Here is a 69,734-nt window from a genome sequence, read left to right on the forward strand (position 1 = left end):
CGACGAGGAACCACGTGGGTCTTTAATCAGAGGAGTGAAAGCGGTGTTTTAGGAAGATTAATCTGGCAGCGGAGACGGGATGGAAAACAGTCGAGCTCAGGACAGAGAATTATGACTGCTGCCCAGCTCCGAGAGGCGGGTCATTAAAGGAAAGTGGCCTGGTTCTTGGCTCCCCAGTGCCCAGGGTTCCCGGCAGCTGGGAAGAGCTGGCCATTATGGAGGGGAGGCACCCAGGCCGGCCGGCAGAGGGCACTGTTCTGTCGGTGATAGTGGCCCCTGTGCGGGAGCCCAGGCCTCTGGACAGGGAACAGGCAGCAAAGCCCCGTGTGTTAGACTCAGGAGGGGGCCGGCCGGCAGCCCCTCAACCCCCTGGCAAGTTCCACGCAGAGCATCTCAACTGCAGCAAATTGTAAGCAATCCCAGGACGATAGGGGCTGCTCTCAGGGGAAGGTGGGACCACCCACCCCCACAGTGCCAGCCCCCACAGGAGGCCCGCCAGGCCCCCGCCTGGCTCCCAGGCTACTCTGGAACCAGCAGCCAAGTGCAAAATGGAACCAGGCCTGCCCTGGCCAAGAGCGGAAGGAGCTGCTGCTTGTACATTTTCTCCTTTTATTTGAAGCTGTCACAACAGGTGAAGTGCCGAGGCAAGTCCGTCTTCTCTCGTCTTCCAAGGAGCCGGGCCACTGCTCACGCCCGCAGCACCCAGCCCTCACGCCAGCGCGTGGAAAACCTCCAGCTTCTCCCGGTACAGCTGGTGGAACTGCCGGGCCAGGCACTGGAAGGGGGCTTCGTAGTTTTCCATCTCCTTCTGTGGAGACAGGCGAGGAGGGCCGTGCTCTGTGTGGCATCAGAGCCAGCAGCCACTCTTACTGCATGTCAGTGCCACACACACCTGCCTCATTTCGCCTCCACTCCACTCGGGGAGGCTTTACCGGAAGGAAACTGACACAGAGATAAGTAACTCGCCCGAAGCCACACACTTGTCAGTGGCGGAGCTGGTTTGAACCTAGGCTGCGTCTACAGAGCCCAGCCGCTCAGCCACTCACTCCACGAGACAGGGGGTTAAAAGACACTTCTTCGGCTTTGACCAAAAGGCCCCAGAGGCCACACAAAATAACAGACAGCAAGGACCCCACACCCTCAAGGGAAGGCAGACATGATGGGCCCTCCCACCTCCAGGTCAGGGCTGTGCTGTGGCATTTCCCTCCCGGAGGGCAGGTTCCAAGAGAAAGCCTGAGGCGAGGCGGGGGCTTAGGCCAGGGAAGAATGAAGGTGTGACAGGCTGGCTATTGTGGTGGCCAAGCCAGGGAGGGCTCAGTGGGATGGCAGCCCTGCTCCTCTGTGCACCTGAGGCCACAGCCACCCTTCCCTGGACCGAGCAGGAGCACCAGCCTGGAGCTGTCTTAACAGGACTCTGCAGGGACCACTTCCAGGAGGGTGGGTCCCAACAGGAACCGCTAGAACCAGGGGCCACCAGACCCGAGCTGCAGGGGGTGAGGAGGAGCCCAGCCTGAAGAGGTCTCACCTGCCAGGAGGGGGCTGCAGGTGAGGGCTCCACAGGTGGGGGCAGGGAAGGCCCATCTCTTGAGCATCTGCTGAGAAACCTGGCAAGTCCTGAGGGGCCACGGGAGGTGGCGGTAGAGACCCCACGCCCCTCATTCCTCGCTCTCCCCTTTCCCTGCAGCTGCAGGCTGTGAGCTGAGCTGGGGAGAGCCAGCGCAGAAACCCAGCAGGCGAGGGGGCGGGGGAGGTGCTGATGTTAGATCAAATCAGGAATCCTGACAGTCACCGAGGACTGGGCACCTTAGTAACTGAAATAGTATTTTTGTGATTAACGGTGCCCAAAGGACTTTCTCTCACCCTCTGTGTGCACACACGTATTTAAATTTTTTAAGTAAAATTTATTCAAACTAAAAACAAACAACTAGTTCACCCATTTCTCCCGCCTCTACCTCTGGCAACCACCAATCTGTTCTTGATATCTATAAGCTTGTTGGTTTTTTTTGTTGTTTGTTTGTTACCATTTCACATATTAGACCATACTGTATTTGTCTTTCTCTGACTTATTTCACTTAGTGTAATGCTCTCACGCTTCATCCATGTAGTTGCAAATGGCAGAACTGCCTTCTTTTTTATGGCTGGATAATATTCCATTGCATATACACCGAGTGGCCAGATTATTATGTACTTCATTGTACCCATCAGTACTTCATTGATACTTTCAAAAATACTGAATATTGAAAACTTCCTAAGCAACTACTCTCAAGGTTTTATTATTATTATTTGCATGACTAATTCACATCATTGTACTGATGGGGTGGTCATAATAATCTGGCCACACAGTGTCTATGTACCACAGTTTCTTTATCCATTCATCCATCGATGGATACTTATCCACATCTTGGCTATTGTGAATAATGCTGCAATGAACACGGGGATGAAGATACCTTTTCGAGTTAGTGTTTTCCTTTTCTTTGAATAAATATCCAGAAGTGGGATTCCTGGAGCATATGGCAGTTCTATTTTTAATTTTTGAGGAAACTCCATATTGGTCGCCATAGTGGCTATACCTGTGTGCATCTTTTAAAATTTTTTTAAAGAAATAAGCAGGCAGAAGAAAGAACTCACAACTTTCAAGGCAGCTGCTCAGCTAAGAACACATGAGAACCAGTTTTCAAACAATCCCTGGCAGCTGACAACAGTGCAGCCTCCATACGAGGCAAGGAACTATCCCCAATGAGCGGCATAATTTCCAAACCAAAGAATGTTACAGAGTCACCAAGCTCAGGGTTTCACAGACGGCAGCCGGGGCCGGGCGCAGAGCCCCGCCGGAAACTCAGGCTCCCCAGTCCGAGAAGAGCAGCCTGTCTGCCCTGCCAGCTGGGTGACCGCGATGCACCGAGGAACCAGTTCTGGTGGAGAAAGTTACCTGGACTTTCTGGCAAAGGGAATCCCAGGTGGAGGAAATAAGCTGCCCAGAGGAGAGACAGAGGCGGCAGAAGTGCAGGGAGAGGGGTCAGGAGGTGGCGGTTAGTAGCCGAGGAGCATGCGCACTAAGCTCCTGACTGCTGAGGACAGAGGCCGCACCCTCCAGTGGACAAGAGAATTAACCGTTACACCCGCTGGGCACCTTTGGTTGTGCAGAGCATGAACTCCTAGGCCACGCTCATGTCAAATAGAAAGGCTGGACCCCTATGTTACACCATTCACAAACATTAACTCAAAGTGGATTCAAAACCTGAACTTAAGACCTGAAACCATAAAACTCCCAGAAGAAAACATTGGGAAAAAGCTCCCTGACATCGATCTTGGCAATGGTTTTATGGGAACGACACCAAAAGCAGAAGTTAAAGCAAAAGTCAACAAGTAGGACTATATTAAAGTAAAAAGCTTCTGCAAGGCAAGAGAAACCCACGGAATGGGAGAAAATATTTGCAAACCACACATCTGAGAAGGGGTTAATATCCAAAATACATAACTCGGACAACCCAATAGCAAAAACACAAATAATCTGATAAAACATGGGCAAAAGACCTGAGCAGACATTTTTGCAAAGAAAATATTCAAATGGCCGGCCTATGAAAAGGTGCTCCACATCACCAATCATCAGAGAGTGCAAATCGAAAGCACAGTGACTTAGCACCGCCGCCTGTTAGAAGGGCTCATCAGAAGGACAAGAAATAACAGTATTGCGGAGGATGTGCAGAAAAGGGGGCCCTTGTGCGCTGCTGGTGGGATTGCAAATCGGGGCAGTCACTGTGGAAATGAGCATTACGCTAAGTGAAAGATGCCACAGAAAGACAAATACCCTATGATCTCACATGTGTGTGGAATCTAAAAAAACAGACCTCACAGAAACAGAGCGCCGACTGGTGGTTGCAAGTGGCCGGGGGCGTGGGGGTGGGCGTTATGGGTGCGGGTGGTCAAAGGGTATCCACTTGCAGTTTTAAATTGAGTACGCTTTGCCCCGGCCGGTGTGGCTCGGTGGATTGAGCTTGTCCCAAGCACCAGGAGATCATGGGTTCTGTTCCCGGTCAGGGCACAGGCCCAGGTTGTGGGCTCAGTGCCCAGTAGGGGGCGTGCAGGAGGCAGCCAATTGATGTTTCTCTCATATCTATGTTTCTGTCTCTCTCCCTTCCCCTTCCTCTCTCTCTAAAAAATCAATAAAAACATTAAAAAAAGGAAGTTGAGTAAGTTCTGGGGAAGGGATTACAAATAACAAAAGAAAGGCAAGCAAACACGTAGGCCCCGCCGTCAGGTGCGCCAGACGATGGCGCTGCATTAAGGAGAGAGGAGACGGGCTTGGCGTCAAGACTTGCCTGTGCCTCAGAGTTCAGTTATATTTCCTGTTTATTTACAGCTTTTTTAACCGAGCTGCCTCAGGGGGAGACTAGTTAACTCGCACAGCTAACACCGAGTGCTTAACTGCAGCCTCTGCAAGCACAATTTATACCCACCGTGTCCACAGTGCGGCAGCAAACACCCGGGCAGAGTGTAAACCCACCGCCCCGTGGCCTCTGGTGTTCACTTTTTAGTTCCATCAAGAGTTCCGGGGAGTATGTGATATTGGGGTGAGGAGGCAGTTTCACAAATGGGAATGTTGGAAGGGGAACACTAAAATGTTGTTGGCTGCCGGCAGTACGGCTCACTGCTTTGCTCAAAGGCGCACTGCGTAAAACCCTGTCTACACAGGAAAAGCTCGCTACTTTGAGCTTCGTTAATTTAGCATTTGTGATGACTGGGCCGGAGGCTAGAGTGGCATTTATGTTTGTACCACCTAAGAATGAAAGGATTTAGCAGGTAATAGAGTATAAATAAGACGCCTAGGGAAATATTTACATGCTAGAAAAGCTCCCGTGCGCGGAGTGTTTGCTGAGCACCAGACTTGGTCTAAGTCAATGGTTCTCAACCTTGGCTGCACATTAGAATCACCTGGGAATCTTTTTAAAATCCTGATTTCTGGGCCTCATCCTCCGGGAATTCTGTTTCTTTGTTACTCATGTTGTGGCCCCACTCCATAACAAAGAAACAGAATTTCCGCAGGATGAGGCCCAGACATCAGGATTTTAAAAAGATTCCCAGGTGATTCTAATGTGCAGCCAAGATTGAGAACCACTGGTCGAAGTGTTCTATAGTCGCCATCTGACTCCATTCTCAGGCCTACTACTCAACGTGGGGCATGGCTTATGATCCCCACCTGACAGGGGAGGAGCCCAAGGCACTGACAGGTTAAGCGACATGCTGAGGACCCACGGCTAGTCCTGCACTCCCGTGGGAGCTCAGAGCACCTGCCTTCACTCGCTAAGCGCTCCTTAAGGAAGCACGCCTTGGCGGGGCGGAGGTGGGGTGTTAAAGTTCCCATCCACGTGCCACTGAACAGCATCGTCTGCCAAGTTTCGTAGACGCAACAACAGAAGTGCCCGTGGCTTAAGTACATGTTAAGTAAAAACAACCTCCAGGCTATTTATTCATTAGCCCACTGACTTTTGGAGCCAAAGAACCTGGTCCAGGGGCCACATGGCCGGGGTGAGGTCCATGTTACCATCACTCTGTGCCAGGCCTACCGGTCAGCCCAGCAGCCCCGGCGAGGGGCGCTGCTGGCTCTGAAATGGACGTCTCTGGAGAAAAGTGCCAGCCACACAAGCACGTCCGATTGATACAACCTGGTCACACGCCAGCACCCAGTCACAGGGAGGCTGGGACCTCAAAACTCCCAACACAGGAAGCGGGTTCACTAGGACCAAACAGCTAAATCCTGAAGTGTGTGTACGGAGGGTGCGGTGACAAATCACTCAGACTGTCTCCCTTCTGAGGGCTCCAGCTGACCCTGCTGGGGGACAGTCTGTGGCTTGGAGTCACCTGGGGGCTGCAGTAGGTGGGACAGGGAGCACTTATGGGAGCCAGACGCTAGGATCCCAATGCTGACTCTGCCCTCTACTAGTCACATGACCTTGGACGAGTCACTTCGCCTCCTCAACACGGAAGCAGGGGCTGAACGGGAACGATGAAGTAACGTTCCAGCGGCACGCAACTCACAAAACTGCGTGCAAACGGCAAGCATCGCTGTAACTGAACACAGCCGGCTTGTACTCTTCACTAATTGAGATACAGCTTTCCCGGGGCCGGCTGGCTGAGCTGCTTTATTGAAATGCACGAGTGACTCTTGCTGCACTGAGCAATGACCTTGGGCTGAGAATGTCAACACCAGTTCCTAATTCCCCTGTGCACGTGGTGGGGTAACAACTCCGATGCACGTGAGGTCATGCGAACGCCCGCTTCCAGCAGAAGCCCACTCCCCGCCGGCTACCGAGCACGTGGACACTTACCACGGATGTTTCAAAACATTCCAGGCCTTGGCCCAGCGCCCACTCCTGGGCCTGCGCCGCTTCCACTACTCGTCTGCTGACCAGGTCTGTCTTGTTGCCCACTAACACACCTGCTCAAAAGAAACAACCACAGCATCGCATTGCACTGGCAGCCCGGGGCAGCTGGAGGGAAAAGAGCAAGCGGACGGAGGCGCAAAAGATCGCCCGAGAGGTGCCTGGTGCGAGGTGGTGAGCAAGACAGGGGCCCTAAGATGTTGACCCTAAGGCCACAGCAGGACGGGCTCTGCTTTTCACACACAGCTCCTGCTCGGCCCTTTTCCTAGACTCCTGTGTATCTGTCTGCCTTGTCCCCTTAAGGCTGCAAGTGCCCTGAAGGCGAGGGCCGAGTTTATGCATTTTTGATAAACTCCTAGCTCATGGAGCAAACTTTAAAAATGGTCATTAATACTAATCTAAGGCCTGGGCTCGGAGTCAGGGATTCGGCGGTAATTTAGTTCTGTCCCCAGCTGCATCCGCTGCAGCTAATTTCTGAGCCTGTCTCTGGAGATGGTTTTTCCTGGTCTGTAATGAGGAGGATTTGTTGATCTCACATGAGGATGAAAAATAAATTGATTTAAAGCATTCAGAAGTGACAGCCGGGCCTGCATGTTTACTTGTGCCCCGCACACAGGAGGCAGTGAGTTCTTCGTGGGCTGCCTTTCCAGAAGTGACACCTCCCCTTCCCATCACAGCCCCTCCCCTTTGCTGCCGGAGTCTCCCCAACCCTGCATGGTGGGTGGGTGTCACCATGCCTGTTTTACAGACTCAGAGGTGTGTGCACCCTCAGACTCAAAGCCCAGGGCACCCCTCTGTCCACCCTCAGCCAGGTCTGCAGTGACCTGTGCTCGAGGGACAGAGGTGCTGCCGGCAAACCCGATGCCGCAGCTCCTACCTGGGAGGGAGGTGCCTGGCACCTGTGACCGCGCCTTCTCCAGCCACTTGCTGCAGTTGAGGAAGGATTGCTCATTGGTCACGTCGTAGACGAGGCACAGGACGTTGGGACTCTCCCACTGCAAGAGGGACAGGACGAGACATGTCAGGAGCAGTGAAAATGACTTCTAGGGTGGCAGAAAATCTGGCCAATTTTCTGGGGAGGGACATGTGGATGAAGGGAAATGACAAACTGTAAAGGGGACGTGAGTCAGACAACTGAGCCACAGAAGAGAACAGTTTGCCCAAAGGAATGAATGGAGGGCTGGGCTCGTGGGCGGCTGGGAAAGGGGCGGTGGGGAAGATGCAGCGACGAAGTCCAGGCGTGAGTTGATGTCAGTGCCAGGCTCTCTGGGCGTCATTGTGAAACACCCAACCCTGCTGGGGTGGTCTCAGCGTCCCTGCTGTGCAGCTGCAGTGAGGGTGACCGCCTTGCCCAGGTCAGATATGCTTCCAGCGCTAGAGCAGGACTGCAGCTTTCCTCTCCCGGGAGGCGCTTTCGCCTGCCACTGGCCTCAGGGACTCGTTCCCGCGCATCCTGACGGATGGCCCACTGTTGTGCAAGCTGGTGCGCCGGCTGCTCTGCAGGCCACAGCGCATCCCTTCTTCCACCAGCCAGTCACCAGCGCTGGTTCATGTGCGCCTCCTTCCTCAGGGCTGCCTTTTCAAAACGCTTCTCCTGCAGAGCACCAGCCCTCATCCAGCCAGACACCGCAGGGTCCTGAACTGGGGCTACGCTCACTCACCTTCTGGGGCTGCTCAGACCCGGGCACCCTGCTGCTGGGCACAGGGCGGTAGGACTGCCCTGCTCAGGCTGTGATGCATGTGACTGTGGCCACACCCTGGTCCCTGGGGACCCCCACCTTGCGCAGGGAAAGCCTGGTTTGTTTCTGGGGTGTTGGAACCGCCCAGGGTGTGAGGGAGAATCCTTTTCCCTCCAGTTTTCCTTGGAAGGTCAGCCCAGAGTCGCCCTGGAGGGCTTACCTCCCTACCCACAAGGCCTCCAGGACGGGGAGCACTAAACTGATGATTCCCTCACACCTTCACTCCACAGACTAACTCAGGAACTCGATTAAGCCCCCTCCCCCATGAGCATGCAGGGGACACCTTCTCCCTCCAGGCCTCAGCCAGGGGCCCAGGGCAGTCCCGGGATCGAGCTGGAGCAGGGAGCTGGAGTTGGGGTGTGCGTTGCCCCTGGCCCTAACCTCCAGGCACGTCCTCCCTCTGCCGGGGAAGCGCAGCACCCAGCGCCAGGCTGTGCACACAGTAGGTAGGCATGTGGTGAGCATGAACTGATGCGTGAAGCCAGTCCTGTATGAACTTACCATCATTAGATCTGTTTCGCTTAGACAAAACCCCAAAGGGGCAGGAAACAGTTTCTATTAAAATGTAGCCGTTCTTGGGAAGGCAGCGAGGGCTCTGGGGAGTGTAACCCTTCTAATTAGCTCGCTGGCCCAGATCGGCGGAGCCACTGCCTGGGACGAAACAGCAGGCTGGACCTGGGAGGACGACTGGATGCGCACGGGGAGCCCTGGGCAGCGGGGCACGTCCCAGGCTGAGCCCATGGAGCCAGGGTGTGGGCCCGGAAGGTGAGCCTCAGGCTGGGGCCTCTGGGGCACCCCTTCCCAACCCCCCCAGGGGAAGGAATGTGTGCTCCTGTTCTGGGAGGCTGAGGAGGAGGGCTGAGGGGACACCATCAGGAGGCAGCTGCTCCAAAGGAAGGCCCCGGAGTGGGCGGCTCGAGGACTGAGCCACACAGCTCGGGTGCATCTGGGACCCGGCCTCTCAGAGCTGGGGGGAGGCACGTGCACGAGCCACCCCTCCTTGCCAGGAAGCCACAGGTCCCGAGGCTGGGAGCAGTGCCCCTTACAGAATTTCCCACGATAGCTTCTCTCAGCAGCCAGAGAGCATGACGTTTCTGGGAGAGGGTTGTAAGGGGGGACCTGGGGCGGGAGGTGGTGTTAGGAAACGAAACCGCAGGATACTTGCCAATTTATCCAGCATTTCCGAAAACAGCTCCTTGCCGGCGGAGTCAAAAATGAAGAGCTCCTAGAATCAGGAAGGCGCGTCCCAAGGGTGTCTACACATGGGCGGGGGTGGGGGTAGGGAGGGGGCACTGGCTGCAAGCCAGCGGCACTGCCCTCAGCTCAGCGCTGACCTGGCTTTGGGGTGAGGGGCACGCACAGGTGCACACACACTCGTAGAGGCTGCACCCCCCGCCCTGGGGCACGAGGACGGCGACGGGAAGAGGAACAGCCTCCACAACCCGCGAGGCGGCCGGTTTCCCACACACCAGCGCTTTCTGCGCGGCTCACCTTTGCTAACCCCAAGTGCAGAACCACCAGGAACAAGCTGACTCCCCACCTGGCAGAACAGAATGCTAAACAGGCTGACAAGTGCTCTGCCTTCCAAAAGGTCATTGTGCACTTTGTTAACCAAATTGATTTTCAAATCTTAAAACCATTCTTTCTAAAGGAGGTCACTGCGCAGGCCTGGGAAGGCGCGGAAAGTAGGACAGTCTGTCATCCCTCCGATGGCTCAGGTGTGGTTCTGACGAGGACACAGGCTGACCCCGTCCACACCTCCGCCAGCCGATGGGAGACCCCTCCCCAACGCTGTTGCCGGAAAGTCCCTCTAAACTCTCCCCTTCAGCTCCCTCGGGCACTGGATACGCCCGGCTGGCTTCCGACCCCTGCGCACGCTGTCCGAGTATCAGAGCTGTAATCGGAGCTGTACGCGCTGACCTGTGCACTTCCCACTGTGTTAGGGGCAGTTAAAATGGTTTTGGCTCATGGACCTCTTTAAGAATCCGGTGATTCTTAAACCTTCTCCCCAGGGAAGCACAAACATAGGATCTTGCAATTCACTTTTAGGTGTGGATTCCCTTAGAGGGAGGCAGGCCGAGAATCTTGATAGGTAAGTTGTGAGCCAAGGCCCGTATTTGTCTTACTTCCTCTCCCTAGAATGCTTCCCTGCCCCGAAGTGCTGTCCCCAAACGCTCAACGCGTCCAGGCCAAGTCCTTGCACCGTCTCTCACAGGGAGGATGACGGTGACCCAGGGACCCTGGGCACTGAGCTCCCCCGGGGGGAGGACACCACTCACCACACTGTCCCCTGTGTCAGGAACTGGCAGCGTCTTCACCACCAAGTCTACCCCGGTTGTCTGCCGAGGAAAACCAAGAACACGTGTGTCAGGGGCCCCAAGGGGCGTGTTTCAGGAGGTCACGACAAGCACCGACACCAGGAGACATCCCCAGCGTGGGTGTTTGTGTCCCGCACGCCCTGGTGGTGCAGTCACAGAGGACCAACGAGGCTTGTCCCGCTCCCTGCCCCGGAGGAGCTGTGCGTGGTGAGGTGACCCCTGGCTCAGGGTATCTCCCAGTGCCCGCAGGCCTCGGCCGGCCAACAGCCCCCGCGCCTCACCAGCGTGTAGTTCTTCTGGAAGTGGGCTCCGTCGCTGCGGAATATCTGCGCCAGGGCGGTCTTGCCCACTGCGGGGTCCCCTGTGCGGACAGAGCACAAGAAAAGCCTCACTGCCATCCTGACCGGACCGAGGGCTTCCCACTCCAGAGCGCTGGTCCACAACCCCCAACTGCACTGAGTTTTCGGAGAAAATGTACTCGATTCTCCTGGGAACTCGCTCTGAGGTCGCTGGCGGGGCCATGGGTCCATGAGACCCATCTCCCAAGCCCACGATGGCCAGTCACGTTTCTTCAAGGCTAACCCCTCATCTGAAAGAACTGACCCAGAACTGACACTCTTCCCGGGAACATACCCTGTGGGAAAACCTGTCACTTTCAAACTGGAATTTACTTTGAAGTCTTGAAGGTAAACAGGTGTGGCCAGGCCCAGGCTGATAGGCTCAGATTACTAAACCGATCTGAGTTTAGAGCGTCCAGAGGCAGGACCCTGTATCATTTTTGTGTGGGGGGGTGGGGGTGGGGGTGGAGTTGAGAGTTCCTGCATTTATGAAAAACGAAACGATGCCACCTTCAAGTCCATTTCCAGGTGATACTGCCCCTCCACCTGGGTGTGCCCATCTGTGACCGCTGGGGTCCGTCTTCCCAGGGCCAAGTCTGTCTGCAGCAGCAGCTGTCTCCTCCAGCTCGCCTCACCCAGTGGGTTCATCTCCCCGGCCTGCCTTTGTGGGTCGATAACCCCATAAACTGGTTCCTCAAAACTAAAGGTTTATGTCACAGTCTCAGGCTGAGACCTGGACTTCTCGTAAGAATGTTGGGGGCAAGTTCACCTGGAGTTCCTCCTGTGCCCCCAAGGGTGCTGGCAGCAGGCCATGCCCATCCTTGATTGCCCTGTGCCCTCCCCACCTTCCCACCGATGGCTCTGCCCGGCCTCCTCTGATGCCACGCTGTTTCCATCTGCAATGCCGTCTCCACCGTGAGCCTCACACTGAGTCTCCACCCCCGCCCAGCCCGACAGGACTCGCGTCCCTGACTTGCATCCTTGGGTGCCATCTCTTCACCTTCACTTCCTATTTTACAGCGGCTTCAATGCTTTTCTTGACTTGATTTCCCCACAGCCTTCTGCTCTGTTAACTTTCCTTTTTAACAAACTTTAAATCATCGTTTATTTTTCAATTCCAGTTGGCATACAGCATCGTATTAGTTTCAGTGACGAGACATATAACTTACCAAGTGATCACCTGAGAAGCCTCGTACCCATCTGGCACCATACAGCTCTCTGCTCACCTCTCAGCTTGGACTTTTCTCATCTATAATTTTCTCTGTGAGACAATGACTTGACTATTCATGGCATTTCATTTCATGTTAATTCCTCCGGGTTTGGGTGAGCTATCGGGGTCTTGCTTTCCTATTGGCCACCACCTCTTACAAGGAAACCAACACCTGTGAGCCTCCCTCCTGAGCCCATTCATACAATCTCAGTCAATGCCGCCCTCCCCCCTCATCATTACCCTCATCTGACAGATGTAGAGACCGAGACCCAGAGAAGCTGAGTAACCGCCCTAGGATTCCAGCACCGTGTTCTCTGGGCCAGACCCCCTGTCCTCCTTGAGCTCAGGGAGCCTTCTGACCATACTGACACGGCCCCCGGGCCCTCATCACAGCAGCCTTCCAGGACACTACACTGGGCGACCACAGGCTGGAGTCACCGGCACCCCTCCCCCTCCCGCCCCGCCCCGCGAGCAGAGAGCACATCAATCTCCCTGCATCCACCCTCCCCACTCCATTTGGGCTTCTGAATCCAGTTGGAAATTGGCTCATCCGCTTGTGAAATTCCCCACAGATTTGTCTGGTTAATTTCACATTTCTTTCTTCCGACTGCCAGTCAGTCACCCACACTCATGGGAAACCTCCTGTGTCGGCTGAGGAGGGATCTGAGCACAGCGAGGAGAAAGAACGATAAACACGTTTGCAGAGCAACAAGATGACAAGTGCAAATTCAAACAGCACAAGCTGAGAAGCCGAGTGTCTGGGGCGCAGCGAGGAAAGAAAGAGCGAGTGGTTTCATTCGTGGGCAGACTTCCCAGGGGCGAGGCTGAGCCGGGGCGGATGGCAGGGAGGGGCACTCTTGACGGAGGGGGTGACATCTGCAAAGGCACAATGCAGGGGTGACCTCCGAATCGCCAAGCCCAGTGGTCTCTTCTCAGTCCTCAAGCTCCTCGCCCTCTGGCCTGGTGGCCCTGGTGACCCTGCACCAGCCTGGTTCTCCCGCCCCGCAGACGTGGGCACCCCGTGGGTCTGTCCTTGGCCCTCTGCCCTCTGCCCCTGTCTACTCTGTATCCTTTACCCGCTACCTTGACTGCGCCTCGTGAGGAATGACGGGCCTTCACTCAATCCCGGCTCATCTACTGTGAGGGCCAGGTTGTGTGCCCGGGCCCTGCGTTGTCTCACCCACCCCCATCTCGCTGGCTCTGTTCATGGTGTCACCATTCACTGTCACTGCCCCCAGACTCCACCCAGTCACCTCTGACTCTCCTGCTTCCTCCCACGCTCAACCCCCCTCCTCTTCACCCCAGCCACACGACCTGGGTTGTCCCTGCTGGCTGCCCCGGTTACCCCACACCTGGGCTGGTCGCAGCCCTCACCCACCTATCCGGACCCTGCCCTGTGATGCTGGGGCCGGGGCAATGCAAACTCGGCTCTGCCAAGGAGAGTTCTAGAAGAAGACGGGAAGGTGGCGGGGAGCAGGACTTGCTCCTTGCATTTGCTCGTCGTTTCTCTTAGCAGCAGCCTGGCCATGGCCTTCACCCCAGCAGCACATTAGCTGCTGCCTCCAGGTTTATTACACCCGCTCAGAGGCACCAGGGGCCCCTTCTCAGAGGTCGCCTCTCAGCTCCCCAGGGTCCTCCGAGCTTCGAGGTCCTGAGGACCCCCTCTTCCCTGTTCCCCAGCCCTGGGGCGAGGCTCCTGCAGTGACTCTGCTGCCCTGCTGTCCCCTTTCATCATCCAGGTCCTCCATGATGGATTAATGTCCCCATGACACCCTCACACCGGGACACCTAGAGCAGGCCTGTGCCTGCCTGGACCCTGACCCCAGTAGCACCGTGGTGCCAGGATGGTGTGAAATAGACTGGGTCATGTCCCGGATGGTGGGCAGTGGGTCCCAGTGATCGGTGCCATGGGTGGCCTCCCACGCTGGTGCCCAAGTCCCTGCGGCACCACCGAGTGGGCAGCCTCCTCAGAGGTCTGCTCCTGCTCCGTGGGGTTCTGCTTCAGGCTTCTGGCAACCCCGCCTCTCTCTCCTGGTTCTGTGTCATCTCAGTTTTCCTCTTGTTTTTTTCAGGTCTTCAACACCTGCTGAACCAATTCTCTGTTGAAATGCCTAATGTAGTTTCTGTTTTCTTGACTGGTCTTGCCTGAAAACACTTCCCAACGGGCCCTCTCTCCTTTCTGTCTTCTCCCTGCTCCAACCCACCCCGAGCTCAGCATCAGCAGATGGACCTTCATCACATAACCTTCCACCCTGCTGCTCTCACACGAAGCCCGCCAAGGACTCCTCCCCCTCCCCCTCCTCTCCCATCAGCTCCTGCCCCCTTCCCACAAGCCCTCCAACTATCCCTTTCACAAAGCCTTGGCTCTGGGCTCCTATTCTCTCTGTGTGTAAATGCAGTAACTAATATATATATATATATATATATATATATATATATATATATATATGTATATGTTTCTTTTTAAATGCAGTAACATTGTTAATAACATTATGTAAGTTTCAGGTGTACCTTATAATTCGGTATCTGTATATTAGTACTTGTTCTCCTGATCTCTGAAAATCCCTCGAATACAACCTTCCAGGTCTCCCTAATCCAAGTCCAAATCCTGCCCATTCTCTGCCAGGCCAAGCTCAGTGTCCTCCCTGCACAGCCTCCGAAGGTCATCTCTCCCGCCTTTGTCTGTGTCTGTGTGGCTAATGTGCTCACTGCAGCTAGCATGAGACCCGATGTCAGAACAGCCGGCCAGTGAGGCCCTATTATCATCCCTACTCCCTCTGGCTCCATCATTACCAGCTGTGTGTCTGTGGGTCAGGAATCTCTCCGGGCCTCAGTTGTACCATCTGCAAAATGGGGATAATAGAACCTATTTCACAGAATTGTTATGAGGATTTAATGAGTTCATATGTACAGTGCCTGATGTATGTTGAATAACAGTGAAGTGATTTTTTAAGTAAATAACATGGAGATAAATGTCCAGTGCTGTCTGCCCTCCTGAGCTGAGCCAGCACAATAGCAGCTGTGCCTTGAGGTATTTCTCTGGTGTCTGGCGCACAGAGGGCATTCCGTTCTGTGTGCTGCACGGCAAGTCATCATGTACATATCAGCGCTTCCTGGAGTGCGGGGGCTGGCCTGACTCACCCTTGTATTCCCACCACACCTTGCATGGTGACTGACATGTAGTAGGTGCTCAGTAAAAATCTGTTGAATGAACAAGCACTTGAATTGTGAGAGAAAAAGGCAGATTAATTGGAACAGCAGGCCTGTGGGGGGAAAGAGAAAGGGAAACCAAGAGGGGCGTGTGCCAGGTGGGGTGGTGTGGCGCTGATCCGCTGTACTGAGGTCTCTCTCTGGTCCGGGAAACTTCCAAGGGGAGATACCCTGAAGGCTCTGAAAGGGGGCTGCAGATTGAGAGCTGGGTTGGAGTTGAGGAATCACTCAGGCATGGGTGAAATCAGGTGCAACAGTACCTGAGGGAGGGGGTGTAAAGAAAGGTTAAAGCCTCTAGAATCTAGACTTGAAGAAAGTATAGCTCGGGGCTAAGAACAAGCCCTGGAAATCAATCAGTCACCTGGGACTAGCTCCCAGCTCGGCCACATCCAGCTGTGTGGCCCACGGCAAGTGTCTTAACCTCTCTGGGCCTCGGCTGCCCCGTCTGTAAAGGACGATGAGGACAATACTGACCCCATAGAGTTGGGTGAGGACTGGGATGACTGCGGTGAGATCCAGCACAATGCTGGCACATGGAAAGTGCTCAGTAAGTTAGCTCCCTGGTGGAAGTTGAATGAAAAAGGAAAAAAAAACAGTCGGAGAGAGAAGCCCATTAAAAAAAAAAAAAAAAAATCTAACGTCAGAAAATAAAAACGTTCCCACCTTATCCATGAGGAAACTGAGGCTCAGAGAAGTGCTTTGTCCAAGCGGACTCAGCCAATGGAGGCACAGATTTATTTTTGTTGCTCAATACTGCCTCCCCTGGCGCTCTGGAACCCGAGCCCTCTCTTGAGAACCATTAATTTCAATAGCTTCAGTGTGATTTGAGTTACTTTTGTCTGTCATCTTTGTGTGTGACTCTTATTTCCAAATTAGAAAAGTCATCAAAGATATCATCTATTTCAGTCTGCAAGGGATGAGTCAAAGAAAATAAAAAAGAACCTCTTTTTTTTTTTCCTAGCAATAATCGCGCCTCAGGTAAACCTCAATGGTTATGATACTGCCACTGTGCAAAGCTTATTTTTCCTCTTTATTATTTCTCACTGCTGCTTCCCTGAGCTGCTCCAGGAACCCTGGAAAGGTCACAGGTTTCAAGAGGAACATGGGTTAAGAGTTTTGGAGTTGAAATCCTACCTCTGACCCCCCTTCACTAGGGGTGCCCTTGCCTCTTAGGGCCTCCGTAAGGTCAGAACAATCTGGCCGCTACCCCAGGGTGCCACTGTGAGGATGAAACGAAACACGTGTGCCTGGCAGGCAGCAAGGGCTCAGTAAAGTACATGTGTGTTCTGTGGTCCCAGGGCTATAATCCTGGCAAATGCTTTTCTAAATGTCCAGCCTGATTCAAAGAGAGCACCACAGATGGGAACGCCACATATTCATTCATTCCACCAATAGTCACCGAGGACCTACGGGCTCCAGATGTTGTTCGGGGTGCTTGGGATGCATCAGTCAACACAACAAATATGCTTGCCTTTGGGGGATTCAACACTATGTCCCCCTGAGTGTGGGGCGGCACAGTAACTTTAAAAACAACACACATGCGCTTTTTGCAAACTCTGGTCAACTATAAGCTACTACCGTTGTCTAATCCCTGTTATCAGAGGGGGCGGGGTGAGGAAAAGATCCCATGAGACACGACTACCAAAGTCACTATGCCTAACTTTGGGCTTCAGCACGTGGGTTAGTTGGTGTGCTTAGCCTGATGTAAGGGATCTTTGCCCCCTCAGTAGAGCTCAACCTGGTGACGGTGGTCTCAGAGTATGACAGGGGGCGGAAGCCAGCCGGAGGTGCCATGTGCTCTGGAAGAGGATTCTTCCAGGCTAATGGAATTTACACCACCAGCAACTGCATGAGCTCGCCTCGGGGAGAGAGAAAGGGAAAGAGGGTGGGCAACTTGCTGAAAAAAGCTCTCGGTAACTTAGGAGGTCTCTGGACTCCGGACACTGTAAATGCCACTCACCTGCCAGAATGCATTTGGCTGCCAGCTTCACCATGGTAACCAACCACCTCCACGGGCCAGACCGGGGAAGAGTGGAGACTAGAGGCGTTGGGGCCTGTGGCCGCGGTGGGGACGGGAAAGCCGGGCCCCGGACCCTCTGGGCTGCACAGGGAGGGGCGGCTACCGGCGCTGGGGTTGGGGCGGGGGCGCACGGGAGCTCCAGAGGGGACCCGCTCAAGGCCTCAGTAGGCCGCCTGGAAGGTGCCAGCGAGGTGGCACGGCTCCCATTCCCGGCCCGGACCCCGCCAGATGGGGACCATCAGGAAGAGTGACCCCGCAACCCTGAGGCCCTAAGCACCGCGCCGGACGCGCTGGCCAGGCAACCGCCGGCCCCGCCCCCTCCGCTTTCTCGCTGGCCCTCGATTGGCTGCCACCAAAAACTCCCACCCGAAGGATAGCGGAGACCAGTGGGAGGAGGGGGCGGGACTAAGATCTTTCTTGCAAGACAATTCGTAGTAGTGTGTGCTCTTCAAGCTTATACCGCTTGACTAATGGTTGTAGGAGATGTCAATCATTTCCACCTCCCGCCTCTCCGCGCTGCCGGAAAGTTCTTGGAAAAGCAGCTCCCACGTCTTGTAGCGGGAGCTGTGATTAAAGAAGCTTTCTGATTGGCGGGAGGGTGACCTGGTCCATCTTCGGGAGGAACGGGGATTCTCCGTATCCCCTGCGCTCCTGGACGTGGACTCGCCCGCTCAGGGCTCGCGGAGAGCGCGGGAGGCTGGGGTGGCGCCTGCGCAGTAAGTAGACGAGGCCGCGGTTGCCGAAGCGGAGCTAGCGCGAGTGTGAAATCCCAGCGGTTCTTGTCGCTCCCCAGGTTCCTAGGTTCTGGGAGCGCGGCCGCGAGGTGCATTTGGAAATCCAGTCCTTGCCCCGCATCCTAAGGGGAAATCTTATTTTTAAAGCCCAGGGATGATATGCGCATTAAACTCCCAAATATGGAAGTGTTTAGAGTGGTGTCAGTGAATTTGTTTAAATGTTTAAAGTGGTGTCAGAGAACAAGTGAATTTTGATTGGGGGGCAGCGGGGGGCGGGCGATTGCACTGAGGAATTTTAAGTACCTTTCTCTGAGCCCATTTCCGTGTGTAAAATGAAGAACGTATCACACCGCATATTGAATGAAGCGAGCATCCAGGACACTGGCCACCCAGGGAGGTCCCACTTGCTCTGGTTAGGAAACCCAAACGGAAATCACTGCCATCTCCCCTGAGCCTCTTTCCGCGTCTCCAAAGCTGGGCTGGCGGAACCCCTTCATGGGGTTATCCTGAGGCTTAAAAGAGAAAGCATGTGCCTGTCTGGGACATGGTAGGTGCTCAACACTCAACAGTTGGATGGATGGATGGGGAGAAATGCATCTGGTGGATCTGGCTTATCATGGTCACACAGGTTAGCCAGACGCAGCCTGTTCTCACTCCTCCCGCTCCCATCGCTGAGCCAAAAGGGAGGAGCGGACATGCGGGTGTTCAGGATCTGCGGTCACATGCCTTTCAGTTACCGGCGTTTTGCTCTCTCAGCTGCTCTGTCTCAGTGTAGCCACTAGCCTTGCACAGGGGCATGAACATTCCCCCCTCCCCCCGCCCCCCCCATGAATGGCTGTGAAGCTTTCAGCCCTGAATCCGCAGGAAAACAATGCAAATTGCCTGAAATTTTCTCTTCTTGGGAAGCATTCCTGGTATTCTGGTTAAAATCTGTCTCTCCTTCATTCTCTTTACCTACTTTTTTCTTTGGAGACCTCATGTGCATCTGCCCCAGACACCCCAGGCCTTCCTGCCTCCGCCTCCAGGCTGTCCTGTTCACTGGGACCCCATTAGTCCCTTAAAGGACCCCTTGAGTGAGTCAGCCTTCTGAGGCAGCTCCATGGAGCTGAGACACTGAGCTACATCTGGGGGCATCCTCTGGAGCCTCAGTTTCCTCCCTTAAGGGGGGTAATAGCACCTCCCAGGCAGGGCTGCACCACATCCACTCTTTACCTTTCGCGGCTGCTGCTCTGTGTGACTTTAGTCAGCACCATCATGAGAGCATTCTGGGTCGTTCCAGGGAGATGGTAAACCCTGTATATTGAATTCTTCCCTCATCCCAAGGGCCTTCTGTACATTCTTGATAGCTAAGTGACAGCTGCATGACAAGAGTCATTGCCTTTAAGGCGGCCAGAGAGTTTGGAACCATGAAAGGCCCTGAGAAATTCTAATCTAACCCTCTCTGAGCAGCTGCAACAGTGAGAGCTGGCACGTGTTGAGCACGTGCTGAATGCTGGCGCCACTGTAAGTGCTTTAAAGGATTAATTCATTTAATACCAACGCCCACACCTGATAGTCACAATAACCCCTATTACCCCCAGTTGATAGATGGGGAAATTGAAGCCCAATGAGGTTAAGTCAAATGCGCAGGGTCGCACAGCTAGTGCAGGGCAGAACTGGGGATTACGAGTAAACACAGGTAGTCTAGCACCCCCTGACCCCAGCGGGGCCTCCCCCACCTCAAACTCCATCACACGTCCTCCCATAGGGTTGAGTTCCTTGCAGTAATAGCTCTTGCTGGCCGAGCAGTATATGCCAGGCACGTGCTAAGCTCTTCACAGCCTCTCTCTTGTTTGATGCATGACCCTGGGAAGTGAAAACAATTATTACTTCAACTTAACAGGCAAGGAAACTGAGGTCTGGAGAGAGCCCAAGGTCATGCATCAAACCAGCAGGAATCAGAACCAGCCTCGGGTCACCTGTTCCTAGAATTGGTGTTTGTTTGGTTTTTTTTAATCACCTAGACTCTAATCACCTAGACTCACTAATGTTATGGCCCCACCCCATAACAAAGAAACAGAATTTCTGGAGGATGAGGCCCAGAAATCAGGATTTTGAAAAGATTCCCAGGTGATTCTAATGTGTAGCCAAGGTTGAGAACCACTGACCTAGAGTATCCTTTACAGTTTCATTAATAAGCTTGTTGTGAGTGCCTGCCCTGGACCAGCCGCTGTGCTGGTTGCTAGGGCCACCACAGCGAAGGTGACAGAACCCCAGAGGCTCTGGCAGACCATGGCCGAGTGAAAGTGCCAGCCCTGCTCTAGCCGGTGTGGCTCAGTGGATAGAGCCTTGGCCTGCGGACTGAAGGGTCCCAGGTTCGATTCCGGCCAACGGCACAAGCCTGGGTTATGGGCTCGATCCCCAGTAGGGGGCATGCAGGAGGCAGCCAATCAATAATTCTCTCTCATCATTGTTGTTTCCATCTCTCTATCCCTCTCCCTTCCTCTCTAAAATCAATAAAAATATATATTTAAAAAAAAGAAGAAGAAGAAAGTGCCAGCCCTGACTTGCATCGTGGAGCCCAGAATCTGGATTTTTGTGTGAAATCCTCCGACTCTCAGATTTTGGCAACGAACTTAAATTTAAAGCACCACAACCATAATAGGACACCTCTGTTGACTGGTTCAACCTGGGGGTCAGGGCGCTGCGCGGCTGTGGCCACTAGTCAAGAAGGGAAGACAATTGTAGGAACAAACCCCGTGACATGAGTGGATACGGGACCCCAAGGAGCACTCCTGACCCTGGAGAGGTGGAAGGCGCTGGGAAGGAGATGCTAGAAGGAGAGCCCTGAAGCGTGGGTGGGGATTTATGAGGTGGACAGAGAGGAAGGACATCCTGAGTAGATGGAACAGCATGTGCGAAGGCATAGAGCTGCGGGAGGTAGTGCCCTGAGCATTTGTAGAATGGCACGTGACTCTCTTCGCTTGGGTGGGAGATTGGTAAGAAATAGGTCTGAAACCTTCATGAAACCTTCTTTGAGGAATTCATCCAACACATACTTTATTGAGTGCTTACTAAGCACCATGGACAGAACCACCTTCTGTTCTCAGGCTCTTGCAGCTCAGGAAGGAGGCAGGTCATTGAGCAACGATGGCCTGTGACTGCTGTGAGAGTGCTGAGCGGGAAAGGGCCTGTTGCATTAGGACCAAACACTGTGTGCTGTGGTCCCCGGACCAGCGGCATCAGCATCACACAGTGACTTGTTAGACATGCACATTCTCGGGCCCCGCCCCAGACACTGAGCACTGGGGGTAAGGACCGCAGTCTGTGCTCTCATAAGCCTTCCTGGAGATGCTGACGCAGGCTCGTGTTTAAGAGCCACTGCTGTGAGGTCATGCCAGGACCCACCTTGATCTACTTTCTCTGCTGGCTTTACTGTATCTCAGGCTCCCCTACCCTCCTCCTACCTCAGGGCCTTTGCACTTACTGTTGTCAACATGGCTGCATGACACTTTCCCTCATGACCTTCTGATCTCTGTCCAAGTGCCATCTCCTTGGAGAGGCCTCCCAGCACTCAATTTAAATTTTTTTAAAAATATATTTTATTGATTTTTTACAGAGAGGAAGGGAGAGGGATAGAGAGTCAGAAACATCGATGAGAGAGAAACATCGATCAGCTGCCTCCTGCACATCCCCCAATGGGGAAGTGCCCGCAACCCAGGTACATGCCCTTGACCGGAATCGAACCCGGGACCCTTCAGTCCGCAGGCCGACGCTCTATCCACTGAGCCAAACCGGTTTCGGCAATTTAAAGAATGCCCCCAATCTGTCAGTCTCAATCCCCTGGCCTTACTTTACTTTCTTCCTAGCGCGCACCACTGCCTGGTATTATGTGCCCTGTGTACTTGTTTATTTGTGTAGTATCTGTCTCCCTCCACGACAAGGTTAGCTTCATGAAAATGGAGACTTGCTTTCTTTTGTCCTCCCAGCATCTAGGACAGGGCCCAGCATGGTGAGACATTCAGTAAATATTTTTGAATGAATGAATGAATGAATGAAATCTCCTAGGGTTTACCTATCTGGTCATTCATTCATTCAATAAGCACCGATTCTTGAGCACCAGTTCTTGCATAGGAAAGGGGCTTAGTGGGGGAAGGGGTGCCATGGCCATTCAGATAGGGGCAGCCTGATGTCTGGGCCCTCCACCCCCCTCCTCCATGGCACAGCCAGCTCCATACTCACACAACCTCCAGACCTGTAGGTTCCATGGCGGAGGAGGGCTTAACAGCACTGCTCCCCAAAGCCAGGGACTGGACTGTTTGGGCTAGTTAGGAAGTGAGGGCTCTGAGTGAGAAGGAAGCGAGAGGCAGCTGCTGAAAAGTTGTTCCAGGGACTGTTCAGTCATCCTGGGGTTGAACGCTTCCCAACAGTCATGACAAGCAGTGTGCGTCTGAGCAGCGGCTCGGTGACAGGGACAGCCGTAATATTCCCCACCCGGCGCCTGGGCTCATGGTGCCCGCTGCAGGCACCAGGCCTCCACCACTGCTTCAGGCTTCTCCTCTGCCCGTGCTGCTCCTCAGAGCCCCATCACCACAATCCCTCTGGGTAAATAAGAGGCTTTAGGGGAAATTAGTGGGAGAGGATCTGGGCAGGAATCTTCAAGAAGAATACCTCTCACGCATTAGATCAATTTTGCGCTAATGCCCTCATGTCAGAGGGCGATGCAAAAGAGGGGCTAGTAGATTCATCGGAATTTTATGTGTTTAGATCAGGGTTTCCTTGCCGCAGCACGACTGACACTTTGGATTAGATAATTCCCTATTGTGGGGGGCTGTCCTGTGCCTTCCAGGATGGTCAGCAACATCTCTGGCCTCTGCTCACTAGATGCCAGAATCATCTCCCTCCTTGTGACAAACAAAAATGTCTCCAGGAATTGACAAATGTCCTCTGGGCACAAAAATGGTCCATGGGTGAGAACCACTGACATATGAGAGGGAAGTAATGACTTTTAAATTGGAATTTGCAAGGACCGGGACTCAGACTGTCTGGGTTTGAATCCTGCTTTGCCACTTAAGCTCTCTGTGTGTCTTGTTTCCTCATCCCTGCCCTGTGGGTGCCTGAGGACCAACTGTGTGAACACAGGGAAGGTTCTAGAACAACGCCTGGCAAGTAGTAAGACCCAGTCAACACCGGCTCTTCTTAACAGCCCTTGGGCTGCCGCTGAGTCCCCGGAGGGCGATCTTGAATGCGGTGGTGGCATCTGCTTTACAATGTTCTGTGATGCACTGTGTCGCATCTGCCTTCGGGTACACCGCCTGCTCTTGGTAATGACTTTGCTCTTTGGTTTTTCACTGTTCACGTGGGTCTGGTTGTTTATGCCTCCGCTGATGCAGTGCTTGGCATGGCCATCACAATAAAGGGCAGAGGAAATGTGACTGACTCACCTTCCATGCACCCAGAATGCAAAGTGGAGCCCGGAGCTGTGGGCTCGGGATTGCACGGAGGCTGTGATGTCCCAATCCCGTCAGCAGGGGGCAGCAGCCACCAGGAAAATGCCTGCTGCAGGAGGGCGCCAAGGGTGGCCTTTTGGTTTACTTCACAGCTGCAGGTGTTTCAAGTTGAGCAAATCATCCCTCCAGAGCCACGGGGGGTGGGGGGGTGGGTAGTGGGGGAGGGGGATGAGGGGTAGTGGTGGTGGGGGGCCTCCTTTAACAGCCCGCAATAGGTCATCTGCAGGAGCCAAGAGCTACTTTTCTAGAACATTCCACATTTATCCTGGCTGTCCATTTCTGGCTGGTTCAGTCAACCTAGGCCAAATTCAGCTAGGGGCAACGTTAAGCTGGCTCCTGTTGCTCTAGGTTCCTCCCCCCTACTGCTCACCACCCTACCCCTAACCCCCCAAACCCTTTAACAGTCCCAAGTTGCATCCTCTCATATTTCCCCTGAGTCCATTTTTTCCCCTCTCCATTGCATTCTCCTCCCAGCAGCCTGGTCATTTTTTAAATTTTAAATTTTGGGACAGTCTCTTCCCTGGCTTTAAAATCTAGAAGCGGGGAAAGAGCACTCGAGAACACTTGCTCCGCCCCTGCCCCCAGGCTGCAGTGCCCATCCGGGCGACCACCAGGCAGCTCCTGGCGCCTCCTTTCAGGTTATGTTACCTCCATCCCAGCAAACGCCATGAACGTTGCTTCTTATCCCTTCTCTCCTCCTTCCCCCTAAACAGAAGCTGCCACACACTCCCTGCACTTTGCTTTTCCCTCTAACAACACCCACAATGCCTCTCGCCTTATTTTTTTTAAAATGGCTGTGTCCTATTCCTTTGCAGAGCGTGGCCCTTTTAAATCCTGTTATGTTTTCACTGCTACCCCCTGCCCAAGGCTTCCTACTGTCCGGGGGCAGGGCGGGGTGGGGGGGATGTCTGCTCGCTTCAGAGAGCTGTCAGGCCACTGCCCTTCTCCATCCCACACTCTGTGCCTTGGGCAGGCGGCTTTCTCCATCCTCAAACCGGCCCGGCCTCTCCTGCCCCCGGGCCTGGGCCCTGCTGTCCCTTCCTAACCTCGTTTGTCCTCCTGTGCTTGTCTCGGCCCGAACATCACCTGCTCCATCTACTGTGCCTTCCACAACGGCGCTGGCCAGCACCTGCAGCTGCTGGGAGAGTCGTGCAGGCTGTTGGGGTTCAAATCCCAGCTAGGCCACTTGGTAGCTGTGTGACCTTGGGCAGCTTGCTGCACCTCTCTGCCACCTGGAATGGGAACAGCAACAGATGCTTTGTGCCGGGCGGGTTTGTGGCGAGGCTGCGACGACTGTGAGTCAGCACAGAGGAAGCCTCCGTGCCCCTGGTGATGGGAGACCCCGAGGACAGGGCCCCCCTTTGTAGGAGTCGCATCCCAGGGCTGGTGGGGAGTGAGAATCCTGGCAAGATGGGCCAAGCCTACTGGGCGTATTTGAAAGCCTCCTGGGCCCGCTAGAAAGGTCTCTGGAAGAATCATTGTCTTACCCTGTGGACTTTAACTGTGCCTCCTGTTATATTAGTTAAAATAACAGCCAACAGCCATTGACCCTGGTGCCGGGCTCATCCTTAGTCAGTGATGGCGAACCTATGACACGCGTGTCAGAGGTGACTCGCAAACTCATTGTTTTGGTTGATTTTTCTTTGTTAAATGGCATTTAAATATATAAAATAAATATCAAAAATGTAAGTCTTTGTTTTACTATGGTTGCAAATATCAAAAAATTTCTATAGGTGACACGGCCCCAGAGGTAAGTTAGGGTTTTTCCAAATGCTGGCACGCCGAGCTCAGAAGGTTCGCCACCACTGGCCTAGCTCATGCCGTTCTCAGCACCATCTTGGCAGGCAGGGAGCATCATTATCACTATTTTCCAGGTGAGGAAACGGGGGCCCAGAGAGGGCTGGCAATGCGCCGAGGACCATACGCTTGAACGGGCAGGATCTGAACCACACTCCTGGCCACTCCGCTGCTCTTTCTCAGTTTGCGCATCTCTGCCGATTGGCACTGCCCGCCTCTCCTCCCTTCTGGCCTTCTCTCCGCCTTGCTCAGTGACACCCTGCTCCTGGTCCTCCCCTGCCCGCCGGCTGGTCTTTCTCCCATGCACTGGCGGCTGCTCTGCCCCTGCTGTGGGCGTGGTGGTCCCCTAGGGCAGTGGTCGGCAAACTCATCAGTCAACAGAGCCAAATATCAACAGTACAACGATTGAAATTTCTTTTGAGAGCCAAATTTTTTAAACTTAAACTATATAGGTAGGTACATTGTTATTAACTTAATTAGGGTACTCCTAAGGCTTAGGAAGAGCCACACCCAAGGGGCCAAAGAGCCGCATGTGGCTCTCGAGCCGCAGTTTGCCGACCACGGCCCTAGGGCTCTGTGTCCACCTGCTTCCTTCCCCGCTCTCCCTGGCGAGTGTGCTCCGGCCATGACGTACCTCCCACCAAAGGCCACTTGGGAACAACCGTGTCCCACTCCCTTCTTTCTCCAAGAGCTATGGTGGGGGTCAGAATGAACACCGCATGCTGCCGGATACGCCGTGCAACCTGTAAGGTGCTGGACGAAGGCACGGGCTGTCAGTGTCCATGATCGGCTCCATCTGAGGTTGGTTCCCCACCTCCTGCCACATACTCTGGGAGCGGCCGGTGGCGCCTCCCGTGGCGGCCCAGAGCTGGCACCTGGCAGCCGTGAAGCAGACCGAAACCCCTGTAGCCGCTCAGAATGAAAATTCGAGACGCCGCTTCCAAATGGAACCACAAGACAAACAGGCGGGCCCAGCGGTTGCCCGGCTGGGCGGCCTCCAGAGCCCGTAGAGGCTGGAAACCCGCACGATCGCTCCTGCCGCAGGCGGGTCGCAGATGGCGCAGAGGATGCCGGCGAGACAGGCAGCCCAGAGCCTCTCCACTGGCCACCGCGGAGGGCAGTGTGCCCAGCGGTGCACCCGGGGGACAAGAGGCACCGCAGGACTGACTTGCGAGTCAACAGAGTCTGAATCTAAACGACAACAAAAGGTGGGATGACCCCTAATCTCCCCCAGAGGGTTCTGACATCTCGCTTGCTGGGGAAGGTTTTAAGAATCTCACTGATGTAATCTTTGTTGGGGAGAAGCCCAGTTTGGGGATATGGGAAACCCAAGAGCGGACACCGGAGTGTGTGAAGTGGTCTCGCAAGGTGCTGGCATTTCACCTCTCTGCCCCTTTAAGAGCCACACGCCCATTTTCCAGAGGAGGAAACCGAGCCTCAGTGAAATGAGTTGACATGTCTGACACAACAGGGGTAGTGAGAAGGGTGAGAGGGATTAGAATTCAGATCTTTGCTCTCCAAGTCTGTTCCACTACTTCCCGGCTGGGTGGCCTTGGGGAGCTAATGAACTTGGCTGAGCCTGTTTCTTTGTCTGGAAGATGGGACCAAAGACCTACCTCAGAGAGCTGTGAGGATTAAATGCATGTAAAGCACTTAATGCAGCCACTGAGTCAACACCCCCAGTGCAGGCAGCTGTTACTGCTCTAGTGCTCTGAATGAATGAATGAATGAATAATTAAATGGATGAATGAATAATTAAATGAACGAATGAATAACTTAAATGTACTCCTCCCCTCTCCCAAGGGAGAGGACGCTTTCCTTGCAAGAAACCCGAGGACCGAAGGTAATTCCCCTTAGATGGAAATAAGGTGCCCATTGCAGTTTCACGTGGCAGGAAAATTGGCCACCACGTCCTCTGTGTTACTCACATTCCTGAAGGATCTTTCCCGAAGCAAAGGAAGCGCTGGCCTCACGCAGACCATCGCCACCACCTCTCTGGCTAACCAGGCGGCGTTTTGCGACGATGATGCAAGACGCCTTCCAATAACTGACCCTCCGCCCCGGCTAAAAGCTTTGAATTTTGCAAAACTGCCGGGCAGAGCAATTCCTCAGCTGGCGCTGGCTCGCCTGGCGAGGGTCACACCACGCAGACCTGTCTCCGAAGCGCTCCGCCGACTGATTGCCCTGGGCCGGTTCCCGAGAGTGAACAGATGAGAGCATCAGAGGCGGGGGGACAAGTGGCCCGGGCCCTGGAGAAGCTGGGGTGCTGGGGGAGGGCAGGTTTCTCGCTGGCGCGGCCCAAGCTGGCCCCGCAGGCTCCAGGTGAATACAGGCCACGTTGGAATGCTGTGCTCCCGGGGCAGTAGCGGCTTCAGCCCGGTCCCCGGCTGCTGCTTTCCTAGGGCGTCCTGCTCTCGGCTCCGTGTCCCTAAAGTGGGCTGCACATTGGGATGTTTTGCGCATCACCCCACTGGGCAGAGGAGTTCGGTGGGTCTGAGCTTAGGCTGTGGGTGGAGTAAACGGATGGGCCTCGACTCCAACACTGTGTTGGTCCGGGGCTCGCCCAGAGCAGACCCTGAGCGAGGGCCGGGCACAGCGGTTTAGTGTGAGCCGGCTCCTGGGAGCGGTAGTGGGGACGTGAGCCAGGGAGGAGAAAGGAACCAGGAGAGCCTACCACGAAGCCAACTGCCGCTGCGGCAGCTCAGCCCTGCTGGGACTCGGGGAGACTGCATGGCGGACACCTGGGGTCACCCCAGCTGAGGGCCGAGGAAGCTGGCCAGTTCGTACCCACTCAGCATCGGGCCCTGGCACCCCTGCCTTGCCTGTGCTGGGGCTGGGGCTGGACACGCACAGCCAGGAGCAAACCCCTGCGTCAGCGAGTCCCAGGGCTTCAGGGGGAGGGGCGGGGGCTCGCAGCACAGTCACTGAACCTCGGCCCAGTCTCCTGAGCCGGTCAAAGGGTGAGGATGCCCATCCTGGGGGCTTGGCGAAGGATTCGGGGGAGGGGGCACAAGGCCCTCAGATAGGCCCTGTGGCCGAGTTTGCTATTATTATAATTAGAGTTACCATTCCTGTTTCTGGGAGGCCCTTCTCAAAATATTTTTGCGCTAGCTGGTTTGACTCAGTGGATAGAGTGTCAACCTGTTGACTGAAGGGTCCCAGGTTCGATGCCAGTCAAGGGCACATACCTCCATTGCAGGCTCCCGACCCTGGTTGGGGGCAGCAGGAGGCAACCAATCAATGTATCTTTCCACCTCTCTAAAAATCAATGGAAAAAATATCCTCAGGTGAGGATTAAAAAAATAATAATTTTTTTTTAACATTTTCAATTTCAGCTTATATTCAATTTTATTTAGTACTAGAGGCCTGGTGCATGAATTTGTGTACCAGTGGGGTTCCTCAGCCTCACCTGCGGGATCAGGCCAAAACCAGCTCTCTGACATCCCCCGAGGGGTCCCAGATTGCGAGAGGGTGCAGGCCAGGCTGAGGGACCCCACTGGTGCACTATCAGGGCTGGGGAGAGACGCAGGAAGTTGGCCAGCTGGGCAGGGACTGTGGGAGGGCTGTCTTGTTCAGTCCTGATTGGCCGGACCCCAGCAGTAAGCTAGCCTACTGGTCAGAGCGTCTGCCCCCTGGTGGTCATAGTGACTGGTTGACCGATCGACTATCTGCCCACTGGTGATCAGTATACCTCAGAGTGAGCAGTTGAGTGGCCTTAGCATATCATTAGCATATTACGCTTTGATTGATTGAACAGCCGGCCCTTCCTAACCCCAGTGCATAAATGTCGTGCACCAGGCCTCTAGTATGATATAATATATCTGATACAACATAATATAATATACAAGTCACCTATAACGAGTTGAAATGCACATCGTAGATCTTTCCCCATGTTAGTGTAGAATACCCACAATGTCTAGTTTAAAGGACACACAGCAGTTCGTTTGTAGATGCCTCATAACTTTTCTCAATCTTGTCCCTCCCTGCGTGGCAGGAGCCTTTTTGGGGTCACCAGTGTCTGGCCCTGAGGGAGGGTGGGGCCGGGATGTGGGAATTCAGGTGAGCCCAGCAGAGCAGCAGCTGTGGTGGGCGATGCTGCCAGAAGGTGCCCGTGCTGGGGCCAGGAGGTGGTGGGCACACCGGGGACAGTAGAAACCCTAGCGGGGATGTTAAATGAGCCTGCTGTCCGCACGCCAGAGCCTTCCCAAGCGGCGTTCTGAGCAGTGAGTCAGCCTGGGAGGGACGGAAGAGAGAGAATGACCTGATACCTCTGCCTCCTTAGGACATGGCGCCCTCTTTGGATCCTTCTGTGTGACATCTGCGCTCAATAAATATCCAGGTGATGATGGATTCAACAAGGCAGCACGCAGCCAGCGGGAGGCTAAATGGATTTTAATGGCCTGTAAGTAGGCTCAGATCACAGCGGCTCCGATTGGAAGGGACTCGCTGTCTAGGGGAAAACTCCTGCTGATGCATGAGTTCTTTCAACAAGTTCCCTCGTCTCCACTTGAATGCTTCCCATGACAGGCTGCTCACCGCCTCACAGGACAGCTTGTCTTACTGCCCTGTGGCTCCGAGGGTGGACAGGGCTTTCTCAGGGTTAGCCAAGAGCTGTTGCCTGTAACCCCCCTGGTTGGTTTTGATTTTGTGCCTGAAGAATCGCACAAAAGAAACCCGGTTCCGCTTCCGGCCGCACGCCCCGCCTTTAGTTTTGGAAAAGCTTACTATTCTCCATGTGTGGGTGCTGTGCTTCCTTTTTCACTCGTGAATGTTTGTCATTGTTTATTTGCGTACTTATTCCACAAGGATGTGTTAAGCGCCTCCTTTGTGCCAGGGCCTGTGTTGGGTGCTAGAGTCACGATGGTAGGTGACCAGGCTTCCAGCCGTCACACCTGACAACCACATAGGAAAGACAGGAGATGATGATGATGACAGGAGATGATGATGATGACAGGAGATGATGATGATGATGACGACGACGACGACTGCGGTGAAATTCACATAACACACAACTAACCATTTTAGTGTGCAATTCAGTGCACTCAGTGCATTCATCATCTTGTGCAAGCACCTCTCCCCAGTTTCAAACATTTTTCATCACTCCAGAGAACACCCTGTACCCACTGTGTCATTCCCCATTCCTGTTTTCCTTCCTTCCATCCATCCATCCATCCATCCATCCATCCATCCACCCATCCATCCACCCACCTACCCATCCCCCCATCTATCCATCCACCCATCCATCCATCCATCCACCTATCCATCCACCCACCTACCCATCCACCCATCTATCCATCCATCCATCCATCCATCCATCCATCCATCCATCTATCCATTCACCCATCCACCCATCCATCTATCCATTCACCCATCCATCCATCCATCTATCCATTCACCCATTTATTCATCCATCCATCTCCTGGAAACCTTTAATCTGCTTTCTATCTCTATGCATCTACCTATTCTGGACTTTCCATATAACATGCAATATATGACCTTTTGTGTCTGGCTTCTTTCACTGAGCATAATGTTTTCAAGGTTCATCTATGTTGTAGCATGTGTCAGAATTTCATTCCTTCTTAAGGCTGAGTAATATTCCATCATATGAATATGCAGCATTTTGATTATCCATTCACCCACTGATGGACAGTAGGTCATTTTCACCTTTGGGCTATCATAAATAATGCTGCTATAAATATTTGTATATAAGTTTCTGTATGGACGTATGTTTTCATTTCTCTTGGATGTATACCGAGGAGTGGATTTCGAGGTCGAACGTTTTGAGGAACCGCTAAACTGCTCTCCACAGTGACTGCACCGTTTTAAGCTCTTGCCAGCAAGACACAAGGGTACCAATTTCTCCATATCCCAGTCAATAACTTTCTTTCTTTCTTTCTTTCTTTCTTTCTTTCTTTCTTTCTTTCTTTCTTTCTTTCTTTTTTTATTATAGCTAGCCTAGTGGATGTGAGGTGGTATTTCATTGTGGGTTTTTCATTTTCTTAATGAGTATCTTTTCATGTGCTTGTTGGGCACTTGTATCTTCTTTGGAGAAATGTCTGTTCAAGTCCTTTGCCTATTTTTAAATTGGGTTGTGTGATAGTTAATTTTATGTGTCAACTTGACTGGGTCATGTGGTGCCCAAATATTTGGCCAAACATTATTCTGGGTGTTTCGGTGTGTGGGGGGGATGGGGGAGGGGGCGCGTAGTATTTTTGGATGAGCATAATGTTTAAATCAGTAGACTGAGTAAAGTAGATTGCCCTCCCTGATGTGGGTATGTCTATTCCAATCAGTTGAAGGCCTGAATAGAACAAAAAGACTGGCTTCTCGAGTAAGAGAGAATTCATCAGCCTGATTGCTTTCAAACTGGGACACTGGTATTTTTCGGGCCTCCAGACTTGAGTTGGAACTACACCATCTGCTCCCCTGGGCCTCCAGCTTGCTGATTCACCATGCAGATCTCGGGACTTGTCAGCCTCCATAATCATGTCAGCTAGTTTCTTATAATAAATTTCTTTCTACATCATTACTAGAAGCCCGGTGCACGGATTCATGCACCGGTGGGGTCCCTTGGCCTGGTCTGCGGGAATCGGGCCGAAACTGGCTCTCTGACATCCTCTGAGGAGTCCCGGATTGTGAGAGGGCGGTTCTCAGGTGACACATCCTGAAATCGGGCTCCCTCCTCTCTAGTTCCGAGTGTGTCACCTGAGAACCACAGCTGCCAAGTCACCATAGCTCGGCAGCTCCTGTGTTGAGTGTCTGCCCCCTGGTGGTCAGTGCGCATCATAGCTACTGGTCGGCCGGTCGAACAGTAGGTTGGTTGATTGGTCGCTTAGGCTTTTATATATATAGACTAGAAGCCCGGTGCACAAAATTTGTGCTTGGGGGGCTGCGGGGGTCCTTCAACCCAGCCTGCATCCTCTTGCAATCTGGGACTGCTGGCTCCTAACTGCTTGCCTGCCTGCCTGATCGCCCTTAACTGCTCACCTGTCTGCCTGATCACCCCAACTGCTCACCTGCCTGCCTGATCACCCCTAACTGCTCACCTGCCTGCCTGATCGCCCCTAACCGCCTCTGCCTTGGCCTCCGCGACCGTGGCTTCCTCTGGAAGGACGTCCGGATTGATGTCTGGAAGGTTGTTCAGCTGTCCGGTCTAATTAGCATATTATGCTTTTATTATTATAGACTAGGGGCCCGGTGCACGAAATTCGTGCACTGGGTGGTGGTGGTGGGGGGGAGTGTCCCTCAGCCCAGCCTGCCCCCTCTCACATACTGGGAGCCCTCAGGCATTGACCCCCATCACCCTCCAATCGCAGGATCGGCCCCTTGCCCAGGCCTGACGCCTCCGCCAGAGGTGTCAGGCTTGGACAGGGGACCCCCATCTCCCCCTGATCACTGGCTCTGGCCCCCGCCCAGGCCTGAGGCCTCTGGCCCAGGAATCATGCCTGGGCAGGGGACCCCCATCTCCCTCTGATCGCTTGCTCCACCCCCCGCCCAAGCCTGACGCCTCTGACCCAGGCTTCAGGCCTGGGCAAGGGGACCATCATATCCCCCCAATCCCCAGCTCCGCCCCCCACCCAGGCCTGATGCCTCAGCCAGAGGAGTTGACCCTCATCACCCTCCGATCACCAATCACCGGATCGGCCCCTTGACCAGGCCTGAGGCCTCCGGCAGAGGTGTCAGGCCTGGCCAGGGGACCCCCAGCTCCCAGCGGTTGCAGGCTCTGCCCCTGCCCAGGCCTAACGCCTCTGGCCTAGGCGTCCGGCTCGGGCAGCAGGGACCCGCAGCTGCAGCGGCCCCGCGATCGTGGGCTCCGCTTTAGGCCCAGGCAAGGGACCCCTAGCTCCCGGGACTGCCAGCTTCGACTGTGTCCAGCTCCCATCGCTGGCTCCACCCCTACTTCCTGCGGTCACTGGCCAGGGCGGCAAAGGCGCCTGATTCTCCGATCATGGCTGGGGGGCCCAGGGCTGCCTTTGCCCTGCTCCCCAGCTCTTAGCTCCCCCCTGGGTTTCCGATCACTGTCAGTGGCAGGGGGCTTCTTCCTGCTTTCCCTTTCGCCTCCCTGCATTGTGCCTACATATGCAAATTAACCGCCATCTTGTTGGCAGTTAACTGCCAATCTTAGTTGGCAGTTAACTGCCAATCTTAGTTGGCAGTTAACTGCCAATCATAGTTGGCAGTTAATTTGCATATAGCCCTGATTAGCCAATGAAAAGGGTATCGTCGTACGCCAATTACCATTTTTCTCTTTTATTAGTGTAGATGTCTATGTCTATGTCTATCTCTCTCCAACTGGTTCTGTTTCTCTGGAAAACCCTGACTACTGTAAGTTAGTTGTCTCTTTGTTGTTAAGTGGTAAGAGCTCTTTATATATTCATGATGCTAGACCTCACCAGATATATGATTTAAAGTTATTTTCTTCCCCAGGACATCTGTAATACTGTCAATAATAAAGATAAATTTTAAAAAAGTTATTTTCTTCCCTTCAGGAAGATAGATCATTAAAAGGTAACAAACATGAAGTGGAGTCGGTGTAGAAGAAAGCACACAGCACACAGCAGAATGGAAGCTCCACGAGAGTAAGCCTCATCGTTTATTTATTGGGGAACCCTCACTGGGCCTGGCAGACAGTAGCTGCTCAATAAGGAATTGTAAGTAAAAACGAGCAACTAAACTTGGGCAGCAGTGGGAGTGGAGAAAGCTTCTTAGAGGCAGCCTCACGTAGCTGAGGCTTGAGGCTTCCATAGGCCTAGTCGGGCAGGGGAGGAACGGTGGTCCAGGTAGGAGGATTAGCCACTGGGAAGGCCCAAGGACAGAGAGGACACGGTGATGTTGGGGACTGCTGTCTAGTTAGAGCAGAGACAGCAGGGCATGATGTAGGGCTGGGGAGCAGCTAGATGGGGGTGGGAGAGAGGAGCACACAGCAGAGTGGTAACAGAGGGGAATGGTGAGATAGGAAGGGATCAGATGTGAAGGGCTTTGCAGGCTGTTGAGGAGTTTGGAGCTCTCTGAGAAAGAGAGGAAGCACAAAGCAGCGGTGGGTAAATGAATGAGTGGAAACCGAAGGAAGGCCCAGGGTTGCATTCCAGGCACCCGCAGCGGAGGTAGGGGAGGCGGGAGAAGAGCATGGGGCCTGGCTTAGGGCCCGGGCTCCTTGAAGTGTGAATCCTGTCTCTGATCCTCCATCAGACAAAGAGTGGGGGGTCAAGCAAATGGGTCCTGGCATATCTGCCAAGATCTCTAACGCGCCCTTTCCTCATCTGCAAACGGGATGATCAGGCTCCCTGGCTTGAGTGCCACGCATGGGGCAGCCTGCCCTGGGCCATGGGAGACCCACAGCTGACCCTCACAAAAATGAGGATGTATCTTCTACCACTTCCCTGAGACGGCACAGGGAGAGCGGAAACGAAGGTAAGACAGGTGAGGACCTCTGTGACATGGGACGGGGTCCCGTCTGGCTGCCCAGGCCCTTCTCTGGCTGGAGAGCTCTGGACTTTTGTCCCAACCCCTGGACATGGCCCCTTGGTTCCAACAGAAACCCTAATACCAGAGTCACCCAGCTTGAATCTTGTAGAGGGGCATCAGGGGCACTGGGGCGGGGCGTCTTCACGGTCAGGGGGAGGCAGAGAAAGAAGACCGACCCTCGCTTTGGGAGGAATTCTCACAATTGCTACGTTGGCTCGAGGAGGTGGTGCTCCCAGAGTGCGGGGCTTGTGTCGGACACGCGAACATCCTTGCTGCGTGGGTGAGTGAGTGTTTTCACATTCTGTTTTCCTTGTGACTAGCTGTGTGACGTGGGAATGTTACCTAACCACTCTGAACCTTCGTTTCCTCACCTGTAGAATAGAGACCGTTCTCTTCCTTGGAGGGTCAGGTGTGAGTTAAGAGGAGGTATAACTGAGCGTCTGGCACTCTGGCGCGTAGTAGGCGCTCTAGGGCGGAAGAGGCAGATTGGGAAGGCAGCTCTGTCCAGCAAGCCCATGGCGTCAAGACGAGAGAGTCCCCAGCCCCAACGTCCTCTTCCCTTCTTCCCCACCTCCGATCCTTCCTTCTGACCGCCCTCCCTCCCTCCTTCCTCGCCTACCTGCGCCCTCTCCTTGCTCCAGGACGTTCAATCCATCATCCAGCCCTCTGCCCACACGCAGGCTGTCCCACTCTTATCAAAAGCCACTCAGGAACCCATTTGCGGCTCTTCTTCCTGGCCCAGCTCCCTCCCTCCCTGCTCCCAGCCTCTCCCAGACAGAGGGGGACTGAGATAATGAATGAGGCTCCTCTGAGCATAACAGTGAAGACCAGCAGACTGTTTAGCTGGTGAGCAAGCTAAGAGGGAGAGTGTGGAGGGTGGGGATGAGGTGCTGGCGGTGGATGGCACATGGCGGGAGGTGGTGGATGCTGGAGTCTGATGACACGGGGCCTGCAGAGCGGGCGCTGGGCAGGGAGGGCTTCCCTGGGCCTCTCCCTCCTTGCTGAGCAGGAAGGTCTCAGGATGAGGTGGGGGGCAGGGCGGGATGGGAAGCAGGGGCTCGGGGTCTAGTCCCTGCTCTGCTCTCACTTCTTTGTGGCCTTGAGGAGCCCCTGGCCACCTTGGGGGGCCTCTGCAGCCACATTTGGGTCACGTCCCCCTTTTGTGTGCCAGGCTCTGGGATCCAGCAGGGTACCCCACAGATGTGCCCGGGAGCATCTTACATTCTCTGGGAGTCATGGCTGCGAATTAGATTGTCTCCATTTTCCCCCCATTTCACCAGGGGACGGGGGGCTGAGGGGGTTCAGGGGCTCTGACCCCAATGGGGGCATCCATTCAGGTGGATTTCCTGAGGATGGATAGGATGGAGCCAGGGAAAGGGGGTGGGAGGCAGCGAGAGCAGAGTCCGGGCTGAGGGAACAGCGTGGAGGGTTGCGCAGAGGGAGAAGGCTGTGCCTGGATTTTTATGCTATAAAATGACATATAGAGTAATTTATTATAAATCTATTATGAAATAATAAATAAAATAGAAGTATTTTGTTCTACAATGGGGCAGTCGCTGGATAGTTTTAAGCAGGAGAACAAAGTGACTAGATGTGTTTTAAAGAGAGCCCTGGACTGGGGCGGGGAAGGGGCGGCCAGGACCGGCGAGGAGGCCACATGCTGGTCCAGGGGCCGGGGCTGCTCCCGCCAGCATCTCTCAGAGCCTGGCTGAAGCCAGGTCACCTCCACACAGTGTAAAGGTCTTGGTCTGTAAAGGTGCCAAACCAGAGTTACGGACAGTGAGCACGGTTACGCCTCATGAGAAGAGAGGCCTGAAGTGGCCACCTGGGCTGTGGGGCCTGGATCTGGTGGTGAGAGGAGGCCAGGGAGGAGGAGGAGGGGGAGCCACGTGGAGGCAGCAGGAAGGCTTGGCAATGAACTGGTGTCGATGTCACTGGCCATGATACATCCTCACTGCTGCCTCCCTCCCAGCCCACAAGGTGTCCCCACCTGTCCTGCCCTTGTCCTGCCCAGGCTCAGGTCATTCTTTCCAAATCCAGGGCTCTGAATCCAATGTCCTGTGTCCCCGACAGCCCTGCTCTCAGGCTCGCTGGGCCGCGCGCTCGCCCCGCCCTGCGTCTGCGCTGCAGCGTGTGGGCTGTCATTCGGATGTGGGGCCAGCGTCGCTGAAGGCCACCCGGGGCCAGAGGCAGCTGTCACTGTCGCCCTGACCTGCCTGTCTTTCTTGCAGGCCCCGGACTGGTTTCCAGGGAGACGCTCTGGCTGCCCATCCCCACCCTGTCCTCAGTGTCCAAAGTTAGGCCTCCTGAGACGCCACATAAAATCGGGGTCAAGCCCTCGCCGGTGTGGCTCAGTGGGTAGAGCATCGGCCTGTGGACTGAAGGGTCCCTGGTTTGATTCCGGTGAAGAGCACGAACCTTGATTGCGGGCTCCAACCCCAGACCCTGCTGAGGTGCATGCGGGAGGCAACCAATCAATGTGTGTCTCTCACAACGATGTTTCTCTGTCTCTGCCTCTCCCTTCCACTCTCTCTAAAAATCAGTGGGAAAAAATACCCTCGGGTGCAGATTAACAAAACAACAACCAAAGCCTGGGCCACCCTGAACCTGGCTGTTGTGAGCATGTGTCCGCGTGTGTCCACATGTGTCTGTGTATGTCCGTGTGTGCCCTCACCCCCGCCTGCCTGCTCAGCTGCACCGTCTCCTGCAGACCATCCCGCAGCCTCTCCTCTGGCTGAGCCCACGGCAGGTGGCCCGCAGGGACTGTTGCTGCTTTGGCCCAGGTCTGGCCCCCAGGCCGCTCCCAGGCAGGGCCGCTGGCCGCCACCAGGAGGGACGCCAGTGCATCCCTGCCCCTCAGCCCGAATCCCCACGGTTGCCCACTCGGGGCCTTGCCCTCGGTGAGCGCCTTCCCTGATGGCCCTGCCAGGACGACACCTGCCCCCCTCTGGGTCAGGATGTCCGACACTGGGGAGGGAGGTCGCTCTTCTGTTCCCGCCCCAAGGCCGTGGTGGGAAACAGCAGAAGCTGCTGCACTTCCGTCCCGCCTCTGGTTCCCACCGGGGCATTCTCCCCGACTCCCAGGCCACGAGCTTTCTCCACAGATGGCACCCACAAAATGGGGCTCCCCGATCTGTGACCGGTTCAGGGAGGGACACGGCTCTGGAGGTGGCTGCCGAGTTAGGGTCCTGGCTCCACACTTACTCGTGGTGTGATCTTGGGGAAACATTTCCCTTCTCTGGGCCCAGGTTTTCTCATCTGAAAAATGAAGGTAACGGTAGGGTTGTTGTACAGATGGAACCATGGGCATGGCTCAGCACGGAGTAACTGCTCAATGAGCATCAGAAGTGGCATTAATGGGACCTCTGGCGGAGTGAGTGGAAAAGAGAAGCTTGTTGTTGTGTTTTTACTGGTTCTGCTGGGGCTGCTGGGGGATCTTGCCATCACCAGCGAATCCAGCACAGAGGGAAGCCGTGCCCGGAGGTGGGGCAGGAAGGCCTTAATCCTGATGATGTCACGTGAGTGCCTGGATCCAGCTGCTCCTGCAGACCTGCCCCTGGACCATTTAGGCACGTAGCCAATCAAGTCTTTGCGTTTTCTTCCTCTTTTGCTTAAGTCAGTCAGAGTTGGGTTTCTGTCATTTGTAACAAAAAGAGTTTTAATGGGTATCCATCCGTCCATCCATCCATCCGTCCATCCGTCCACAAGTCCTAGCTGTGTGGACTTGGACACATCCCTTCCTCTCTAAGGACCTGTAAAATGGGAGTTTCACCACCTCCCTATGGGGTGGTTTCAAGGGCTAATGGGTAACCCATGTGGAGTGCTGTGCTCGGTAACAAGGGCCGAGGCGGGGCTCGGTAGATTTCTTTCACCCCATCTTTTCTGTCTACGCCTGCCCGCCCTGCACAGGTGTGCCTGGAAAGCCAAGGAGGACCACGCCCTCCCCCACCCCCTGCCCAGGAGCCTTTCAAGCAGCAGAAGCCCATTGGTTCAGCCTTTATTGTTTCTCCAGCATTTTCCAGAAGGATGGTGTCATTTGAGGGCCAAAGGAGGACAGGGGGGAGTAAAAAATAACATAAACAAACTGAGCAGAAACGGAGGAGGGCAGCAGGAGGGGCTGAGGTTGGGGGTCGGGGGTAGAGAGGCGGGGCAGCCAGAGCCTCTTAACTTTCAGCCACCAGAGTGGAGAATTCTGCAAAAGAAAACGACAAAGAGTGAGTCAGAGGTGGGCAGTGCAGGACAGACCGGCCGCGGCCCGACCGCTGGGCCCCCCGCGCAGGCCTTTCTCGGGTCTCGCATCTGCTGCCGAAGTCCCGGCGTGATGGGGTGATGAGTGTGGGAATGAGTGAAGGAAGGGAGGAAGGCGGGAAATGGTGAGCGTACTGTATCTTTTGCTTCACGATGCCATGCAGCCGGCAAATTATTAATAAAGACAATAATAGCAATGGTGATTTTCTGAATGATTATCACATGCCAGCCACTCTTTTGAGCACTTCATACACAGTATCTCATTCGACTCCGACACTAGTCCTGTGATGTGCGTTTTATCATTATTCCCATTCAACAGATGAGGAAGCGCAGGCTCTGAGCCCAGCCATTTTTACACGGAGGAAGCAGCGCCAGGCTGCAGGCCCAGGTCTGTGTGCCCTTGACTCAGCCCTTTCTCGGCCACTCATCTAGTTGGTCCCCACCTGCCCATCAAGATCACAGACTCCCAGGCCCTGGCCTTGGGATTTCTGACGGAGGAGGCCTGGGGGAAAGGGCGAGTTATTTTACTTGTTCGAAGGTGATTCTGGTGAGCAGCCAGATTCAAGAACCTCTGTGTGCGCTTCTTCCTCAGGAGGGACCCTGAGCACGGGCCATGGCGCAGCTCAGAGGAGTGAGCACAGCAGGTGCTCAGAATAAGCTAAGCTCTGTCTCCCACAGCGCCTCACTTAACATCACAAGCCCTCAGGAGACGGGGGGAGGAGCACCCCCATTTTACAGAAGGAAAAACTGAGGCCCAGAGAGGAGAAGTGACTTTGCAGGTGAGGGGAGGCCCAGGGGAGATATGGTCCCTGCCCCACGGGACCTTCTTGTCTAGTCGGGAGGAAGACAACGTCTGGCAGGAAGTGCTCCAAGCTGCTGGCCTTTCTCTGAGTCTCAAACCCACTGAGGGTGTGGTCACCTCAGGACCTTTGCACCTGCTGCTCACCCACCTGGTACACTCTCTGGACCTCCTCAGGGCTGGCTCCCTCCCACTCACCTGGTCTCCTCCCACACGTCTCTCCTCAAGGGGCCTTCTCTGGCCACTCCGGTGAAAGCAGCAATGCCCTTAGCTAGCACCACTTTTTATAATATCCACAGCACTTACACTCTCAAAGGACTTCTGAGTATTTCTTGCACATTCCTTTGTTGCCTGCCTCCCCGACTGGAACATGATGCTTCAGACCCCCCTGGGGTCTTGCTCACTGCTCATCCCACCCCTGGCTCCGTGCCTGACACTGAGGGGCACGTGTGGTTGTAAAAGGCTGAGCGGCGCGGGGACTTCACCGCCACAGGGGGATGAGGGCCGTCTATCTTTGCAGCAGCAAAACCTTCAGAGGGACGGTGGCTTTGAGAGAATCCTGTAAGCAGATGCAGGATCCCACGGGGAAAAGCAGGTGGAGGGGATCGTAGGTGGGGCTCAGATGGAGGAAACAATGGGGTGCATTTGGGAACAACCCAGCAGCCGGCCTGGGCTGCAATGTGGCTCTGTCTCTTACGGGCTGTGTGACCTGGTCTCTAGCCTCATCGTCATCGTCCCGCTCGGAGGAGTCAGGAGAGACGGGTGGTGCTCAGGGGGTCTTCGCCTCCTCCCTGAGCCCCTCTGCCCCGTGCTCCACGTCCTTGCAGGTGTGGGGGCCTCGCTGTGGTGGTCAGAGGGGGTGCTGAGACCTGTAATTGACACTAGAGGTCCGATGCACAAAAATTCGTGCAAGGGGCTCAGCCCTCGCAGCCCCGGCTTCGTCAGGAAGGACGTCCGGAAGGTCGTTCAGCTGTCCGCTCTAATTAGCATGTTACGCTTTCATTATTATAGATAAGGGGGCCCAGGGAGTCTCTTCTCTGTGGCTTTTCTCTCCAGGAGACAAGAGAACCAGGAGTTTGCCACCCCCGCCCACACATCCATGTGGCTCTGAGATGCCATGTCCCCGGCCGGCAGGAGATGGAGGCCCCAGGTAAGTCCCCGTCGCCTCATGAAAGTGCAGTGTCCTGAGTGGGGACGCATGGGTGGGGTGAAGAGCTAGGGGGGCCTGCGTGCTAGGAAGCGGACTCTCTGGGCGAAGGACCCCCCATTTGTCATTGTCACTGGAGGGAGGGCCAGGGACAATTCCTTGTGAGAGACAATGGAAAACGGGATGGCAAGTGGCTTCAGAGAGGCAGAACGAAATCTCTGGTGCTCCCTCGAGGTTTGTCCTGCCCTCGGACTCCGGACCAAGCACGTGCGTGACTCCTTCCTTGTCACCCTGATCCATGGTGACGTCAAAGGCTGGCGCAGGGGGCCTGGGTGAGGTGCACGGAACTGTCCTATGTTTGCAGCTCTTCTGTAAGCTGGAGGAATTTCCAGATCAAAAGGGGGAAAACAAAAGCCAACCAGACCAGCACGGGCTGTCGTCATGGAAATGACCTGGCCCTGATCCTGCCAGGAGGAAGGACCTGGGCTCCTCCCCTTTCCGGGGTCTGACCTGGGAAGTGGGCCCGCCTCCTGTCCCAGGCTGTCCCCGAGGACAGGACGGCAAAGGCAGGTGGCCGGAGGGGGCCCTGAGTATGGCCTCAGGTGGGAGAGTGGGAGGGTCCTCCGGCCGGTCCTGAGACCCCCCAGGGCCACGGGCCGGACAGTACAGCGCGTGGCAGAGACAGAACCCAAACACCAAACACTGACAACCCCTCCACGGGCCTGTGACCCTACAGGAGGCTCTTCGAAGGTGTCTTTTATCGCTAGTACTTCGAGTGACATTGTCCATTTGTATAGAATTTTAAAATTCTTATTTACCTAATGCCGACACGGGGAGCGTTTTGCATGTGTTATCTTACGACATTCTCACCACTGCCCCATGTCCGCATTTTACAAATGGGGAAACTGAGGCCCGGGGGTGAAGTAGCTCGACCGAGGTCACATAGGAACTTGATTCGGGCTGCGCTCTTGGGCTTCCTTCTTTACCCCAGAGGCGCTGACCTGGAGTGACACACGAGCGGCTCAGCTGCCGCCCCCCCCCCCCCCCCCGATTCTGTCCTATCAGCCCTTTTCTATTTACCTCTTGGTACTTAGCACTTTCTGGAATGATCTTATTTATGTACTTACTTATTTTTACTGGTCTCCCCCTACTGGAATGTCAATTCCAGACGCCAGGGAGCCCTTCTTGTTCAGCACCCTCCTAGCAATAGAACCGACGTGGCGCACGGCAGGTGCTGATACACGGATGCCAAATGGATGGGCTGATGGAGGGAGGGAGGGATGGAGGGATAGAGGGAGGGATGGAGGGATAGAGGATGGAGGGATGAAGGGAGGGAGGGAGGGAAGGAGGGAGAGAGGAAAGGAAGGATAGAGAGATGGAGGGAGGGATGGAGGGAGGGAAGGAGAGAGGGATGGAGGGATGAAGGGAGGGAGGGGAGGAGGGAGGGATGGAGGGATGAAGGGAGGGAGGGAGGGAGAGCTGGAAGGAGGGATGGAGGGAGGGAAGGATGGAGAGATGGAGGGATAGAGGGATGAAGGGAGGGATAAAGGGAGGGAGGGAGGGAAGGAGAGAGGGATGGAGGGATGAAGGGAGGGAGGGGAGGAGGGAGGGATGGAGGGATGGAGGGAGGGAAGGAGGGAGGAATGGAGGGAGGGATGGAGGGAGGGAAGGATGGAGAGATGGAGGGATAGAGGGATGAAGGGAGGGATAGAGGGAGGGAGGGAAGGAGGGATGGATGGAGGGATGGAGGGAGGGAAGGATAGAGCGATGGCTCCTTAGGGGTCAACAAGTACTGACTTCATGTAATTCTCACACCAGCCCCAGGAGGTGAGTGGGATGACCCCATTTTGCAGATGGGCAAGGGAGGTCTGAAGAGGCGAAGTGTCTGGGTCATGAGGGAAGAGGCAGAGGCAGGACTTGGCCTGTGATGTCAGGAACATCCCGACATGAGTGTGGGAGGCCGTTCCCAATGGAGCCAGCGTCCCAGATGGGGTGGGAGCATGAACTCTCTCAGGCTCCGACCTGCCACTCAACCTGGAAAACGGGCCCAGCCAGTGTGTCCTGTCCGTGGGCCCTGAGCTGCACTGTCCGCGACACCAGCTCACGGAGAGACGGCCAAGAGGGGACTTGTCCTGACCGCTTCCAACGGCACTGGCCTCTCTGACCCTCACCTAGAAACGACGGGCTCTCGGCCGCGCATCAGTAAAGGGCGGTACTCGGTGCGGTCCGAGGGGGAGGGGCCCCGGAACCCCGGCCGGCCACGGGGCTCTCCGGCGGTGGGAGGTCAGGCGTTTTGGAGTCTGACTATGGGCGCTATTCTGGACCCTTGGGGTGTTTAGGAGCCTCTGAGAACACACCCCTCTGCCCATCTGGGATCCACCCCGAAGCAGCCAGGACATCGCCTGGGGACCCCCTGGCTCTCTGTGGAGAGCGCCCGTCTCTAACTGTGTCCTCTCCACACCCCCACCCGGAGAAGGCACCTTGCTGGCAAAAGGAGGGCGGGTCACCTCTTCTGCTCCGATTGCATCTCCCTCAGGGCAGAGCTCAGGAAGCAGCCAGTTAACGAGCAGCTCCTATCAGAAAAGGTCTCCTCTACGTGGCACGTCCCTCCTCAGAGCAAAACACATGGCAAGACCCTGAGGGTCTCGGTCAACCGACTTGGCAGTGACCCTGGGATGGGGAACAGCGTCAGAGCACGGGCGTCCGGCCTGGCTCTGCCACCCATCATGTCCCTGGACAGGCCCCTCCCCTTCCAGGTCTTGGTTCTCTGATCCGAGCACTGCCGGGTCCAGACGACACCTTTCCACCCACCCCCCGCGTTTGGAGCAGGGGAACTAGGAGTCACTCCCAGTCCCCACTTCCTGTTTCCGTGACCTTGGACCGGACACTTCCCATCACTGTGCCTCTGCTTCCCCGCCTGTGGAATGGTGCTCCTGGGGCTGCCAGAGGAACCGGCAGGGAAGCCCTCGCCACAGGCCTGCTCCCCGGCCAGCGCCCAGCACTGGGTTGCAGGTGTCATCAAGGTGATTCTACAGCTCCAGCCCCCTCAGAACCAAGCCTATGAGTGCCTGGCGGCTGCCTGGCACGGACTCTGCCAATGGCCATCATCTTTGTTTCTTGGGCCTTGTTGCTGTCCCCACCATTTCTTGTCCCTGCCCGGCACCTGCAGACAACCTTCCAGCAGCCCTGGAGGTGGGTCTGAATCCTGTCCTATCGCTTCCTGGCTAGGCGGCCTTCGACCACTACTTTCCTCGCCGAGCCTCAATTTTCTCATCTGTAAAGTGGGTATGACAATGCCTACTGCGCGGCTATTGGGAAAACCAGCTGAGCAAGTCCAGAAGGAGCCTGGCACACAGAACATGCTCTATACGTGTCATCCCACCTCCCTTGGACCTCTCAGCACAAGTGACACAGGTTGGAGCTTTGAAATTGTCACAGCATTAAGCACACGAATCCCGAAACGACGACCAGGAAGATGTAAACTGACAGAGGGCGCGGGAAGCCTGAAGAGCGAGCAGCAGAGAAGTTTCTGACACCATCTATCTCATCAGAGTTAGGATCCCACCTCCAGCGAGCCCATCCTTGGAAACCCAGTCTCTGACCCTCAGTTTCTGCATCTGTAAAATGGGGGTGCTGAGAGGATCTCTTCACAGGGCTATGGTGAGGGCTGCATGAGACAGTGGATGAGAAATGCCGCGGACAGCGACGCCTGGCTCAGAGAGAGCACAGTGACATCACCCTATGGGTCAGGGAGTGTTTCCTCCCGTCAGAATGTAAGGGCAGCCCTACCTTTGCATGGAGGCCTCAGCCCAGGCCCCTGGGGCCAGCTCACTGGGTTCTTCATCTTCCAATCACGAGCTGGGTGGGGCCGTGGGGGAGGGGGCAGCAGACAGGGGCAGAGGATGACAGGACTGAGTTCTTTCCCTTGGGAACCTGAAATTAGCCTAATTAGGTCTGTCGCAGCGCTGGGCACTGGGGATTGGACAGATTTAGAAGTCACTGACAGGTGAGCCCAGCACACGCTGATAGCCCACAGCCGGGTGAAACTGAGATGAACATTGAGTCAGCGTCTGGAAGGCTCCTTCCTCCCCTCTCTTGTGATGACCAGGACGAAGGCACCGACCTCCCGGTTTATCGCCTCGCCTCGAAATAGCTCCCGGGCTGGGTTTCTTATGAATCGCTATTGCAAACAGGGATCGCTTTCCGAACCCAGGAGACCGGGAGCAGGGTCACCCGGGGTCACACCCCACGGCCTGCAAGGAGCCTTCGTCCACAGTTCTGGGGGCCCAGTCACCGCCCTGCCTGTCAGCTCGTGTCGCCCTTGCCTGCTCTCTTATCCCCATTTTACTTACAGGGAGACTGAGGCTGAGAGGCACGTAGCCAGGAAGGTTCTGACTTAGGCTGGCTCAGGCCAGGGTGCGTCTCCTCCCAGAGGCTGGAGCCGACCGGCCGGAGGTGGAGAGGGATCACCCGCGAGGGCCGTCTCGCCCCCGCCCTCACTCCTGCTCCTGATGACAGGAGGGCGGTTATGTAAGCAGCGGCTTCGCTCCCTCCGCTAAACGATCCGTGCCGCGTGAGGCCGGCTGAGGGAGGTCCGCGGGAATGAAAGCAGCATCTGGCTAAGCACAGAACCATTTATAACTCCAGCGTCTCAGCTCAGCCCGACGGGGAGGGGGGTGGGCAGAGTCAGAAGACCCGCGGCCATTCGACCAAGGATTTGCTCTGTGACATGGGCATGTAACATCCATGGGCCTCAGTATAGATCGCAGCCCTTCCCGGGCGAGGACCCCATGGGATGGGGTAAGGCACTGTACACCGTGGGGCTTGGCCATGGGGACTGCGGGCTGGCGCTGAGGCACCATCCTGCTGGCGTGGAAACCCAATCCCAGAGGGGCCGGAGGCTGGAATTACAGCCTATGGGGGGAAGGGGGGCGGGGGGGGGGGGCTCCTTCCATCCTTCTCACTTCCCTCCCGTCTTCGACTCGATTTCACCTCCTCTGAGGACTGTATTCCTCTGCTTCCAGAGGGTCCTCAGGTGGCTCACAAGAGCGAGCACTCACGTGAAAGAAGAAACAGGTCATTCCCAGGCCCCTCACTGATTACAGCTACAGCTTTGAGGTGGGCACGTTCCTCCCCACGGGGGTTTTAGTTCCTGCCTGACTTCAGGTAGCTCAGCCCCGGCTTCCTCATCACGCCACCTCCCACATTAGAGCGGCTCCTTAAGGATAAAAGAGAACAGATTCTGCCAGAAGGAAGCAGAAAAGACAAATGCCTTGAGGCCCGTGGATGAAGCAGGCTGGGATGGGAAGGCGATAATTACGACCACACTTTTTAGCAACAGCAGCAAAAAACAAACTCACAGACTCTTGGGTGAAAGCTGGCCTGAAGCGTAGGAGACGGGATCGGGTTTCAGGATCGCACACGTGTGTGTGCATGTGCCGTGTGCATGTGCCGTGTGTGTGTGTGTGTGTGTGTGTGTGTGTGTGTGTATGGGGTGTGCACACCTTGTCTCCAGCATGGAGAGGAAGAGCAAGATATTTGGAGTCAGAGTGTCAACGTTTGAATAGCTCCGCCCTGATACTGAACAGCCAAGTGATCCTGGGCAAGTCGCCCCACTTCCCGGAGCCGCAGTTTCCTTATCTGGGGCAGCCGGTGTGGGGACTGCCGGAGCCGGAAGAGGGGAGGCCCGTGTGCAGTCCCCAGTGCACAGGAAGTGCCGCGCGGCCATAACCGCTGTCCCTGTCCCGTCCATGTGCAGGCACCGGGTGTGGAGAGCCCGGGCGGGGGACACAGGCCCAGGTGACAGGCAGGGTGGCAGCGGGCCCCAGCTGGACCTGCGAGCCCCAATCCTGGCTCCGTGGCTGAGTGGCTCCGGGCACGTTTCTCTCAGTGCCTCAGTTTCCTCGTTTGTAAAACGGGAAGAGTAAGGGCACCTGTTTTCTCGGGCATTGTGAGGCAGCGGTTCTCCAAGTGTGGTCCCGGCTTATCAGCACCACGGGGACTTGGTAGAAGTGCAAACTCGTGCCCCCCCGCCCCCAACCCCCAGACCTAAGGAACCAGAAGCTCCTGTGTTGAGAAACACGCTCTGGGCCATTCAGCCTCAGGTTCACCCTGCTCAGGACAAGGGCTGGAGAAGGAAGCTGCCACTCAGTGTCATCTGCGGTTTGTGCCCAGAATGGGCAGCTGCTGCTGGGTTGGGGGGCAGCGTCCACCTCTGCCTCAAGCCCCCTTCCCAGCGCTGCACTTGGGGGGCCTCCCAGAATCAGTCGGCCACGTCTACTCAAGTCCGAGGTTCCTGGAACGAGTGGACCAGGGACGGGAATGCAAGGATGATGATGACTAGAACTTGGTCTTTCTGGTCTCTCCCTTCCGCCTGGGACCCTGAAGAACACGGTAAACACCCCTCATCTTCAGAAGCACAAACGGCGCTGGAGACAGAGGCAGCCCTGCGTCGAGGAGCCCCACACCTGCCGCACGCCAGCCCCGGCCACACGCGTCTCCAGCCCACACGGACCTCGTCCTCACTGCATCCCCGAGCAGGACACAGGCTCACTCACTCACTCACTCACTCAGCTACCTTCCCGCGTGCCCGCCCTTTTCTAGCACACGGAGCAAAACCCAGGCCTGCTCTCGTGGGACTGATATGCCAGCGGGGGAGAAAGAAGCAAGCAATGCGTCAGTGACTGTCACCTTATGGGAGAAGCTCATTCAACTTTGAGTGAATGAATGAAGCAGGCAGCCTGGGCAGGGGCTGGGGGTCCAGACAGACCTGAACTCAGATCTTGACCTTGTCATTTCCCCGGCACGAACGTTTAGGCAAACTCAGCCTCCGGGAGCCTCAGTGTCGCCCTCTATAGATGGGATAGTAAGAGTGCCCACCTCCAAGACAGCTGGGAAGCTCCAATGAGTAAATGCTCGCACTGTGGCCGGCACACGGTCAGTGCTCCGTGACGGTGAAGGTGATTCTTGTCACTGTTCAAGGTGGCACAGCCAAGCCGAGGGGCCGGGCTGGGCCTCCTGGAGCAGTTTATTCCCTGGGACACCATGAGCTGGAAGGGACCCCAGTGATTGGCTAGTGACTTGACTCCTGAGCTTAGTAAACAGGCACGTGAAGGTCAGAGGGATTCTGCGACGACGCCCCCAGTCCCACCAGGAGGTGAAAGCATCCTCCAGGCCACAGGTCCTCAAACTACGGCCCGTGGGCCACATGCAAATACAAATATTGTATTTGTTCCCGTTTTGTTTTTTTACTTCAAAATAAGATATGTGCAGTGTGCATAGGAATTTGTTCATAGTTTTTTTTTTAACTATAGTCCGGCCCTCCAACGGTCTGAGGGACAGTGAACTGGTCCCCTGTTTAAAAAGTTTGAGGACCCCTGCTCCAGGCCCTCCAGCCTTTAGAGCAGAGGTTCTCAACCTGTGGGTCAAGACCCCTTTGGGGGCTGAACGACCCTTTCACAGGGGTCGCCTGAGACCATCAGAAAACACATATATAATTACATATTGTTTTTGTGATTCATCACTATGCTTTAATTATGTTCAATTTGTCACAATGAAATTGGGGGTCACCACAACATGAGGCACTGTATTAAAGGGTCGCGGCATTAGGAAGGTTGAGAACCGCTGCTTTAGAGCAAGCAGGCAGCCAAGCTGAGAGCCTGGAATAGAACCTCCTGGGGCGGCTGTGGCTCTGCCCCCGTCTGGCTGCCTGCTGGGCAACAGCACGCCCACCTCTCAGCACCTCCGCCCACCTCTCAGCACCTCCGGAAGGAGTGCTGTGTTTGGGGGTGGCCGTGGGGTGGTCTGCTCTCACGGCCTATTTCCTCTCTTGCTCCGCCCCCCGCTGTGTTCTGCCCTGACCCGCAGGCCTTCACCAGGTGGCCTGAGCCGGCACTGTGCTGGCAGACAGACCTGGGTTTGAACCCACTGTCACCTTGGGCCCTGGAGGTGGTCTTTCTGTGTCTACACGCGTGTCCTGTCACCTCAAGGTCAAATGAGGTGACATTTGCGCAGACCCCAGTACAGGCTGGGCACACATTACACACCCGGGTAATACTTCTCCGGGCACATCCCACGCTGGGCAAATCAATCATATTGCCTCTTTCTAAACATGCCCTAGACTCCCTCCCTTAGTGGCTTTGCCGGGACCAGCGCCTTGCCTGGGCCTCCCTCCCCACCCTTCCAGCCTGCGGCGTTCCTGCCCACAGCCTCCAGACCTGCCCGTGTCTCTCCCTCTCCACAGAGCCGGTCTGCACCTCCCGGCCTCTGCCTGGCGTCCCCATTCGTTTGTGTGCACGTACACAGGGCTGTGAGCACCGTGGGGACAGAATAGAAACGGTAGCTCAGTGGTGTTTGCTGAGCACGTACTATGTGCTGGGCACTGCACTCCGCACTCCACACATCGGGTCATGGACGCCTCACAGAATCCCAGGTGGGTCTGTATTATCGCATCCCGTTTAGAGATGAGGAAACTGGGGCTCAGGGTTGCTGAGCTGCTGCTCAGGGGCACCCAGCCAGGAAATGGTGCCTCTGGGCGTTGGGCCTGATTCAACTGTACCTCCCCCACGTCCGGCACAGGGGTGCCCCTGGTAGCGTTTGTTGGAAGAGTTTAGTAAGCTCTTTAAGATCGGAGGGAGGGGAGGAGGGAGGGAGTCAAGGAAGCAGGCCAGGACCTGGCCTGGTTTCTCTTCTTCATTTAGGTTGCTGGTGAGCAGCCAGCCATGGAGACCCTGCCTAGGGCTCTGAGCCATGGCACGTTGGCTGCAAATAAAATGGGAGCAGGTCTGGAGGCCTGGGGTGGGTCACGGCGGGAGTCCAGGCTCGGGGCGGGGGGGGGGGGGGGGAGCTATCCGATAAGTGGTTTGGTGAGGACGGGGGTGTGGGGGAGATGGGCCACTTACTGGAGTCACCGATTTCCCTCCAGCACCCTTCACTCGCCTCCTTTAACCGCCCCCCCCCCCCCGCCTTCCCAGCCACAAAAAAGGGGCAGCTGTCATCACCAGGCTGGGCAGCCGCTGCGTCTGACCTTGCTAGAGGTTCTCTATTCTCGTTTCTGACATAAAACTTTCATAAACTATACCCGCGATCAGCATCCTCGTACCTTTCCCAGAGCAATTCCTGTCTATAGCCACTTAATTTCACAACGAGCCCAAGCAGGTCTTAGGCTAAAACTGTGCAAGTGGAACCTCAGTGTGGCCAAGGTCACGGCCGCTGCAGGGCAGAGAGGAAGCCGAGCATGGGGGGGCGGGGGGGGGGGCAGCCTTCACACTCAGGCGGCAGATGTGCAGTGCGTGCCCGCTTTGGGCCAGGCGGACACGGAGGCGAGAGGGTGAGCACCGTGAATGAACGCCCTGGGCACTCGCTCTGCACCCGGCACCATTCGGAACGCTTCGCACGCTGACATCTAACCCTCGTGCCAAACCTCGGGGAGGAGAACGGTCATCAGGCTCCGTTTAGAGAAGGGAAGACTGAGCCCAGAGTGGTTACTGGAATGGCCCAACGGCACGCAGCCGGGAGGTGGCGGAGCTGGGATTTGACCCCAGGCAGCCTGCGCCTGGAGGCCAAGGTCCTACACACGGCTTTCACCTAGACCGGCAGGAAAGACGGTCATAGGCGCAGGGGCTGCACAGCGAGTCGGAAAGGGCTCTTCGGAGCTGGTTTGATTCCCTGCCCGCCCCTCATGTCCTGGCTCCTTGAATAGCCTAAGGCACAGTGTGCCCACCTGCGAAATGAAGACAGCGTCCGAGGATGCTGTGATGCTAAGGAGGAGAGTGATGCGGGATGTGATGCGGGATGTGCTCCGGGCACGGGGGTTAGGTCTGAGCGGAGAAGGACGTGAGCGCCTGGACCGCCAGCCCCGCCCCTGCCCTGGAAGCAAAGCGGGAACAGCAAGGTACTCCGTCTCCTCACTCCCAGCCCGTCCTCGGCCGGCCGTTTTTCCTGGCTCGCCTACAATGCCGGAACGGTCTGTTTGGGTGAACGGGCCTCAGACTTGAAGTTACAGGACACCTGACAAGATGTGGAGGAGGATAGGGGAGAAGGAATTTCCATCCCTGGAATCTGAGAACGTGAGAGCCGGCGGGGTCCGTGGGGATCAGCTGGCCTCATCTCCTCGGGTTACAGAGGGAGACGGAGGCCCAGAGAGGAAGAGAGTCCCAAGGTCACACAGCCAGTGTGGACAGAGCCGGGACCAAGACCCAGGGAAAGATGCAGGCCAAGTTCAGGGACAGTCCCACATGCTCCTGCCTGCCCTTCCCACAAGGTGGTGGTGGAGAGGGGGAGGGAGGGGGAAGAATCTGTTCCCTTAGGATCGTTCAAATCTGGAAGAAATACACCAGTTTTTCTTTGCCTGGTTACATGACAGAGCCTCAGCCCTAACAGACTGCCTTTTCCTTCTGATCTTGGGAGTTGTGTGACCTCTCCTCTCCTTGCCCATGACAGACATAGCTCCGAGCTTTTAGCATCCAAACATCCCAAGATCCCCATGTGCCCGGGCCCCAGGCCGTGGCTACTCACCGTCGATGCCGATCTTGCCGTCCCCATCCTTGTCGCCCGCAGCCAGCAGCGTCTTGGTTTCGGTAGCAGACAGGTCTCTGGCATCCGCAGCGAAGCCCTTCAGGATGGATCTGGGAGGAAACGCCGGGGAGGGAGTCAGATCAAGGTCACCTTGCAGGAACCCTGTGTGGACGGTGGGCTGGCATCTGCAGGGGAGGGGCAGCTGGGACAGGCAGCCAGCAGCGGGCATGCGGGCGGTTGTGCGGGGCCGGCAGCCGGGCTGTGCTGTGCCCTCCTGGGTGGGTGTGTGGGAAGGACAGGCTGTCCTCAGTGATGGGTCTACCTTGCTCCAGGCAGGGCATCTGCCCTTGGCTATTTGTTCAGCCAATGCAACCAACACAAAGGTATCCTCTCTGTGCCTGTGCCATGCTGGGAATGGGCACAGAGAAACCCTGGGAAACTGCCTGAAAAGATGAGAAGGGGTCAAACGCCCTGAGAGAGACGGCCCGGTGTGATGGGTGTGGGGGCGGGAAGTAGACAGGTGCTCGAAGGAGGCATCTATCACTCCTGGAACTAAGGGAAGAGTCTGGAGAAGGTGATGCCGGGAGGCGGGTGGCAGTGTGTGTGTGTGTGTGTGTGTGTGTGTATGCACAGGTGTGCACACACATCGGACCCGGGGGGATAGAAGAAGGCTCTAGACCAGTGGTTCTCAACCTTCCTAATGCCGCGACCCTTTAATACAGTTCCTCATGTTGTGGTGACCCCCAACCATAAAATTATTTTCGTTGCTACTTCATAACTGTAATGTTGCTACTGTTAGGAATCGTCATGTCAATATCTGATAGGCAGGATGAATTTTCATTGTGACAAATTGAACATAATTAAAGCATAGTGATTCATCACAAAAACAATACGTAATTATATATGTGTTTTCCAATGGTCTTAGGCAACCCCTGTGAAAGGGTCGTTCGACCCCCAAAGGGGTCGCGACCTACAGGTTGAAAACCGCTGCTCTAGACAGAGGGTAGCCTTGTGGATGGTGGGGGGGGGGGGCAGGGGGAGGGAGACTGGATGGATGAGGAAGTCCTCACTCAAAAGGCTCCTCTCCCCGCTCCCCGCTTCTCTTCCTGACAAAATCCAAGGCAGCCTATGCCAGAGTGACATGGGGCGCAGCGGGGTCGCGGACCTGGGCCAGGGGGCCAGGGGGGCTGTGGTGGGAGGCTCCTGTGCTGGTGCCTTTGTGCACTTTCCTCATCATGCCCTCCTCCTCCTCTGCTTTGCTCCCTGGTCTCCTGAACCCCAATGCTGGTTCCGCCTCCCCGATTCACCCAGGCACTGCCCTGGCCGCCCTGGGCCAGGAGGCTGGGCTCTGTGGGTGGTGGAGGTGCCTTTTAGACAAATGAAAATCGATGGAGCACTCGGGCTGGCGCTCTCTGTCTTGCCTATAGTGTTAGGCGGAGAAAAACGGCCTCTGAATTGTGTTAAATTATTAAGTAGCATCAGCCCATTAGCAGGATTAAGCAGCTATCATTTAGGCTAGTTAGTCGCACTTTTTGCTGAGGAGGTGGTTCTCCCGGAAGCAACAGTGGTCGGACGAGGTTATTTCTGTGAAGGTGCAGACAGGAGGGCAAGAGTCCCAGCCCCCACTCCCTGTCCCCAGCCCCCGCTGCGCAGCCCCGCAGGCTTCAGTTTACCCCAGCTCGTCCTCCTCGATGAAGCCACTCTTGTCTTTGTCCAGGATCTGGAACACCTTCTTCACTTCGTCCGCGCTCTTCTTCTTCAGCCCCACCATCTGGAAGAACTTTCTGTGGTCGAAGGAGTCGGCAGCTGCGGGGGTGGAGAGAGGGGTTAGAATGCCCACGGGCAAGGGCAGTAGGGAAGGGGGGAGGGGAGTGTCCCAGAATTTGTCACTGACTCCCTGTGCCCCTCCTGGGGAAGAAAGGGGATCCACCTCCATGGGAGGGGGGGCGGGCAGGCCAGGATGGAGAGGGCGCTTTGCCCAAGGTCACAGAGGCAGAGGTGGGAGAGGGGAGCCTGCACCCAGACGCCCTGGCTCCCAGGCCTCCCCCACCCACCACTGGACCCTCCCTCCGCTGATGGTGGGGCCCCTCCCTCCGAAGGCAGAGGGTGTCCAGGCGCCTTGCGGTGGTGGCTGAGAGGCGGAACTGCAGGATGGGAACCTGGTGTGTGTATTTTGGGGCGGGGGAGCCGGCCGGTGGGGGAAGAGGCAAGCTTTTTCTTGGCCACAGATTGTGTTACCAGAAAACCCACACAGAGAGGAGAAATGTCTCTCAAGGTCACACCCTGGGCGGAGGAAGGGGAGGACCCAGAAATTCTGGTTTTGCTGCAGAAATCCGTTCTGGTGGGAGTTGGGGGGATTTTGGAAGGCTCCGCGGGAATTCCCAGTTAAGTTTCTATTTGGAGGGAGCAAGGCAGCTCCCAGAGAAGTGGGGGGTTGTCTCCGCGCCCTGGAGGGTGGCTTCCCCGGCTTCTTCCTGCCCAGGGGAGGGGGGCCAAGCGGAAAGGAAATGGGGTCCCCTTCCCCAGTGTTCTATGTCCAGAGCTCCTTTTGAAGAACCCCTGGGAAGGGGCACCGTGTGAAGGGGGGTAACATGTGTGTGTGGGGGGGTGGGGTGCTGTTAGGAGTCCTGTTCTCCCTTCACCGAGGGCTGACACTAGGGTGGGGGATCAAGACCCAGTCCTAACCCCACTGGTGCCTGCTGGGTGACCTTGGGGTTAGAACTGGGTCTTGGTTTCTGACCCTCTCCCAGCCTTAGTTTCCCCATCCGGGTGATGGGAGGGAGGCGGCCAGCCTGGAGTCCTGGGCCGCCCAGGGAGCTGAAGTTGCAGCGCTAAGGATGCTAAGGATGCTCAGCCTGGCTGGGCAGGGCAGAGCAGGGCGCCAACTCAAGGAAGGTCACCTCACTCTGGGCCCCCTGGAAAGGGCTCTGAGCCCTGGGGGCGGGGGGGGGGGTTGGACAGTAGTGGGGCCAGCCCTTCCCCACTGCCCCGCGGGAAGAGCCCTGTCCACAATGGGGGCCGAGTAACGGGGTGGGCGAGAAGGCATGTCCGCCGCCTGCAGCCCCTCCTGCGCGCCTAAAGGGGAAGTCCCGGGCCAAGGACCCCGGTCTTCGACCTTAGTGGGGACTCCAGCCCTCCCAACAGGGCCACCCAGCCTTTGGTGGCCCCAAGTTTCCGGTGGCCGGGGCAGGTCGCACGGCTTCCCCACCGACCCAAGTCCCGCCCAGACGCCAGACGAGTTTGGGACATGCTGAGGACTCCCACTCTCCGCCCGCTCCCCCACCCCCGGCCCCCGGCGCCCCCGACGGGATGCACAGACGGAAAGGGCCAGGGGCCAGGGTGGTGGGTGAGGGTAGAGGACTGGGGGGGCGGGGGGGGGCGCTGCTCACCGGCAAAGGCCCCCAGGGCCTTCTTGATGTCCTCAGCGCTGAGCAAGTCTGTCATCGACATCCTGCAACTGTTTGAGCGGGCAGAGCAAGTGCGAAAAGATTAAAAAGTGCTTTTCTCATCATTTCTGCTCATATGACCGGCGCTGCAGTGCTGCGCGCCGGGCGCACGCGGGCCGGCTTGGCGCGGAGCCAGGGGGCGCGGGGCCGGGCGCGCAGCCAGAGCCGCTCGGTTCCGCCGGTTCCGCTGGTTCCGCCGGTTCCGCCGCCCCCGCGCGGGTCCCGCCGCCGCCGCAGTCCCGCCCCGCCAGGGGTCCTCGCCGCCCCGGGGCTGCGGCCAGGGCGCCGGGGGAAGGGGGACCTCTGGACTTTAGGGGTGGCCCGTGTCACCAGCCGGGGTGGAGGGTTCGCCTGCCATCAAGGGCACGCGGGGTGCACCTCGGAGGATGCCCCGCGGCTTCGGGGAGAACGCGGACAGGCAGGGGCCAGACCTACACCCTCCAGGGGCCCGAGCCCGGCGGCCACTCTCTCTCCGCTCCTACCTCACGCAGCCTCCGCTCTGGTCTGTCCTGGATGCAAATTTTATGCTGCAAAATCTGAGCGCTCAGGTCTGGAAACCCGACCCACAGGACGGGGAGGGGGGGCTCAGGTAGGCGGGCACTGCCGGGCTCTCTGCGGGTGCCCCGGCCCACATCTGGTCAGGGATGCGCATCCTGAAACCTCATTTTCTCCCTCTAGTCTCACTTTTCAAAGAACCCTGCTCAGATCTCCATAGCTACTTGCTTCTCCGTCTCCTGAGCCCCGGAATAGCGGGGTGGGACTCCTCCTGCCCCCACAAAACTTTTGGAGGAGGTAGGGCAGGAGAGGCTACTCGGAATCTCTATGTACTGCCCCCCCCCCCAATCCCCTCCGTCTTGGAGACCAAAAGGCCCAGGTTTGGGGAGAGGGTGGCACCTTCAGACCACACTTTGCAGACAGCGAAGCGCAGCAGGTAGATGGCCTGAACTCCATCTGGGGAAATGTGACACCTCCTATCTCCACGCAGCAGAAACCAGTTGCATTCTTTCCCACGGCCACGGCCATGGCCACGGCCTCCATCCGAGGAGTCAGGCTGCACGGCCGCCTGTGGAGTGTGTGGAGCACTAAACAGGGAGCCAGGAGGCCTGGGTTCTAGATCTGAGGCTGTGCTAAGTCCCGGTGTGACCTTGGGCTGTGGCTGTCCGGTCTCCGGCCTTCTGTCTCCCTTGGTGGATGGGGGTGGTGGTCCCTTGGGGAGGGACCTTGAAACTCCCCCTTCAGGTGTGTGGGCAGGTGGGCAGGGACTAAGATGGTGGCCTTTGGTGGTGGGGGGCAGGGGGAGCAGGGAGAATAGCCAGCTGCCTGGAGCTCAGGTTCCATGGCGCTCACTGTCAGCACCGTCTCCCTCCGCTTGGCCCTGGACGGCTGCCCTCCTTGGAAACCTTAGGATGCTGCTGGCGCTGGCTGCCCCCCTCCTGTGAGTCAGCTCCTTCAGGAACAGCCTGCCATCTGGCCTCCCGGCTCCCAGGCTGCAGCTCCCGGCCTGGTCCCTCCCGTGGGAGGCCTTCTCCGGACCCTCAGCTGCCCCTGCGGCCCCAGGCAGCTGTCAGCCTGGCCATGCCGGGCCCCCGTGCGTTCATGTCAACCCCCAGAAGCACTCGCTGGAGAACTGGTTTCCCCAGCTGAAGGGTCCTTATGCTGTCCTGGTAGGGAAACTGAGGCCACAGAGCCAGCGAATGGCCCGTGCACGTGCGGAGAGGCAGCGGCAGAGAGCGGCCCACTCCCAGGGCTGCTGACGCGGCGTTGGTGACGCCACCCTGGGGCTCCCCCCAGAGCTCAGGACCCAGCGCTGTGAGGTCCCACATGGCTGAGTGTCCGGAGGCTGACCCCTGGGGCAAAGGCTCCACGGGGGCCCGGCCTTCGCCTCCTTTCTCCATCTCTCCCGCTGCAGAGCCTCCATCAACGTGACACGCTCCCCGGGCTGCAGTCCACCCACCAGCATCAGATGCTATCGCCTTAGCCCGGCTCCCGCCCGCCCGTGCCCCTTCCCCCTGCCGCTCTGCCCACTGACGGATGTCTGGCTCCACCCCTCTCGTTTTACAAGTGGAAAACCCGAGGCCCAGCCAGGCAGTCTGCCCCAGGCTGCCCCGGGAGTTAGTCTGGAGCTCCCAGGAATTCGTGTTCTCAGGCCTGGGCTCCACCACGACCTACCAGTGCCGCACCCCTCAGCCCAGCCCTGTGTCGCTGGGGGAAGGGGAGGAATGGCTGTCCCTTCCAGCTGGCCTCCTCCCACTGCATCCCTCCATCCTCCTCCGACCTCAGGGGCTGCCACTCACCTCGGTTGGGGGTGGAGGGCTGAGCCTGGGCTGAGAGGCTGGGCTGGTGGGAGGTCCTGTGGGGAAGTGAGCCTGGTGGTGGGATAGCCGCCTATATAGGCTTCTGCTCTGGCTATTTTGGGAGGTGCTGCTCCCCCCGGCCCACGGCCCCCTCCCCTTCTGGTGTCAGATACTTCTCAACTGCGGTGCTGGGTGTCTGTATCACATTCAGCCTCCCTGGGCCCATCAAGCTGGGCCTATTAATAACCTTGGCCCCTGCCTCCCTTCAGCACCCAAAGCTGAGGCTCAGGCCAGGCTCTCCTCTTCCGTGAAGCCTTCCATGACCACTTTCGATGGCAGCAATGTTTCTGTTCTCCAAAAGCCTGCAAGGGAAGGAAGAGGGAGGCGAGCGAAGGGATGGAACTGGGAGTGTCTCCCACGCACGGGCTGGGCTGGGCTCCTGTATACATGTCACCTCACCGCGGCCTCGCCGTCCGGCCTGGTCCCTCTTGCATGGATGAGGAAACAGTGCAAAGATGCCAGGAGTTACAGGGTTTACACGCAAAGCCGTGGGCCTGGAGCAGGAGTGGACCGGCACTTCCGTGAAGTGGGCTGGTGCCTGGCAGGAAGCCCTGCTCTCCCTGTTCTCTGGCAAGTCCCTTCCTCTGCATCTCAGCCTCCTGCCTGTGAAATGAGCTCAACCAGGGGCGGACTCTGCTCTATCGATAGGCTTTGGGGGCCATGAACCCCCTGAAATGCCCAAAAAGTCGTGTGCCAGTGCGGCTTTGTGAAGCAAAGGCCCCTGGCGTTCATGAGATTCACACGGGGCAGGTCTCTGGCGTGGTCTGCCTTCAGGGAGAGATGACCATCCAAGGGCTGTGTTTTGAAAAGAATGAATGAATGAATGAATTAGACAAACATTTATTATCTAATGGGAACAGCACGAAAAGCTCCTCTCCTCATGCCCAGCCCTAAAAAGACTCTCCGGGCGCCAACACTGTCAACAGTGAGGTCCAGTCCTTGATGGCAATGTGAGGAGGCCCAGCCTTTATGCAAAGGCTGTTGAGGAGGGAAGCTCCACATCCTTCACTGGCGTCGGCTCCCCGGAGGGGCGGGGGGAGGAGGGGAGGGAGGGCTCCATGGGGAGGCCTGTGCTGGAGCCTGGATGTCCTGGGGGTGTGGCCGAGGATGACAGCCACAGTGGGGAGGGGGGAGAGAGGGTTGCATTTCTGAGAAGACGCTCCGGACTTGGGGCTGTCATGAACGAGATGGACAAATCCATGTTAACTCTGAGTGTGTGAGCGGGGTCCATTGGACAACGGAGGGACTGCTTTAGAAGGCGGTAAGTCTGGGCAGGAGGCGGGGCCGGGTTCGAATGATGACATGTTGGAGTTGAGAATCCTGTGATGTTAGGGCCGGGAGAGCCTCTACAGTGATCAGCTATGACCTACTTATGAGGTGGGGCAAAAACCAAGACCAAGGTCATGGGCCCAAATCATCCCTGGAGGGGCAGACAAGCCAGGCTGCTGTGCTGGGTGTGGGGAGCCTGGAAGACATTCTGGTGGAGACGCCCTGGGGGGTCTGAACGCTGGCGAGCAGTGGGGCCTGGACACAGAGCTTTGGTGTTCATCAGGGAGGTCAAGCAATTGAAGTCAAAGGCATGGCGGGGTTCAGAGAAGAGGGAACAAGGCTCAGAGAGGTTTGGCAACTTGCCTAAGGTCACAGAGCATAGGTAGGACTTACACCCAGGTCTCTCTGACCCCAAAGCCCTGGCCTTTTTCTACTCTCCAGTCTTGCTTCTTGATAAGACCAAGAGAAGAAACACGCTGGGCAGTGCCCACCATGAGTGAATTCTCTGGGGCCAGGATGCCTGCCTCTCTGTCCCCATGCGTCTCCTGGAGCAGATCTAAATGGGATGATCCATATTGTAGGGGGTGCATTTATTGAGGACCTACTGTGCACCTGGTGCTATATTGAATTATTTCATTTTACCCTCATTACAGCCCTCAGAGGCTTGAGGAAATAGAGTCTCAGAGAGGTTTAGTGACTTGTCCAAGGTCACACAGCTAGTAAGTAAGAGAGAGCTGAGATTTAAACTCAAGGCTTCCAGTTCAGAAGCATGTTCCCCCTTCTCCCCCTCCAATGACACTGGAAGAGGGTAGGACATCCTAAAGCCTGAGTTGAAATCTTGAAGAATTATTCAGTTCCTTCTCTCTGAATCTCTGCCAATTTGAGCATCCATCACTTTATTAACATGGTTTTACAAGAGACCTTTATGCCAGAGAATAGATTTATCAGGCAGGACCTTTTAGACTGCAAGCGACAGAAAGCCTGACTTAGGCTGGTTGAATTCTGTGCCTGTGTGGGGTGACAGATGTTAAATAGACTTATTGTGGTAGTCATTTCACAATACACACAAATATAGAATCGTTATGCCGTAGGCCTGAAACGAATATAATGCTGGATGACAATTATACCTCAGTAAAAGAAGAAGCATTCCATGCTGCCCCCTCCACCCCCCAAACAAGGACGTAAGGGGCATTTGTTGCCTCGCATAACTGAGAAGCCCATGAGGTTTAGGTATGGCTCCATCCAGAACTCAAATGCCGCCATGAGAATGAGAATGCTGGTTCTGTCTCTCAGCAATTCCTTGTGCTGCGGTGGTCTCCTTCTCAGACTGGCTGTCCCCTGAGGGAAACAGGGCCTCCCTCCTGCAGGGCTCTAAGTCCTGTGGGGAGAAGGGAGCCCACTGCCCTCATCTTGGTCGAAAGTCCCAGGACTGAGTTTCATTGGCTGTGATCGGCTCGGTTTGGTCGTACACGGTCACTGTCAATTGCAAGGGTGGTGGAGGCCTGGGCCACAGGCCACCGTCACGCTTGGGTGGGGCTGAATGTCAAGTCATTGGAGCTGCTTGGGGTGAGGACCCGCCCTGGACCTTCTCCAGAGTGAAGGCATCTAGGTGGTCAGGGCCGGGAACTGCTCGTCGAGCGAGTCTCTGGGGCGCCCACGGTGCCCGGCACCCAGAGGGTCAGGCCCTGGTGAGTGCAATGGCAGCGCACATTGACCTCAGGAAGGATTCACTCTGGGGCAAAGTGCCTTTCTGGACCTGAGATCCCCACCCCCAACCTGCCCCTTGTGAGGCCTAATGAGCAGCTACCCCCGGCCCCTGAGCCGCTGCTTAAAAAGGCAGCCGAAGGGCCAGTGGAATGTCCCCCTGGTTCAGGGTTTCTCACTCTGGACATCAACAAGGCTGCTGGGTAGGCAGACGGATGGGATAGTGTGGAGACATTGACCTTTCTATCCCCTCAGTCCAAAAACTGTGCCTGGCCTGGAGCTGGACACTTGCTTATCCATGTTGCGGGAGTGATTCCATTATCGTCTTTTTACAGATATAAAGACCAAGGTTCAGAGAAGTCCAGCCACTTACCCCAGGTCACACAGCACGCAGAGACCAGAGCCTGGGCTGTCTGCCTCCACCGCGCTCAGCGCCCTCCCCACAGGGGCCTCCCAGCTGGTGCGTGGGTCAGCAGTCTCTGAGCTGCCAGCAGACGGCACTCAGCTGTTAGCGGCGCTGGTGGTATTTCCTTAGTTCACACTATTTCCACCTGCTGTGGCCGGAAAAAGATAGACTTCCTGCTGGGGGCCTGGCGGGCTGGGTGGATGCTGCAGGACCTAATGATATTCATGAGCTCAGCCTGGTGAGATGGTGAGCATTCACTCCAAGGGCTCTCGGCCCCATTCCTGAGTCAGATCTCCAGACTGTGGTCTTGTTTCCCCGTCCTCCCTTTGCCACCAAGAGAGAGCCCTATGGGTGGTCAGGCACATAAGTAGACAGCCCTGGGTCCCTACCCTGGCTCTGCCTCTTACCTGCTGTGTGACCTTGAGCAGTTTCTTTACCTCTCTGAGCCTCAGTTTCCCCATCTGTAAAATGGAGCTGAAGAGAAAGCTGTGGTGAGTACTCAATGGCATCATGTCTGAGTAAGGGGTTTGGAGGACACAACGTCCTACACACATGATAATCAGGGCGGTCGTTCATCATTGTGTGGCGTTGACCCTTGACCCTTGACCCTGTACTGCCACTGAAGGAGAAGACCCCCGAGTTTCTTTATGGATAGAAACCTGTTTTGACCTTGATCATGACCTCAATAATGGCCCCATTATTCCACTATTCTCCAGCCATCTTTCCAGCTGGGAGTTGGAGGCACCAACACGGGTGTCCAGCTTCTCTCCACGCGGGCCTCTAAGGAGAATAAATTAAACTGATGCTTTTATTTAAGAATATTTTTATTGATTTCAGAGAGGAATGGAGAGGGAGAGAGAGATGGAAACATCAATGATGAGAGAATCATTGACAGGCTGCCTCCTGCACGCCCGCTACTGAGGATTGAGTCTGCAACCCGGGCATGTGCCCTTGATTGGAATCGAACCCAGGACCCTTCAGTCCGCAGGCTGATGCTCTATCCACTGAGCCAAACCAGCGAGGGCCAGACTGCTGTTTTATTTTTGGTTGTGTGTGGACAGTGGTGTTGTTCTCGAAAACATTGCAGGAACGCTACTTACAATGCTGCTGAAACCCATTTCTTCACGGCACTTCAGGGGCAGCTGCTGGTGTAGAATTAGTTTTTCAGGAACTGGAGCCTTCCCTTGGGGTTCAAGCCTCATATCTACTGGGCTCTCTCCTCCTGACCCAAAATCGCGGCTTATATTCTGATAAGAGAGGACACTTTGGGGAACAGGAAACTGGATATTGAAACCAGGCTGAGCCAATCTGGGACGTGTCTTGGTGGCCCTTCAGCCCGGGGGGTGGGGAGGCCTGCTGTTGGCGCCGAGTGTGAGAGCCCTAGGGATGCGACCAACAAGTGCCCAGGGCATGACCGAGTCATGGTTTTTTCTTATCAAATGCGTATTGCTTTCATCCTGATTCTGGGTCAAATTCTACTGAAAAAAATCTTAAACCTCAGCAGCTGAATCCGATTGAAAACCCCATGGTTCCCATCTCTCTCCGGTACTGTATGCAGATTAGGGCTGAGGTGTGAGGGATGGCAACCACTGAGAATGGGGAGTAAACACCTTCCTCTCAATCATGAGTCCTTGGTCGCACAGAATTGGGGGGCCCTTAGCAATCCACTAAGCAATTCAGCCATCTCATTTATTAAGGTTTTTCTTGGTGCTGCATTTTTTTTTATTGTGATAAAAAATGCATAACAAAATCTAACTGCAGGTACACAGGGCGGCCACCACAGGCCCCAGTGGCCGCCCAGCTTGTGAAATATACATGCTGTGTTGCAGGATCATGGCATGCGGCAGAGATAGAGACATACTCCGCTCTGCTGGGTTCTGAACAGATTCTCTTCCACGTGAGCTTTTAAGGACTCCCAGGGCCCACCCAGACTCTTAGAGTGATCTGCAGACGAGCAAGAAAGGAGAGCTTCATTCCTGTAGGTGTGGTTCATGCCGGGTCAAGTTTATGTCACTTGCAACAGAAAGAGTCCTGACTATGATAATCTATCATATTAGTGAGTCCTACTGAGCCATGCCTTTTATTTTACTTATTATTATTTATTTTTTTTGTTAATCCACACCTGAGGATGTCTCTCCATTGATTTTTAGAGAGTGGAAGGGAGAGAGAAAAACATTGATGTGAGAGAGACACATCGATTGGTTGCCTTCACATATGCCCCGACCAGGGCCAGGGATCTAGCCTGCAACCGAGGTACGTGCCCTTGACTGGAATCAAACCCAGGACCCTTTAATCCCCAGGCCGACACTCTTCAGCTAAGGCCTGATGAGCCATGTCTTTAGTATTTGTGCTCAATGCTGTCACTTCCCCTTGACCGTGGGTGGGGTTCAGTTTGTGTTGATCAATGGTATGGGATGGAAGTGATGCTGTGCCCTGCTGGAGGGAACATGAAAAGATGCCACATGAAGAAGGAGAGGTCCAGACACCACACAGAGAGATAGAAGTCCAGCCTCCTCGATGAGCCCAGCCCTCTGGGCAACCTGCCAGTGAATGCAACCACATGAGTGATCACAGGCCAGAGCAGAAGAACCACCCAGCTGAGCCCAGTTCATTCACAGAATTTGGAAAATACTGAAATGATTGTTGTTTTCAGCCCTGCGCTTTGGTGTAGCTTGTTACACAGCAATAGGTAACTGAAGCACTGACTAAGACACTATTTCATTGGGTTGTCAGGCCCAAATAAGACAGTGCGTGCCAATTGCTTAGCACAGTGCCTGCCTCATGGAAAATGCTCTTTAATTGTCAACTATTTTTTTCCTATTGTTGCCATTATTACATGCTTGTTGCCCAAAATTAGATCATGAGCTCGTCAAGGGCAATAAGTATGTCATACGTATGCTTTGCTGCATCCCTGGACCCAGCCCAGGACCTGGCATAGAGTAGACGTTCTGTCAATGTTGCTTTCAATGAATGAATGAATGAATGAATGAATGAACAGCTAAGAGTGCAAAACCCAGACACTTATGCATAGCTTATCCGTAGCATGCTTTTTAAAAAAATCTGAACATACTTCAGATGGAACTCACTCCATAGGACATGGGCCCCTGAGCACCCACTTTCTCAGGCAACTGATCTCCCGGTAGCAACTCAGTGACCCATACTCTGCACACCTGGCTCCAGGCTCTCAGGGGTCGGCGCACAGGGGATACAGAGGGCGTGGAGAATACCACATTGGCTCTTAAATTCTGTCCCATCGAAGGGACACACCTCATTCCGGTTCCGTTTCATTGGCCAAAGCCAGTCCCACAGCCCCACCTAACTTCCAGAGGCAGGAAGTGCAGTCCTCGGGGCGGCCTGGGGAGAGGAGGATCAGAAATCCCAGCAAGCAGCAAGGGTATTCACTCTCCATCCCTGGGCCTTCGTCCCAGGGCAAGGCCATGTGGCACCCCTGGGGCTCACTCACCGTGGCAGGGCTGTTCCCAAGGACAGGGAACTGTTTTAAACCGGGAGACCACCCGAAGACCTTTGGGCAAGGCAGCCAACAGCCGTACCACCCAGATAAGCTCTGGGTGCAGGGAGTTGCTGGAATAGCCCCGGCCTCTCATTTCTCAGAGAGAAAAATCAAGACTCTAATAAGTAAAGTGACTCACTGAGTCCTCGGGGATCAACTCATTTTTATTAAAAATGTAATATACGTGAGATAAAGCTAATATAGCAAGACGGGCATTCTCAGCAGCGGGTACATGGTGTTCGGTGAAATCCAACTTTTTTGTACTGTTAAAAATTTTCATAATAAAATGTTGAAAAACGAATAACCTTTGACATAGTTATTACATTTATGTGCTTCAAAATTCAGGAAGTACAAAAAGTTAAACAGTATAAAGTCTCTGCTCGTTTTTTTAATCCTCATCCTAGGATGTATTTTACTGATTTGGGAAGAGAGAGAGAGAGAGAGAGAGAGAGGCATTGATGTATGAGAGAAACATCAATCAGTTGTGTCCCGTGCTCGCCCCCGCTACCCCCCACCAGGGATCAAGCCTGAAACCTAGGTATGTGCCCTGACGGGAATCGAACCGGCAACCTTTCAGTGCACCGACGACACTCCAACCAACTGAGCCACACTGCCCGGGGCTGGGTCTCTGTTCTTCCCTGTCCCAGGCACCCGGTTCCCTCCCCAAAGGCAGCCGGTGTTACCAGCTTCTCTGTTTCCTCTGGGAGATCTTCTGTGTCTATTCGCCAACAGCTCCGGACAGATTCGGCCTTCCCCTTCTTTCATAACTGAGGGGTCGCCCGCTGCTCACATGCACACGCATCGAGGACTTCCTCTGCGCCAGCTCCATGCTGAGCCATGACCTCTTTAATCCTCAGACCCGCCCTGGGAGGGGGGCACAAGAAGATCCCCATTCCAAGGGTGAGAAAACCAAAACACAGAGAACATAAGTGGATTCTTCTAGCGCCCATGACTCAGATGTGGCAGCACTAGGATTTGAACCTGTGTTTCTCTGACCCAGCAGTCCATGCTCTGAGCTACCCCCCTGCAGTGCGGGCGTGTGGGGTTGCTGAGCTGCTCAGGCCTCTGGTCCACCGGGTTGAAGGGGGAGGGAAGCATCTAAATCAGTGGTTCTCAACCTTCTGGCCCTTCAAATACAGTTCCTCATGTGGTGACCCAACCATAAAATTATTTTCGTTGCTACTTCATAACTGTCATGTGGCTACTGTGATGAATAGTCATGGAAATATCTGATATGCAGGATGGTCTTAGGCGACCCCTGTGAAAGGGTCGTTCGCCCGCCAAAGGGGTTGCGTGCGACCCACAGGTTGAGAACCGCTGCCCTGAATGAAGCCGGAGAGGAGAGCACGCACCCCGTGGGACCCCGGCCCCGCTGGCGGTACTGCGGCTCCAGCACGTCCTGTCCCACTAATTTCACTCAGAGTCTTTCCCAAGCGGTGCCTCCTGGGATTAAGCTGGACCTATACCTGTCACACCGACTCAGCGGGTATAATCCGAAAGCCATTTTCTCTCCTCTCCCCCGCCCTGCCCGGTGCTGTGGGGCGAATTCCTGCCCTGGTGGGAGTACCAAAGGCTCTCAGCTGGTAGCCACTCATGTTTGTCCGCTCAGCACCTAGCATGTCTACTTGCATCTCATAACCGAAACTCCAAGCTTCCTTCAGAGATAAAGCTCCGCCCCTCCTCTAGCTCGAGCCCCCGGCAGAGGGGATAGAGGAGATGGGCCCCCCCTTTCCTGGTTCCCCGTGCTTTTCTCCCATCCCTTGCCCGGCTGGCTAAGTGATGGGCAGGGGCAGGGAGGTCTCACGCCCTGATACTCTTGGGGACTGGGCTCGGCTCTTTCTGGGTCTGGCAGATACTGAGAGCTGTGTTCCAGGAAGCCCTGTGGGTTCTCTGGAGACTCTCGCTGCTAGACAGTCGTCCCCATTTCATGGATGACACTTCTTAGGAAGGACACAGAGACTCCTCGCCTGACCCCGGGCGTCCAGTTCTTTCCCTTCAACCGTTTCCTGCTGAGGTGTCCTCACCCTCCAGGCAGCTGTCGAGGGCGGGTCTGAGATGGCCTCATGCGGACCTGCTGTTGTGTGGCCTCGTCTGTAGAAGATAAACTCCCCGGACAGTACTGCACTCCCTGCACTTGGGGATCGTTACCGCCAATCAGAGTCCTGCCCTCTGCTGCCCTTCATCCGGCCACAGTCCAGGGGGCCATCCGGATCCAGGATGCTTGGGCCAACCTTTCCCATTGGTCCACTGGGAGCATCCCCAGCAGGCCCTCATGGGCTCATCTGCACAGATGGCCACCAATGATCCCCCCGGCTGTATGGGCGCGCCTCTGACTCAGCAAGAGGTGGGGTTTCCTCGCCCTTGATGGCTGGAGACGGCCTGTGACTCGCTTGGACCAACTGAGAAGGTGAACGTGCGCTGTGCAGGCCATGGCATTGGCCTGGGGACGTGGTGGCCGGTGGAGCCAGGAGGGCGGAGGAGGTGCTAGCGGGGGCTGCGCGGGCACTGAGAACGCGGCGCCTGGCGGCTGTTGGAAGAGGGGACCCCCTTGTGTAGTGGCAGAACCTGTAGCAGCACTGTGAGCCCCAGTGATACAGGTGACGGAAAAGGTAACTTGTGCGTCTTCTAAGCAGGGGTGCAGGCCGACCTGAGAGTGGCAGGTGGCTTCTTGTAGTGGCATAGAGTCAGGTATCCAAGAGAACGGTGACCTCAAGAAGGAACCGTGCAACCTCCAAGGAGGGTTTGGAGGAAACAGGACACAAGGATAGTCTTCCATTAGCAGATGTTCTTAGAGCAACTCGGGGACCGTAACATGGCAGGGCGAGGGGGGGGGGGCTGTTATTGTAAACATGGCCCTAAAATAAGTATCATTTCAAGGCTGTAAGACCGCTTTTTACGACTTTTAAGAGACTTAAAAGTCTGCACAGACTCTCTCAGCTAGACAGAAGGGTTTCAACAATCTTAAAGGCATTTTCCCACACAGGCTGCCATGCTCAGCGTAGAAGAAAGTCTGCCTTGGACGAATTCCGGGTGGGTCTTTGGCGTGCGTAGTCATCCCCAATAGGATTCACGGGAAACCTACTCGTTTTTAAGGAAGGTGACTGGTCAGAGAACCCTCAGCCTGGGTGTAAAGAAACAGAGACAGTTCATATTGCAAAGAGGCCTTGGGGCCTCCACTCCCTGTAGACAGGAAGCAAACGGAGAAAGCTGCTCCCCTGCAAACGTTAGCAATTCCTTCTGGAAAAGCCAGGAACCCAGCGGGCGGACCGTGAGCCAAGGCGGATGAGGGATTAGGGAGCTACTCCACAGCGCATAGCATTTCCTGCGGGGAGGGGAGGACAGGGGTGGCACCCAGCCAGGTGGACTTCAGCTTTGCTATGGACTAGAGGTGGCTACCTACTCCCCCTTCCTCTCCTTTTCGAATGGGGGTGCCGTGTCTATTGTGATCATGTCATTCCTTTCTCACCACTGTATCCGGGGGAGAAGGGCAGAAAACCGGTACTTTAGTCCATACATCTCTGAATCAAGAGGAGACTGACCATGAAAAGCTGCTTCATCTCACCGGGGCCTGACCCAGATGCTAAGATCCTGGGCCTCGAGCCTCAGGTCGGGGACATGAGACTTTGGGATCTTGGGAGAGAGAGGGTGTATCTTACATGCAGAATATTTGTGGCCAAAGGGCGGACGAGGGCGATGTAAGGATGGTCGTGATGTCTCTGTATCTTCTCTCTCTGAGGAGGGCAGTCTCTTTTCCTGCTCTGGATCCAGGCTGCTCTGTGGCTTGCTGTGACCGACACAATGCCGCAGAAAGCCAGTCCCCACATAAAGAAATACGATAAAAAAGAGAAGAAATACGATCACCAGCGGGGAGAGCGACCCTAGAGGACAAGGTGGCCGAGATGGGGTGAGAGAGAACCCAGCCAGCCCCAGCCAGCCCTGTCACTCCGTGTGGTGCCAGACGTGTTAGCAAAACCATCCTGGATCCTCTCGCCGAGCGGCTGCGACGTAGCCAGCACCCCACCGAGGAGAGACAAGCTGTTCTCACCAGGCCTTGACTAGTTGCAGAATCATGAGCAAGTAAACAGCTGTTGTTGTTTTAACACACTGCACGTTGGGCTTAACATTTATTCAGCAGTGGAAGCCGATCCAGAACTTGGTGCCAGAATGAAATTTGAACCCGTGCAAATACGGCATCCGTGGCGACGTGTGCCTCCTGGGATTTCAAGTCGCCACGGCCCGTTGACGGCTACGCCCCTTCTGCTCTCTCTTTTCTTGTCTCTTAATGAAAGTGTCCCCATCTCACCATCGTATGTAGTACGTGTGTGTGTGCACGCACACATGCGTGCAGAAGCGGGCGTGCAAATAAATAATCCTTTTAGTTCTCCAGTCACCAGACCAAGAAGCGATGCACCTGAGGTCCCTCCTCCGCATCTGGGCCTGATGCCGATGGGGAGATGCTGGCCTCTGAGTGGGTGCTCTCACCTGATGGCACGTTGCTGGGTGTGGGCAGGGAGTGGGGGCATTTTGCCTGTTGGAGAATCGTAAGCTTTGATGGGCAGAGGGAAGACTGTGTAGATTATCTCCAAAGATGGCCACCAGCACTTCTGTCCCTGCGCGTGCTTGCCACTCTTCCCAGCAAAGGGTGGACCCGATTTCTCCCTCCCCGCGACTCTGGGGTGTCCCTGGGACTGGCTTTGACCAACAACATGGCAGAAGTTGCACTGAGTGAGTTTCAGAGCCTCGCCCGCAGATGCCTTGCTGTCTCCACCGTGGCCTTCGTGGGGGCCAGTCGCCACGTACCAGAGCTCTCATCCCCGGATGTCGGAGCCCCATGGAGACAGGGGCCCAGCCGCCTCCAGCCCAGCCCGGCCCATGTGCCAGACTGTGTGAAGCCACCGTGGGCTCCCAGGTGCAGCTAAATCCCAGCTGTAACCCCACAGGACACCGCCTGGAGCGAAGGAGCTACCCACGTACCCAACCCAAAGAATCACCAGATACAGGACATCACTGGGGATTACGTTTTGAGATGTTTTTTTCCACAGCAGGTCTGTGACACACACCCCAACAGTTACCCTTTGAGATTGGGACACATGGTCCTCCAACAACTCCTTCTAAGGAAAAACGCAGTTTTCAACTCTCTGCCTCTCCGACTTTAACCCTGTCACCGAGGCCAGAGTCACAGAACTGTTCGTAACCCTCTTATTTCTGCAAGACCAGCATTAGGGGTCTAGCACAGGGCTCGGCAAACTCGAGCCAAATCCAGCCAACTTCCTTTACTTTCTTTTTTCTTCTTCGAATGGCTCGTGAGCTATGACCCACGATGCCTAAAGTAGTTCCTATCTGGCCCTTGAAGAAAAAATGTCCAGTCTAGAATGTTGCTTTGGTCTGTGGGCACAGCTGGCAGCTCTTGTCTTGGACGCTCAGCTAAAAATTGGGTGGAATTACTTTCATTTTTATACGCTGTTTCAGGTGTTGGACAAACAGAGCCTTCCACGGTCAGGTAAGCCTGAGAAATACACAGTGGGGAGGACAAAGAGGTGACTGAGAATCTTCCATCGCAGCCTTCTCTCCCGGGGGCAAGAAGAGGCCTGTCTGTCACAGGCGCTTCCCTAAATGTCCTGGACCCTTTTCCTCT

At 55.6% G+C, this 69,734-nt stretch overlaps 2 protein-coding genes across 2 annotated transcripts; both read right to left on the reverse strand.

Moving 5' to 3' along the window:
• Positions 1-590: 590 nt before the first annotated feature.
• IFT27 (intraflagellar transport 27) lies at positions 591-17,537 on the reverse strand. Its single transcript, XM_081084557.1, has 7 exons — positions 17,156-17,537; positions 10,719-10,798; positions 10,399-10,458; positions 9,285-9,344; positions 7,258-7,375; positions 6,327-6,436; positions 591-808 (listed from the first exon to the last, which is right to left on the reverse strand). The coding sequence occupies exons 1-7, from the start codon at positions 17,187-17,189 to the stop codon at positions 710-712; spliced, it is 561 nt and encodes a 186-aa protein (XP_080940683.1). The 5' UTR covers positions 17,190-17,537; the 3' UTR covers positions 591-709.
• Positions 17,538-38,681: 21,144 nt separating this feature from the next.
• Positions 38,682-55,781, reverse strand: PVALB (parvalbumin). Its single transcript, XM_081084300.1, has 5 exons — positions 55,338-55,781; positions 54,799-54,866; positions 53,083-53,215; positions 51,410-51,519; positions 38,682-38,892 (listed from the first exon to the last, which is right to left on the reverse strand). Exons 2-5 carry the CDS (start codon positions 54,857-54,859, stop codon positions 38,864-38,866), a joined length of 333 nt encoding a protein of 110 aa, XP_080940426.1. The 5' UTR covers positions 54,860-54,866; positions 55,338-55,781; the 3' UTR covers positions 38,682-38,863.
• Positions 55,782-69,734: the final 13,953 nt, after the last annotated feature.

Source organism: Myotis nattereri, assembly GCF_964212035.1.
Source record: "Myotis nattereri genome assembly, chromosome: 2".
Taxonomy (NCBI): domain Eukaryota; kingdom Metazoa; phylum Chordata; class Mammalia; order Chiroptera; family Vespertilionidae; genus Myotis; species Myotis nattereri.

Coding starts and splice junctions, on each gene's coding strand:
- PVALB (XM_081084300.1), bottom strand. CDS start 54,859: ATGTCGATGACAGACTTGCTCAGCGCTGAGGACATCAAGAAGGCCCTG. Junction 53,216..54,798: donor GGCCCTGGGGGCCTTTGCCG/GTGAGCAGCGCC, acceptor CCACCCCCGCAG/CTGCCGACTCCTTCGACCAC. Junction 38,893..51,409: donor CGGCAAGATCGGCATCGACG/GTGAGTAGCCAC, acceptor TTTCTTTTGCAG/AATTCTCCACTCTGGTGGCT.
- IFT27 (XM_081084557.1), bottom strand. CDS start 17,189: ATGGTGAAGCTGGCAGCCAAATGCATTCTGGCAG. Junction 10,799..17,155: donor AGCCAAATGCATTCTGGCAG/GTGAGTGGCATT, acceptor CTGTCCGCACAG/GGGACCCCGCAGTGGGCAAG. Junction 7,376..9,284: donor CGGAAATGCTGGATAAATTG/GCAAGTATCCTG, acceptor TCCCTCTTGCAG/TGGGAGAGTCCCAACGTCCT.